Source organism: Lycium barbarum, chromosome 12, assembly GCF_019175385.1.
Source record: "Lycium barbarum isolate Lr01 chromosome 12, ASM1917538v2, whole genome shotgun sequence".
NCBI classification, from domain to species: Eukaryota; Viridiplantae; Streptophyta; class Magnoliopsida; order Solanales; family Solanaceae; genus Lycium; species Lycium barbarum.
Window position 1 is genome coordinate 84,039,851 of NC_083348.1, and position 71,505 is coordinate 84,111,355.

The following is a 71,505-nucleotide window of genomic DNA, read 5'->3' on the forward strand; positions in this document are numbered from 1 at the left end:
AAGCGAAACCTGGATCAATCAGTGCATAAACATCATGGGAGGAAACCGATAATATACCTGTAACAATATCAGGAGACGTCTCGCGGTCCTGTCTACCAGCCAATGCATACACGCGGTGCTGAGGACCGCTCGAGCTAGACACTCCACTCCTCCCTCTATCTCGCCCTGCTGGCGTCTGAAAAACTTGCCCTGAAGGGCGCACTACAGAAGAAGAGCCAGCTACAGACCTTGTAGGCTGAACCATACCTGTACCAATCCTCAGGGCACTCCCTCAGCCTGTGGCCTAGCTGGCCACAAGTATAACAACCATCTGATCCCAGTCGATACTGACCGGCGTGTAACTTGCCACACTGGGCACATCGCGACAAAGGGGGTCTTATCTGGCCTGACTCCAGTCTGTACTGAGAGCCTAGTGCTCTAGAACTCTGGCCTGCTCCGGAATAATGAGACCAATCAAATCTCAGACCTAGAAACCGCGGGAACTCCCTGCTGAATGGAAAGGATATCCGGGATGCTGCTGTCTCTGACCTCCTCTAAACTCACCCCCACTATCAAAAGATTTGGACCTCTTACCATGGCCCCGGTCACTATCACGATCTGTCCTCTTCTGGCGCTTGCGATCCTTCAAATTCTGCGCATATGCCTGTATACGAGAGATATCCATGCCTGGCTGTAATGGGGCAGTCGTACAAGCATCAATTAAATGTGGCCCTAGACCAGCCACAAAACGATGAACTCTATCCTCCATCACAGCTACCATGGCTGGAGCATACCTGGCCGTAGAATCAAAATACACGCAATACTTATGGACACTCATACTGCCCTACTCAATACGTAAGAATCTATCTGCTCGGGCTCGCCTGACCTCAGGAGGCAAATAATGGCGGATAAAGGCATCTGCGAACTCTCTCCACACAGTTGGAGGGGCATTCTCTCCCCAAAATTACTCCCAAGTCTGATACCACTGCACTGCAACATCACGCAGCCAACTCTACGGACTCGACCTCATCCGCATGAAAAGCCCTCAAAGTCCTCTGCATACCATCAATGAAATCCTGGGGGTCCATATTCTGCTTTACCACGGAAAAATCTTGAGGACCTAACCGAAGGAAGGTCTTAACTCTCGAACTACCAGTCCCATCTTCCTGGTTAACACCAACTCTCTGCCACTGAGCCTGGGCGGCTACTAATCTGGTCAACAACCGTACGGCATCCCGCACATCCTGGCCCGATGTATCCGGCTGAGGAACTGGGGCAGGTGCTGGAAGCGGTGTATGCGATGTCTCAGACGGCCTCTCACTCTGAATCTCATCCTGGGCTCTCGTTTCCTGTCGAGTGCGGCTAGTGGCCTCACATGTGGCTCTCTTACCCTTCGGGACAGCTGTAGCTTTCTTGGGAGGTATCGCTGAAATCATAACAACTCATCAGAAGCGAACGCCTAACACATGACTCTATCGCACAATCTAGGAGAGAAAGAATGACACCATCCTAAATGTCCTGTAGTCTCTTGTTTATAAGTGTGGTGCACAACAAGCCCATAAACAAGAATCTACTAGACACGGTCTGTAGACAAACCTAGGACGGAACTACTCTGATACCACTTTTGTCACGACTCAACCCAATGAGCCGTGACGGGAGTCTGACCTCTAGCGACTAAACAACCTTAAATACTTATCTGAATCATACTGAACATCAAAGGCCCATAAATGGCAAAAACTAATCTCATAAAAAGGAAACATCAGAACTCTGTACAATCTGCATACATATATACACATCATGCGGAAGAACAGTGCAAGCCAGTTAGGCTGTTACATATACTGTACACAAAAGAATAGAAGCCGATAAGGCTACACCATCTGACTACTACATACAACTTTCTACAGACCTCTACTGGAACGAAAGCTGTAGAAAGGACAGGACAGGGCCCCATCATACCCATATGCATACACATCTCAAAAGGGGCATACCAAAACTGACTGTAGCTCCGGATCCAATGGAGCGTACCGACCACTGCTAGATCTAGAGGTCCTACTGAGCCGGACCACCTGTCTGTTTCCCTGTACCTGCGGGCATGAACGCAGCCCCCCGAGCAACGGTGAGTCAGTACGGATAATGTACTGAGCATGTAAAGCATAAGAGCAACATCATATAATATATATATATATATATATATATATATATATATATATATATATATATATATATATATATATATATATATATATATACACACATGGGAATAATGGATAAGATCTGAACTCATAAGCTGAAATGATTGACTGCATGTACTTGTATGAACTAGTATCTGCATAAATCTGTATATCTAACAATGCCTCTGTGGGCGCATAATATGCATGCTCATGCCTATCCATGAAGGTCATACATCTGTATATGTGTGCGTATATAACACCTGATATAAGTGCGTATATAACGCCTGTCTCTTTTCTCATATCATATCGGCCTCTCTGCGGCCATCATCATATACATTGCTGCGATACTTGCAGCCTGATTCTCATATCATCATCATCATAGTCCACCAGCTGATCAAGTGGTAATGCGTATATAACGCCTGCTCCTTTCCATACCCCATATACATATAATACTTGCGTATATAACGCCTTCTGGCCACGGGTCAACATATATATATATATATATATATATATATATATATATATATATATATATATATATATATATATATATATAATGAATGTAATGCATGAATAACTGTATACATAAGACTGGACCCATGAACAGAAGGAATAATCATAACGAGGCGCATGAATGTCAAAAACTTAAACACTTCTAAGGTTTCTAAGAGTAGAGTAATATGGACTCGCTTACTCGCTTATTGGATCATATCATAGGATCATAATGCCAAAAGATGGAAAGAATAGCCTTAACATACCTCGACGTATATCAAATCGTCCAACTCATACTTCTCAACTTGTAAATCTACAATCAAGATAACATAGACCTTCATTAGACTAGGTACTCCACTTGCTAACCTCCTTTAGATGCATAGAGAGCTTAACGAATCATGGACAACATTTCTCCCATAAGCTTAACAACCCTTCAACTTCTCATTCACTTTAATACCAACCATAACAACAATAACAATACTTATATATCAAAATATATTCAAATCCATTCTCAATCATCCCTTAAAATAACCCTAAGTCACTATTTTGTCTTTCATCAACTTACCACTTTCACAACTACCCCTCTTTACTTAGAATCACTAAAACTCTTGATACTCAACTTAAATACAAAGGTAGAAATCATTTACATACCTTGAGGGGTCAAGAATCCCAAGAATCACTTTAATTTCAACTCGCTAAACTCCACAACTTGAAGAAACCCTAGAAGCAACCTTTCTTCTTCACCATCTCGGGTTTACGGGGTTCGGGTCTTGTCAAATCTTCACTAATATGATGGAAAATATTGGGAGAGAATATATGAGGGTTTTCTGATTTTTAAAAGGAGGAAAAATATGAAATGAAGTCGTGACCCACATATTTATACTTGGAAGCCAAAAAGGCTACATCGGTCCGGTTCGACGAGCGGGTCGACGGCCCGTCGAAGTGTTGACAGTCCGTCGACTTGCCCGTCGACCTGCGCCTGCAAATGCATAGCTGCGGGATCCCATCGACGCCGCACGTCGACGATCCGTCGAACATGTTGACGACTCGTCGACGTTGACTAGTGTCCTGCAGATTTTTGTGGTTCAGTTCCGATCGCGTCGACTTGATTCGCTCAACTTCTAACTCTGTAAATTACCCGGAACACATACTAGTACTCTTGTACACGGGGTAAGACATTTCCTATCTCCAAATTCGGGTTCGGGTCTCTATTCCAAGGGCATATCCGACTAGGAACCCATATGTTCTACTACTATGAAGACGAAGGGTGTAACAAAAGTATCCTTACTCGCTGGTCTATGAATTTAGAGATTCTGGGTTTGAACCCAGCAGAGTGAAAAAGAAAAAAAAAACAATTTCACAAGGTAAGGTTTTCATAGAAACTATGAATATTCAGGGCAAAGTTATGCCTTAAGGTTCCGTCCGGAACTATAGTTTCTATGTAGTTACTATAGAACTATTCTTTAAGGCACAACTTTTCCCGAATAGGTATAGTTTCTATGAAAATCTTGTCTTGCGGATTTTTTTTTATTCTGTTGGGGATCGAACCCAGAATGTCAAAAAATTAAAGACCAGCGATTAGAGGGACAAAAATTAAAGACCACCCCGAAATAAGGCATTTGTGCTAATGACCCTTTTTTTTATATATATATATATATAAGAAATAATGAAATGTTGGGCTATTAAGGTCATTTCAAAATAGGGAAAATTAAAGTACATGGTGTAACTATCAGGGAAAAAAGGTCTCATTTTAAGCAAATGACTTGAGTTGGCCGTTTGACCCAAATTAATGTCAAGCGCTAGCCCTGCTCATTCACTACAAAAAAAAAAGACATTTTGTAGCAACTTTAATCGCCACAAAAGAGCGAAAATCGTCACTAAATATCGACAAAAAAATTCATATTGAGCCGTCAAAAAGATCCCAAAACATGTATAATTAGTAATTATAAATTAATTATATATTTATTAAACATAAATTATATACCAATGATACATTTTCTAATTATACGTTGATTATACATTTATTATATACAAATTATACAAGAGAAAATAGTCAAATACCCCCTCAATGTTTACTCAAATTAATTATGACGCACCCAACCTTTGCGGGCGACCTATTACCCCCCCCCCCCCCCCGCCCCCTTATTTTTCAGTATTTTAGTGACCTTTAAGTGGGTATTATTTAGTGACCCCCATTTTTTTAACTCACGGGTAGTACACGCGTCTTTTAAAATTCCAAATCAGCACTTTAACTCTTTTTTCCGTTTACCCCCTTAAACTTAAACCAAAAATAATTTCACTCCTGTCTCTCTGTCATCGATTTTCACTGCATTTTCACTATTTACCTTGATAATTTTCAAGCGATCTTCCACTAGATACACTAATTCGCGTAATACTTAGTGATTTCTAGGGACGTTTTTGCATTCTCAGGTTTGGTGAAGTTTGTTTTGCTGAAGAAAGGTATCATTCGTGATTTTGCAGGTTTTTTTTTTCGTTTTGTGTATTTTGTAGTGTATTTCTCTACTGATATAGTTTGCTTGTTAGGGTTTTGACACATTAAATTATTTCCTTGCATTCTAGGGTTTTGAATCGGGTCGTTTGTTAATTTAGGTCCTTTTAGTAGAATAACTTAAATGAACGAGTAACTTTAGGGGTTTGTTACTAATTGCTGCTGATTTTGTTAAAAATCATATCTTCCCTTTGATGTTGCTTGTGTTAAGTATTGTTGCTTTGTAATTTAGGGGTTTTGTTAAGTATTGTTGCTTTGTAACTTTCAGGTATGGCTGACTTTATTTATGTTACTTTGAGATGGCTTTATGGTGGAGTATTTGATTTAAGTAGTGGTGTGTCAAGATATGAGGGTGGTAATTGTACAAAATTCTTAGATGTTGATGTTGATAGGTTGTCATATTTTGAGCTTAAGGACTACATAAAGGAATTATGATATAGTCCAAGTTGTGGTTTTAAGGTGAAGCCCCCTAATAGTGACATTCTTATAGATATACTTACTGACAAGGATATTTTTTACCTTTCCTTAAGTTTGAAAGATGGGGACATTGTGGAGATTTTTGTCTACCACATGGTAGATGAACCAGATGTGCCCCCATTTGGAATATATTGTTCCCAACAACTAAACAAATAGTGATGCTTTTAATAAAGTTGGTGAAGGTATCCAATGTGAAATAAATGGTTCTCAAAGTAACCCTAATGAGAACCCAACCACTGAAAATACACCACTTGAAACTGCAGCCACTACTACTTTACCCTCTCAATTTCCCACTAATTCTTCAACCCCACAAACAGAAGTTGCTGAAAATTCACCCCAACAAACTGAACCTGCCGATGGTGAAAATGCAAAGCAAGTAAGTAGTGACCATGTTGACTCTCACTCAACAGATTTTGATATTGAATCTGACTATGTGGCAGTATTTGATGGTCCAGATAGTGATGATGGATCTGATGTACATGAGCAAGTTAGAACAATTAGATCTAAAAGGAGGGCTTATAAAAGAAGGACTAGAAGAGAGAAAAAAGGGCAACCTAACCCTGATAATGTACCTTTAGGTGAAGTTGAACAAGAAATAGGATTTGATGAAACAAAGCCTAACAATAGAGGTTTGGAAGGAAGGGTAGGTGGTGATGAACCCTTTTACTTTAGTTCTGATGCATATAGTTGTACATCTGACGAGGATGATGTTGAGAAGGTGGTAACCTTGAAACCTAGAAGGGAAAGTAAATACATAAGGTTTGACCCTATATGTAAGAAGGTAGTATGGCAGATTGGTATGATTTTTCAGAGTGTTAATGAGTTTAGAGATGTTGTGACTAGATATTCACTTCAGAAGCATATTCAGTTAAATGAGTTTGTCAATGAGCCTTCAAGGGTGAGGGTCACATGTAAGGATGATTGTCCTTGGTTAATTTATGCTAAACTGGACAATTCAACCAAGAATTTTCAAATCAAAACATACTATCCTAAACATAAATATGCCCAGACAACAATGAACTATATGTACAATTCTAAGTACCTAGCTAGCCACTACAAAGATAGAATTACTGAACAACCAAACATCAGAATTTGCAAACCCCAAGAGGCAATTAGGAAGGAACTTGGTGTACATGTTGGCAGGTCCACTGTTAGGAGAGCTAGAGCTAAGGTTTTACTAGAGATCATGGGTGATCAAGTAAAAGAGTTTGGAAGAATACTTGATTATAGACATGAAGTGTTGAGAACAAATCCTGGAAGTACTTGTGTGGTGAAAGTGTCTACTACAGGATTTGCCGAAGATGGTAGGCCTTGCTTCTTAGGTTTCTACATCTGTTTTGATGCCTTGAAAAGGTCATTTTTGAGTGGTTGTAGAAAATGCATTAGGTTAGATGGCTATTTCTTAAAGGGTTATAGCAAGGGTGAACTGCTAGTTGATGTGGCTAAGGATGCCAACAACCAGATGTTGCCAATTGCTTGGGTTGTTGTGGAGTACGAGAACAAAACCACATGGACTTGGTTTATGAAAATATTGATTGAAGACTTGAACTTAGGGGATGGGAATGGTTACACAGTCATTGCAGATATGCAGAAGGTACTAAACTCTTGATTTATATTGTTTATGTTGTTACACTTTGTTGATTTAAACTGTTCCTTTTTCAGAGGCTTCTTGCCACTATAAAAGAGCTGCTACCAGAAGTGGAGCAGAGGCAATATACTAGACACATCCTTGCAAACTGGTCAAAAGATTGGGGAGGCCTTGAAAAGAGGCTGATTTTCTGGAGATGTGCTAGAAGCACATTTGAGGCAGATTCGAGGAGAAATTTGGACAAATTGGAGCTGCTTGGCGGTGAGAAGATTGTTGAGGATTTACTCTGCTACAAGGAACACACTTTTTGTAAGGTATACTTTAATATTGAAATTAAGTGTGACAGCTGGAATTCAAATAGAATTTTGTTCTGTCTTATCACATTTATTTTCCTTCAATTCTATTTGAATTCCAAGTTATAATAGAAATTTTTTATTGACGAGCTACAGCAATTGCACCTATTAAAGCAACTAAAAGGATTATTGAAATCAATTCAAATGGAAGACTGAAATTAAGTGTGACATCATTGACAATAATATGGCTGAGAGCTTTAATGCTTGGATCTTGGCTGCAAGACGCAAGACCATCATAACCATGCTAGAAGAGATTAGGGTGAAGGTAATGACTAGGATAGGTGTGATGAGGTCTTTTACAAACACTTGGGTGACAAGAATATCTCCAACAGCATTAAGGACATTAGAAGAAAACATGGGGAAGTCAATGAACTGTAATATTATGTTTAATGGTGAGCATGGGTTTGAAATTAGTGATGGTTTATACCAGCACACTGTTGATATTGTCAATGAGAAATATAGTTGTAGGTCATGGAAGCTCAAAGGAATACCATGTCCACATGTCATTTGTGTCATATTGTACAAGAAGTATGAACATGTTGACTATGTCCACGACTGCTACAGCAAGAAGAACTGGTTGAAAACATATTGTCACTACATTCAACCAATGACAAATATGGCAATGTGGCCTAGGTCTGTTAATCCTGCTATTGCACCACCAATCATAAAAAAATGTCAGGCAGGCCCTCAAAAGCAAGAAGGAAAGAGGCTAGTGAAACAAAGAAATCTGAAAAAATGCCAAGAACAAGCATGCTAATGACTTGTAGCCAATGTGGAGGTAAAAACCACAATAAAAGAGGCTGTCAGAGGGTATGTCCATCCTATAATTTTCTTATCTTTGCACTGCACTATTGAATTTTTATAACTTTGAATTTTACTTGTAGAATGGAACATGGGCTGGTTTTGCTGCTTCTCAAACCACTACTACGTCTCAAACCTTTGATGCTTCTCAAACCTTTGATGCCTCTCAAACCTTTGCTACTTCTCAAAAAACTGCTGCTTCAAACTATGCTGGACCAAGTACTGATGCCTCTCCACCTGGACAAGCTGCTGCACCAAGGGCTGCTTCAAACAATGCCATAAGGCCAAGGGGGAGACCAAGAAAAGCACCTGTGGTACCTGAAACTCCTCCAAGACCAAGGGGTAGGCCAAAAAAGGAAAAAAATATGCCTAGTGCTCCTTCAAGACCAAAGGGAAGGCCAAGAAAAGAACCTGCAGTTGCTGCTAGTCCTAAGCCTAGATAAAGGCCAAGAAAGGTAACAGAGGTTGCTACTAGTCCTGCCCCTGCTGTTCTCAAAAGAGTTGATTCTAAGGGTCCCCCTATTTACCCAAATAAAAGATCAAAAACAGTTCGTATGGGAGTCTTTGTTGCTGAAAGTAGTTATACATCCCTGAATGTAAGTTTAATATTTTCTTTAGGGAAAATACATAAAAAACCCCCCAACGTATACTCGGATTAATTATGATGCACCCAACCTTTGCGGGCGACCTATTACCCCCCTGGCCTTATTTTTTCTGTATTTTTGTACCATTTTTCGGCCATTTTCGTGTCAACCAGAAGCAGCAGCGCGTGAGGGTATAGAAACTGCTTAAAGTCCAACCAAATACACCTCAAATCTCAACCAAAAAGCCCCAAATTTCAGGTTTCAAATTCCTCTCGACGTTTCAGTTCTTTTGAGATATTACCCATTCAATCGGAGTTCGTTTGTGACAACCCGAAACTTCGAACTCGAAGCTTCAATGGAGCTCGTCAATGGTGGACTGCTTTGCTTTGAATTTTTCACCTTTCCATGGTTGTTACGTTCTCTAGCTTCGACGTCCTTCTCCAATAGGTTCAATCTAACAAATGAATCCTAAAAACACTAGCTCACCTTTCCGGCTTCTTCAAAATTTCAACAATGGAGGTTTTCAAAACTTTATCACTTCCAAGCTTCTCTAATCAGTCAATAAAATGAGTTTTAGCTCCAATCTATCATGACAAGCTGATTTCAACAACACATGGGCAACACCCAGATTTCAATCTGCAGCTTTTGGACAATGAAGAAACGAGTAATGGTGGTTCACGTTTTCAAGCCCACATTCAGTTTTCAAATCTCAAAGTTCACTTAGGTTCAGCTCAAATTCGTACTTCAAACAATAACTCTCAATCTAAATCACAAAAATCAAATAGATTTGCATAGATCTAAATCACGTTTTCAACAAAAAAAAAAAAAAAACTTTTAGATCTGTTCGTGACTAATATAAACTCAAACAATGACACACTACTTCAAGAAAATCACCAACAACAGTGGTTTCTATTTTTAGATTTTCTAATTTTGCTTTTTTTTTTTTGTAGTAATCAATCCAAGAAGATCTGAGCAAACTGAAAAAAAAAATGATGAAGAAGAAGACTGGGCGCGTGTATCACACCTAACACTAAAAAAATGGGGGTCGTGTAAAAATGACCTAAAAAGGGTACAAAAATACAGAAAAAATAAGGCCAAGGGGGTAATAGGTCGCCCGCAAAGGTTGGGTGCGTCATAATTAATCCGAGTATACGTTGGGGGGGGGGGGGGGGGAGGTTTATGTATTTTCCCTTTTCTTTACAATAGCATTGGTATGTGAAGTTGTGAAGTGACTAATTTTCAAATATATTTATTGCAGCATGGCATGCCTACTAGTAGAGTGCTGAATTTTGGTGGTAAACATCAAGCCAGCCAGCCTATAAAATCTGCTGAAGTCACAGGAGACATTGGTCACAAGGTAAGGCAAGGGATGAGGTACAAAGGCAAACCATGCTACTCAAGAAGCATGCTTGATGAGATTAGAAGGGACAAACTCAACAAGGCCACTAGCAGCAAAGGAAATGAGCCATGGAAATGATGACCATTATTTGGATGACTAGAATTAAGTTGTTTTTGGATATTAAACACTTTGTATTATTTGGATTACTTGAATTCGGTTGTTTGGAAGACTTGAATTAGCTATTAAAATGACTTGAATTAATGTTTTCTGCTCAATTAAGTGTTAGAATGACTTATGAATCATACTTGTTAGTGTCCATTGTTTGTGCTCAATTAGCTGTGGTATTGCATACTGCATTTTGGTAAAAATATTTGAGCAGTGTTTGGATGACTTATTAATCATACTTGTTAGTTCCATTTGTGCAGTGTGTCACTTGATCAGTGATTTATGATTTGGGCAGTGTGTACATTGAGCAGTGAAGTTAAATGTGCAGTGTGTGTACATATAAATGTGGGCAGATTTCTGTGCCAGCTTGAATTCATGTACATTGACTGAAATGAATTCAGTCAGCCTTCGTTGGACAATTCAATTCAATGTAATTGAATTCAGGCACATTAACTGGTAGTTGGGAAGACTAATGGGAATTGTAACCATTCAATATCATCAGCCTATAAAAAGGCTATTAACCTGTCCATTTCAATTCATCCCTACAACATTCTTCCTCATTTAAATGTCAAATTTCATAGCAAAATGTCTCTTGGTGAAGATGAACTGGTTTACTTCGAGAAGAAACTAACCAAATCATAGTTGACAACGATGACTTTGTAAGTGTTATTTTTCAAACTTATTTCAATTTACGTGTTTCATTATTCATAATGCCTCATGTATTTTGTGCAGATCCTACCTTCTGACATACAGGATTTTCTTCCAAACACAAATAAACAAGTTGTTTTCAATGAGGAGCGTGAATACAATATGAAGTATAAGGTTGGCGTTCATACCCGCCTCTGCCAAGGGTGGAAGGATTTCATTGATGCAAACCTTCTAAGGGAGGGACATGTCTTATGCTTTATTGGTTGTGAACATAATGAGAAAGTAACCTTCTTTGTTAATATCAAAATGGAGGTTATTGAAATAGATTAGGTCTCTCCCTATTATGTAAAGTTTATGAATGATCAATGAAATCGATATCTATGAACTTTATCTTTATCTATGGTTTTTGTTCTCAAATTGAATGAAGACAAATTTTTGATTGAACATTCATGACAAGAAACTCCTTCAACTTACATACATAAAGTGAATAACAATCACTTAAACATCCTTCAACATACAAACATGTAATCCTACTATGGCAATCGACATTCGTAATGCTTGTTCAAGAACACCCAATAAACCAAATAACAACACCAAAGAACATACACAAAAACAAAAACTTGTTAATAGTAAAACATCTACCCTTCTTCTCTTCTTCAAGCTTCATCACTTTCATCTCTTCTTCAAGCTTTGACACTTTCATCTCTTCTTCAAGCTTTGACACTTTCATCTCTTCATTTGTAATGACATTCTCATTACCGATGGCCATTTCACTATTGTCATTACCAATATCTCCATCAATGCAAGAAGACTCTCCTTCTTCCATTTCCTTTGTTAAACCAACTTCTTCCGTCATTTCTTCTTCAATTCCACTGCTTGCTCTTCCATTTTCTTAATCAATTTGTGAATAACAAACTTAGACCTTTCATCAATAGGATCATCCCTCCATTCAAAGAACTTACATTTCTTAGCCTACAAAAAAAATCAACTCACGTTAGGCACACTGTAATGTGTGGCAAAAATAAGACACGAAACATAAAATATATATATATAAATTCGTACCCCATAGAATGGGCATGTCCAAAAATCCTCTTCCGGAATTATTACGAGACCAAGAAATCTGCATTTTTAATAATACTATGTGATGGCATCGCACTTGACGCTTCATCTTTGGATCGTCATTTTCAGTACAAAGATTGTTCAACTCCGATTTGAACTCTTTCATTAAGAACTCTAGAAAATAAAATTAAGTGAAATTACAAGAAATCATTGAAATATAACATATAAATAAAAGATGAGAATAATAATTTAGAGAAAATATAATACTTACCACTACAATTCATCGCACAAATTTCAACTTTGTTTTTTCTTCAAGCTATGGCAACAATGGAGTCAATTTTTGAAAATGAAGAAAGAGAGAGAGAAGGAAGAGAAAATAAAGGGGGGGGGGGGGGGGGGGAGGGGGGTTATCGTTATTTTTGATCCACATGGCAAAAAATAACACGTTAAATACCCCCTCACGCGCTGCTTGGTCGTGTAGTCACGCACAGTGCCACATCAGCACTTAAAGGTCACTAAAATACTAAAAAAATAAGACTGGGGGGTAATAGGTCGCCCGCAAAGGTTGGGTGCATCATAATTAATCCGAATATACGTTGAGGGGGTATTTGACTATTTTCTCAATTATACAACAATGATATATTTTCTATACATATACTTTAGGGATACATATTCTATACGATAATGATACACTTTCTATACATATGATACATTTATATATATATATATATATATATATATATATATATATATATACAGTATTAATACATATTTTATACATATACAACAGTGATACATATACAATAGTAATACAATGTATATACATATGCTGAAATTAGTTGAAAAATGGCTAGAAAATGAAATAAGTTTGAAAAGGAATAAAAAAATAACTTTTAAGATTCTTGAGCCCACCGAATGTCAATAGTTTCACCCGGATGACTATTTGTGTCTTTTCCCTTCAAAATACTATGGGCCTAAGGTGGGAAATGATAAGGAGAACATTTTGGGCCTAGATTCTAGATCCTAAATATAATGTTTCGTCTCTTGGCAGTTGAAAATAGGGCAATTTGCACGATTGTCCTTATTCGGGGATGGTCTTTAATTTTTGCGTCTGAAATTGCTAGTCTTTATTTTTGCCCTTCGCATAAAACTTTTGAGTTCCGGGTTCGAACTTCCGCTCAGTCAAAAATTTAAAAAAAAAATCGCAAGACGGAGTTTCAAACTTTACTTTAAGGCAGAGTTTGCCTTCATGCATAAGGCAAACTCTACCCCTTAAGGCTACCTTAAGGTAGAGGTTTGTATTAAGGCAATTTCTTTTTTCACTCAGCTAAAATTTTACAAAACTCTATATTAAGGCCTAATTTTTGCATGAATAGGCCTATTTTCGCTACGAAATTCTGTCTTGCGATTTTTTTTTAACTGAGTCGAAGTTTGAATCCCAAATCTCATGATATTAGGCGAAGGGAAACGGACCAGCAATTTGAGGGATAAAAATTAAGGACTAGTGCCTTTGAAGGTCAATCCGCGCTAAGAATTACTGAGAGTCAGATCACCAACTTCAGTGTAAATCAAAACATAATTTTCTGTATACCTCGCTCACAGAATCGGATCCCAAAACTAAATCTAAAATGATACGTAGTGTCTCATTATTGTAAGACCAAAATTAATCCCATCATGGTCCCCACTAAAGTTTATATTACCACTCTACATTTTCCTTATTCTATATAACCAAAAGAATAGGATAGGACAATACATAATTTAGAAAAAAGAGACACTTGGATAGCAATCCACAACCCACTCATCCTCCTTGGTCCCACTTTGTTTGTTTAATCTTCATCCTTATCCACATCCACATCCACTCCCCGGTTTTCTGTCTCCAATCCTTTTTGTTCTTCACCCCCCTAAAAGTTACTGAAACACAGTAAATCCTGATATTGAACGCAAAGAAGCATGTTCCGCAAAAAGATAACAGCAATAACTCAGATTAATGTATTGAACTTTTGGTATGAATTTATATAAAAAATTAAATAGCTGAAACTAAACAAAACTGCGAATTGTTCGAGAAAATTTTGAATAATAATCCAATCACTATGTATCTAAAGGGGTAATGGGTAATCTCCTTTTTCACAGTAACATTTTTACACTAACTTATTATAATTGGATTATTGAGGGGAAAAATGATGGTGTCGATGTTATGGCGGGGCCTCACCCCACGAAGGGAATTAGAAATGCTCCAGTAAAACTTATGGTAATCTTTGTTTTTACCCTTCTTATTCTAAAAGCAAATATGTTCATTTGCAAAATGAAAAAAGAAGAAGCTCCGATTCATTATTTTAAAATTAAACAAAATATTAGAAAGTCTCTTATGTGTTGTCGTTTGATATCCAAAAATTAAACTTTAAAGTTCAACCCCAGTTTTTTGTGAATATTTTCCTTCCCTGGCTTGGATTTATACCTAGTAAATAGATAAACGAATTAGAAACCCATGTAAAATAGCAATGATCACAAGATTGTAGGATTTTAAACTTGTAACATATGGTCAGCTATCTGTTTGTGTAAATTTTTTGTAGCCCACAAAAATACAGTGGTAACTATATATGGCACTTTCCAGAAACAAAAAAACTGTGGGCACTTTCCTTGATTGTAGATTAGTCAGAGACACAAAATTTGCCACGGACAGAAATAATGTCAATTGAATTAAAATATTTGATATACCTACCTTCCAATTTAATATTTGTAGTAGTACAATCTCTGAAATGATCCATATTCTAGGCGTTATCTAGTGGTTAAATTCGAAAAAATATTACTCCTGTTTCAATATATGTTACCGTTTCATATTTTGAGAGTGCAGGAAATTTTAATTTTAAAAAATAAAATTTACATATTTAAAAATTATGTAAAAAAATATATTATAAACTACAATTTATTTGACACTCGGAATTTAAAATAAATTGAAACAGATGCATAGGTAATTTCTTCTCTATCTATTCTAACCTTAACGAACAAAATAATTATACTCATAGTGTTAGGATTTGAATCCCAAATCCGACATTTGTAAGCAGGTTCCCAGGAAAGATTGGAGGGTCACAGCTGGACCACTTAAATACCAACCTCCTTAGACAGAACCTACTTACATCGTGATGTAAGCGAAGAATAAATAGCACACACAAATTTATAGTGGTTCACCCTCAATGTGAGAGCTACGTCCACGTTGCTGCTGCAGATCTTATTAAAGAAGAAATATTACAAGTGTTTACAACACTCAACCTCACAACCCCAATCCCAATTACACTCAAGAATTTTACCACAGAAAATTCTCTCAAAGACCTTCTCTTACTTAGGCCTTTCACTAAGAGTATTTCTCTTAGATTTTTTTCTCTCTCTTTGGGATGTGTTGTCTTCTTCAATTTGGTGTGTTTTGCAAATGATCTTGGTGTGCCTATTTATAGGAATGAATTTCCTATGATGAGGTAAGCGCTTACATCACGACTAAGATGAGGTAAGCGCTTACATCATGATTATGTGAACAAAAGAATTGACTTGTTGATCAATTCCACACCTAACACATAGAAGATCGTTGGTATCTGTATTGATCTAGGACTCTAGAATAGGGGTGGAGCCATGTGAGGGTAATCAGAACCCCTTTGAGAGAAAATTACACTAAATATAATACAGATTAAAACTATTTTTTTATATATTTATAGTATCTTAAATTTTCTTAACTTCTTCGTGTTCGCTGCTTAGTGAAAATTTTATTTTTGAACACCGTGATTTTTTTTTTTTTTTTTTTTAAAAAAGATAAAACTGTAGTTGAACTGTAGGCCCTAGATATTTGAGTAGGAGATATTTTTGAGTGCCAAAAAACTCTATATAACGTACCAAGCAGCATTTACACTACAGACTAGAAAAGTCTAGTGTACCTAAAAGAGAAAAAAAGAAGAGGAATATAGGAGAGGGAAAAAGAAGAAGAGTAGTAAGAAGAGAAGATGGTGTTGATTGATAAACTTTGGGATGATGTTATGGCTGGTCCCAGCCCTGATAAAGGCCTAGGCAAACTCCGAAAGAGCCTCACTGTTCAAACTGGTACTCCTTTTTCCCCAAAATTAATATACATATGTTAATCGATTCATTTGTTATGTTCCATGCATGATCAGGGATGGAGCTAGAGGGGCGTAATCCGATTCCATCCGATCAAAAAATCATCTTGTATATATAAAGTTACATCTATACATGTATGATGAAAATGATATTTGTCAAGCATGATATATAAAAAAAGCTGAAAAATACTGTGTTCTAAGATCCTCATAAGTATATGCAAAGTAAAACTAAAACTAGTGTGTACACAAGCACAGTTGAAGATCCGCTAACTTCAAATACTGAATTTCCTTATGTTTCTTTTTCCGATGTTTTTTGGGGTTAGGTGGGGAATCAGGAGAAGGATCTAGCAAGTACCAGAGGTCTCTCTCCATGCCTGCCAGTCCTGCGACTCCTAGTACGCCGGTGACGCCAGCAAATACGTCCCCAACGGTACCTAAAGACAATGTATGGAGGAGTGTTTTTAACCCAGGAAGCAATCTTGCCTCCAGGAAAATGGGTGCTGGAGTCTTTGACAAACCCGCTCACCCTAACTCTCCCTCTGTTTATGACTGGTACGTACGTTACACCATACACTTCATCACATAACTGTGCTTCTGATTTTGTTTAATTTAAGGGGGGGTCTGATGATCGCAGGGATCTATTTTTATTGTTAATTTGTTTCAATCGATTTCTGATGATCGATTTGATTTAAAGTTATTTTACACTATGGTATATATCGATTTTAACTTGATAGTGTAAGAAATTGTATACACCGTTAGTTTTAGAGCATTTAACTCAATTCAACTTTTAATGGCAGGCTGTACAGTGGGAACACCAGATCTAAGCATCACGAGAAGTGCTGAGAGCTTTTGGGTGGCAGAAGCAGTTGAAACCTGCATCTGCATGTATATAGTGTTTTTTCTCTACGAGGTTGCTTTGCTGATGAAAGCACGGATTACTGGAAGCTTATCTTTATTTGTCTTTATGGTTTTCTGTTGGGAATTATGTATTAAAGTACTCCAATAGCATGTTGTAATTAGGTTTTCCAAGATGACTTATAAGCTTTAATGGCCATTAGTGGCTTTCCAGCTCCAAACGAAGTTGCTACTATTACTGTACTGTTGCTGGTAGACCAGTTGGTCTATGTTTGTTTACTATTCCTAATATTAAATATCTGAAATAAATATTGTGACGTTTTTGTTTTGTTGCCATTTGGTCAAGTGTGATTATCGCTTTGCAAGTTCATGTTTATCTGGTTTCAATTAAAAATTAATTCAATGAAACTTGGCAGTAGCTGATCGTCCACTCTAGGTAGTGGTAAGATATGTGGGCCTGTCTTGAATGTCACCTGAGATGACGTGTTGCAAAATAAGAGATTGAATCAAGTAAACGTCAAGGCTGTAGTTGTGTTGAAAAATAATGGAGGTTGCATTGTCAAACAATTGAAGGTTCGAGATATTTTCTTCACTCAACCGGGGAAAACAATAAACAACTTTGTTAAGGTCCACCATTCCACGAAAAACCACTCCCATCTACCTTTCCCCTTTTAACTATTCACAGCGGGAAAAGAAATCTAAGAGAATTTCCTTTCCCTTCACCAAAGTTAAAAAAGGAAACTAGAAACCGGAGTTGGTCTACAGCGACATCTATTCATCATCTCCTACGTGCACGAGATGGAAATCTTACATACCCCACGATTATCCTAAAATGAGACGCCCATTTTTCAAGCAAACACCAATCCTTTACCAAGGGTAGATACCCAAACAAAAGTCATCAATAAACATCTTCCTCCCAAAGCATGACACTATGAATAATCTTTTAGAAATAAATTGGCGACGTTTTTGTATTTGTAATGCCTTTAAGCAAGCAACAGAAGGTTAATAACATGCTAGTTGTAATTTGCAAAGGAAAGGTTCAGATCCTTTTCATGATTAGTCGTAAGTCTATAACCAAGAAAAGTCGTGATTGGTTAAATGTCACAGAAGCAAACCATTCTTTTCTTAAAAATCGATGCATCAAGCCAACGTCTTGGCTAGTTAACGCTATATTAATCACTTGGATCACACTACATGAAACAAGTCCATAAAAAGGTAAATAAACCATTACACGAGTGTTCATAACCACTTCAAGGTGAATAAACGCTGAGTCAAAATAGTTGAGGGGATTACCTTTCCTGAATAATGAACTACATGTGTATGATACCACTTACTAAACTACTTACTTTCTATATGGATTTACAGAGAACTCCAAACCCCAGTTGAAATTACACTTCTTGTCATGTATTATATTCTGTATATAGCCAAAACTACATGGTCACCTTCCCTTCATCATGATCTGTCCTATTCTTTGATTTTCGTCGGTATGCCAAGATCTGAAAGACAGCAAGCTAGTTAGATACGGTCAAGATAAATCCAAGGAAAGATGAGTAATAATGGAAGAATGTGGAAATCTTTCAGGACCAGTGTGCCTAAAGGAGAGCTCAACATAATGCAGCAATTCAAGTATCAAATAATAAGATTGTCGACATGTTTCTGGAATAGTGCATGTTATCTTAAAGAGAGCTCACCAGATTACGCTGGTTAAAACCACATGTATCTTCGATTTCCCCCAAAGTTTGATGCTCTTTCACCATATGGATTTCAATTTTAGAAGGATCTCCAACAATGGGTTTGGAAATGGTCATGATATCAGAACTTGAAGGGTTGTCAGTGGCGTTTATCTCTTTTATCAGCACTATGTCGATTTCACCAACCTCTATGGAAGTCTGCTGAGCTACATACTGCATATATACATTCAAATGAAGCATGCAGACATAAATTGATCTATTTCCAATTCAGGTTTATAAAGTGTGAAAAGGGTTTATGCCGGTAAACTTACCTGGCTCAAATGTTTAACTTCCATAGTTGGCCGGCAGCAAAGGTAAGGTCGTTGCAAACTTGGTATATCCTCTTCGGACAAGGAAACAAGCATAAGTCTGACATCCAACTGAAAGGAAAAAGAATCCATTTAGATCATCAATCATAGAAAGCAACAAGCAAATAGCAATAGCGAATATCAGATTATCACAAATGTTAAAAACTAATCGCAAAATGATATCCTTCAGCCTCAACCACAGATAGGAAGTAAAAGGAAAGCATCCAATCAGTACATAGGGTTGATTTGCTGTACCTGCCCTTCATTTTCATCCGAACGACATAGATGATCAATTAGCTTTGAGACTCGGCTGTTCCTGGAGAACTTGCCAGTGCCTCCACCAAGACCCCCATGCCTGGTGTTACTTCGCATGCCACCTTTTCCCCAGGCAAGAATCTCTGAACAACGAATAAGTCCATTACATGCGCCTAATGATTCTTGGTTTGTTTCTGCATCATTTTCGTCACTGGCTGCTGAAGCCTGGGAAGGCCGTCCTACCCTCTTTTTGCACCGTTTTGGTTTGACTTCTACCGAGCGCTCATCAGCAGAGGAAGAATCCTTGCCAACATCATGATTACCATCTTCGTCCTCATCAGATATATGGTGTTCAGCACCCTGAAAGTTTCTTCTTCCCCTTAAATTCCGATAGCTTCCCTGAGATCTCCTTGCAAAAGCTGCTGCTGTAGCTCTGGCGGTCCGTTTCCTTCCCAGTGCTTCGGATTGTCGCCGTATTGTCTGTGCAATTGAAGCTTGTATCTGTTCAAAGAGTAAGAAAACTATGAATTGGAGAGAAAGGAAAAGGAAATTCGAGTAGGCACGTGATTTGGATGCCCACAGGCATTTAGAGGTGATTGGGGCTCAGATCAATGAGTTCTAAAGATAAAAACTACCTAATTATCCACATCAGAATAACCTGAAGTCCCCTCGAGGAGAGGATTAACTTCACCCATATCTAACTTTGCTATAGATATAACATCACTAATATATACTAAGAGAAATGTGCCATATATTTCCACACTTCCCATTGACATTGCACGTGGAATCAGCCGCACATCCATTACTAGGATGAACTGATAAAATTTTACAGGAACGAAAAATATCTGCTATTGAAAATAATCTGTATGGAATACATCTTTGCCATGGAACTTGGATTGGCTCACCAGCTTATTTCGAGTTTTCTCCTCGTCATGAAAAGCCAATTCCTGAGTGATACATAGAAGAGTAAGTCCATTGTCTGAAACAGGTCAATGATAGACCTTTACCATGAGACATTCAAGAGTGAAGCATAATGGTACCTCCTCTTCATATTTATCAATATCTGGGTATAGAAGTGCAATTAGAGCATCATAGTTCGGATCATCTCTCAGAGAACGGCGACTAGCACAGTGGGTACGACAAGCAGGACACTCATTGTTCCTGAAATAAAGTTGACATACTGAACCGGATAAGCAAACACATGTTACTTCTCAAGTCTCAACTAATGAAAGATAAGTTTAGCAGGTACCCCATTCGCATAGACTTGTCAATGCATTCTCTGCAAAAGCGATGCAAGCACTCCATAACTGTTCTGGTCTTTCGTATAATGCCTGCCCGTTTCACAGTGGTAAACTGGTAAGCAACACTAGGAATACATTACAAAAACAGAGCTTTATCACTATGTTCTAAAAGAGATCCCTGTATATAGCTTCAACCATAGTTAAATAGCTCCTCAAACAAGTTCATCAGGAATTAATGTAGATCTCCTTTTCAGAGTGAATATGTGTCAGTGCCAATTCTGTTTTCTCAGATAAGTGATACCTTCCCTTGATTGGAATTATGTGCTCCTTAATCAACAGGAAAGAAACATGCACCGAATCCACATAGTAAATCTCAATGTTGGGAAAACCAAAATCTCAATCATAATTTGAACAATAGGAAATGTCGGCAACAAAACAATAATTCACCTATATCAGTTACTGACAGGAAAGAGAGGTCCCAATTAGCATAATTTCAAGCAGAGATCACAAAAGATGAAGCAGAGAAACTGCAAATTGGGTTACTACTTACTAGAGATTATTTAGAGAACATTTATTAGATAATACAGAGCTGGAAATGCTGTTTCATTAAGTACAAAAAAGGTAGCACGGATAAGGCCTTGCTTCCCACCAAATCTCCATTTATTCATAATACCTATCAAAATCAGATACGGAACAAGGATTTTTTAACATAGAGAACCTCACATTCGCAGTCTCAATGATGACATGTTTCTAATTTCACCAATAACAAATATAGAAATTAACATGAAAAAATAATTTTAACAGTTGAACCTGATGTTTTCTTAGAATCTCAAATTGGGTTGGGAGGGGGAGGTGGGGGTCATTCATTAGTAATCCCGGTAGGTGGGGGTCATTCATTAGTAATCCCGGTGCATACTGTCATAACATTGACACATAACTCTAGCTAAGAGGAGGTTTCACCTTCTCCCGCTCCCAACCTCTGCCATGCGCACAGGACAATGAAGGCAGCATAATGCGCATCATGACTTCCAAAAATCACATAAAGCTGACATGCATTTTGATGGTTCTTTGAAGTGCAGTATTTAATAAGGTCACATCTTGCTATGACATACTCTCTTCAAGCATATCCAATTCCATAAAATAAAATAACAAAAACAATGAAGAAAGAGCAGAGACTCATACCTAAACATATAGGACACTGTACTTCTTTGCGAACTTCTGAAAGTCTCAGAGTGATAAATCTGCAAGAAAAGCAAAAGTAAACACAATAGGCAAAGTCCAGCATACCCCATATTTCAAGAAATTAATATTCAAAAAGATTCTCTCCATTTGGCACAAAAGTGGAGGTTCAACGGTTCAGAAAGAAGATGGAGTATGGTCCCAGCCTGCATATGATGGATTATAGGGAGGGAGAGAAATTTAAGATGTTTTCAAGGCAAGAGCAACTCAATCCAGAAGATAAAACTAAGTTGTATTTTACAGTTCCATTTTTGGTGTAAACAGGAGTACATAGAAGATACTGAGTCTCTATTAGAAGTTCAAGAGTCTTTATAAGGCAGTAGATACTTTGGTAGTTTATTTCTTTTTGCTTCATACACTCTGTAAATATGGCCTACACAGCCTTTTGTGTTTTTAATATAAAGCTTGTTACCATCGCAAAGAAAAATATTCAAACAATTTCCGCAATAAAATAGTTCAGTGTAAGATAAAATAAAACTATTAGCGATAAAGTTATTCTTTGGACATATGGAAAGGAAGGTAGTAGAAAAGAAGGCAAGGTCAGGTGCAGGTGCAAAAAGACAATTTTAGTGTTAGTAATTAATTACTTAGATGTTCTGCAAACTATCATATATACTAATAATAACAGTAGAGTGCTAAACAATATACTACCAAAGAGGAAAGAAGAAAACCACAGTTTACCTTATATGGATGCGCAACCAAATACAAGTAACATAGCCAAGAAGTCAAAGAACATACCATATCTTTAAATCTACAATATAAGAGTACTGGCAAAACCTTTGCAAAGTCAAAACGGAACTTTACTTATCAAAAAAATCCTCGGGACGAAAGGGAGGGCCTGATTGCGGATACTATATATCCTGATATATACGATTTAAAAGACAATGATGTCATGAAATTAGGATCAAGTAGACATCATATATATTTAAAAGTATTATAACCAGAAACAAACACTGTTTTAATAGGTAACACGAATAAAACATGATTAGGACTAGGTTTAGCCTGGATATCTGTATGCTAAGTTGCTCAGACTCTTCACTTTTGGTACCACACCTGTGTCGACACAACGTGGGTGGGGGTGAGATCCGTACCCAATTTGGTCAAACGGTTTTGGGTACTTTGACCAAAACTGATAGAGAAATTTGAGACGGACAATGATTTTTGAAATCAAAACAAAAGCTAGAGATATTGCAATAGCCATGTTACACCTTTATCATTTGCAATAGCCATGTTACAGCAAAAAACAGTAAGGAGATGCATCTGTACTCAATAATAATTACACATTCATACTTGCTCTCAAAAATTCGAGCATTTTTAGATATTTGAATTATTCTTAGCCGAATCCCAGCACCAATATCCATAACTGAATCCGTACCCCCGAATCTTAAAATTTAGATCATGAAGGATCTATAGATCTGCACCCGCGTCGGACACCCGCACCCAAGTCCGAGCAACTTAGTCTGTATGCATATGTAACTATTGTCAATTGAATGAAAACCTAGACTAACGAGTTGCCTCTTCCAACTAGCTTAGGCACATAGATCATCAATCTAGCAAGATGTGCCTACATTCATCACTATATCGATGATGTTCTTCTAATCCTAGATACTAAATGCGTAATAGTCAACCTATGGTATGGATCTAACAGATTAATACTCCCTCTGTTTCAATTTGTTTGAACCTATTTCCTTTTTAGTCCGTGCCAAAATGAATGACCTCTTTCCTAATTTGGAAACAAATTCACTTTATGAATGATTTATAGCCACACAAATTTTCAAGGCTTATTTTGAACCGCAAGTTTCAAAAGTCTTCCCTCTTTCTTAAATGTCGTGCCCAGTCAAATGGGCTCATATAAATTGAAACGGAGGGAGTATCTTCTATTTTAACATTAACCATACTTAAATGTATCAAATGGAAACAATTATCTGGACACATTCAAAGGCTTAATTCTTCTGTAGCGTAACAAGAAAGTACTTGAATTCATAATCAAACCTTTCTATCTTTTCTCAGAGCATTTAATTTTTCCCAATCCTTTTTTGAGAAACTATTCTTATGCTTTTTAAAACTTCTTTACATTGAATGAAATATCTAATGTCTCCACTGAGGGCATGTTGTGTTAATAAACATGGAGCAAGACCATAACTGTACGAACTTTCCTGTTTCTATTAGAGTGCAGCTCCCACAGCACTTGAATGTTTCTACTACCAGCTATTCTAGTATCTTAGATTGTTATTTGTTAGTAATAGAAACTTAATTACTCGCGCTTATTCAAGTCTAATGACAGTTTATATTATGGAGCACAGAAGACTATGTACACTTCCTTTTAAAGAAAAGACTACCACATTCTTCTTCATTTGTTCTCCAAAAGCATGTATTTTACAGGTTAATGAGACCAGTTAGACACTTACTGATGTATAAAAGAACTCAAAGAAAAAGTCAAATTTAATTACCTCTCCAGGCTTCCCCTACTTTATATGAAATTATGCACTTTCAACTCTTAGCTGGTGTTAAGGAGTGCTCTTCTATGTTGCTAGGACTCTCCAAAAATGATGCCGCACCCGTGTCAGATCCTTCAAAAATGCACTACTTTTGGAGGATCCGGCACGCACCCATGTCCATTTTTGAAGAGTCCGATTAACATAGGTGCTCTTTATTTATTTATTTTTTTCCTCTGGAAACTTTGTAATGTATTTGTCTGATCTGTTTTTCAAAAAGTATTATAGAAATTGAAAATAACCTTGAGGCACTTTTCTAAAGTTTCCTTTGAGAGATACACGAGAGAAACAATCAACATATTGCTATTGGAAAACCAATGGATTCTTCCAATGTATCATTTCTGGGTCCAATGGAATTCATACGTATAGGAAGAAGCCCTTCCTTTTTATTTCCCAGGAAATGTACACGATAAGAAACAAAAATATAAGGAAAAATAAGGACATGATTTTCTGAAATTAAATAAAAATAAGTAACGTGAATAGATTTTCTCTAGAATAGCTAGAAGTACGCACATAACATAATTGTTAAGCAAGTGACTTTGAAAGATTAGCGAAAGAAGCTTATTGGGAGAAATTAAAACTACATTTTCAGGGTTCATTATTAAGTAACTATGGCGAGCTAGATACTCACAATTTATTAAGTTTCAAGAACAAAACAACTCGGTCAAATTATAGAATCACAGCTATAACCAGGTTTCTGTTTTGGAGGAATAATTTTCATCTATGCTAAGCAATCCTAAAAAGGTATGTGTAGAAGAAGGTCTCTCGCTAACACTGAGCCCTTGGTTTTGCTCAAAGCAATGGAGTCAATTCTAGTTCTATCATGATATGGTTCCAGAACCAAGACGATGCTTACTATTTGGAGGTGCCTTCTGTCTATTTAACCATGAGGTCGATGACAAAGATGGTAGTAATAGCTTGGGTCCAGAGAAAAATGCCATTTCGGAGTCCAGTCAATAATCTGCTCATGGAAGAAGGAGTCTATATTTTCTGAGTTCATGTATAAGGAATCACAAAGTAAATTCTTTCAACAAATGTACGAATTAAGAAAGAGAGTAGATTAATCTAGAGACACAGAAGTGCATTTTGTGAAGGGCAGATTACAGATGGAAGTAGGACAACATGAATGGACAGCTCTAGATTATGGCAAATTGGATCTAAAAATTGAGTTCACGGGTTAGAAGAACCCATTGTTTCAAGAAATCTTATTACCAAAACAAGTGTGTGTGTGTGTGTGTGTGGGGGGGGGGGGGGGGGCACAACTTTTGCAAACTTGATTAATTTTGAGCTCATTGATTTCGTTGAGGCTTTGACATTCATGATCTTCATTGGTATGATACAACAAAAAAACTTCCTAGTCTCATCGACTTAACCAAAACAATTGTCAAAGTAAATACACGAAACAGAACTTAAATTCATACAAGTTCATGACTGTAATAACTCAATCAGCACGATTCCTCATAATCATATCCAATCAAAGTTGGCCTTCCCTAACAAATTATAGATTTGACGCGCATCTGGACATGCCACATGCAAGAAAACAAACAGATGCATAAAATAGAGCTGATCAAAATTCAAATTTCCTGACCGGTCTTCCGTCATTTCAGACAAATCTTACTAATTACTCCCAAAAAATCAAAAAAGAAGAACAAATCAAACTACTGAAGCTCCTTATAGCAATGTTCATAATTAGAAGCAAAATACAAACTCAATTACAGAAAAAAAAAACTAGTAGATCTCAAGCTATACACCATTTCTAACATTCCACACAGTCCCAAATCACATCATTCACTTCAAAACTACAACAGAAACACTCATACACACATCGCGTCGTACGTATATGTAAATGCATCATTCCATCTAAACACACATAAACCAATTCAAACAGAAAAAGATAAATGCATTACTCATCTTTCTCCACGCCGCTCGAACAAGTAGTTCCATCCGAATCTGAAAGTCAAACACAGACCAAAACATCAAAAATAAAAAAAATAAAAAAATCACGTTATGTTGAGTGAAACTCGAGTCACCGCTTTATATACACAAAATAAAATGTAAACACACAAATCTAAGACGTGTATGTTCAACGAATCTCTATGTATAATACACGTACCGTCATCGGGTTGTTCCTCGTCGTGATTTTGATTATTATTAGTTTGTAAGGAATCATCGTCGTCTTTTTCGTCGTCAGGTGGAGGTGGAGGTGGAGGAGTAGGAGAAGTATCGTATGGACGTTTTTGAGCAGGCATTGACTATTCAAATATGAGGAGACGCCAGTGGTGAGGTTGTAAGCGACGGTGGTGGCGTTGGTGTATGGTGGTGGAGACTGGGAAACACAAGTGAACAAAAGAAAAAATAGCTTCCTCCGCGCTGTTTATGTACTGTGTTTACCAAGGACAAATGTACAAGTGTTTAGGCACGTGGTACACCATTCTATATTCCGCAATTTTGATTAACTCCCTCAGTCTCAAATTATACGCTGTAATTTAAAAAAAAATAGTTGTCTTAAACACTACATTAATTATGTTTTTGACATTTCACTCACCATTTTTTTGAGTTTCCTAATTAAACTATTAGAGGTGGGAGTTTTTTACCTAAACAATCACCGATCAGTTTGCAAAACACACCTCAACTATCAATTGTGACAGTTTCTTATCTAAATTATTAACAATTAGTTTGCAAACTAATTTTTGAGGTGTGTTTTGCAAACTAATTGGTGATAGTTTAGATAGGAAAAGTGAATATGTGATAGCTAAGGTGTGCTTTGCAAACTAATTGATGCTAGTTTAGGTAGCAAACTCTCGTACCTAATCGTTCAGGTAGGAAACTAAAAAAAAAAATGATATTTGAAGTGTGTTTTTTTTAACCCTTAACCTTTACTGTTTTTTAAGACTACAAACACCTCAATTATGAGCTGATGTTTATGATTGTCCAAATACCCAATGAAGGATAAAATAGTTAAAAACTATCTTAATTAATGTTTCTTAAGAGGTGCGTAACGGACAGATAATTTTAGACGGAGGGAGTACGGTATTATGAAAGAGAAAGGTATAAGTGTTTAAGCAAGAGGTACAGGATTCTTTATTCGGCAATTATTTGTTTGGGTCCAGTTTCCGCAATTTTTATTTTTATTTTTTTGGTCAAAGTTTCCGCAATTTCCTTAGTACTCTGATGTTCACTATAAAGAGGAGAAGACAAGAAATTAAACGTGGAAACCTGGAATTGTTTATGATTGTTGATCCAAAGGCCTATTAGTATACAATTTTGTTCTTTGGAATTTTGAAATTTACCTTTAAAAGGCTTTATTGATCCTCCATAAATAATCTAACACTACTATGTTGGTATAAACTTCAGGCCCCTTTAATAGTCAATCAAAACAAGATAAAAACGGTCCCTTATAGTATTTGCATCAACCTATATGATTTGGTGATACATCGAGTGCTAAAGGAAATTTAACAAAAGGACACTACATTATCATAGTTTGTAATCAAGAACTGAAAATCTCCACTATCTTTTGTGCAAAATAACACATCATATCTAACCGAAATATAAATTGAATTTACTAATGTTTCATTTAGTTTTGTGCTTTGGAACCTTTATAGAAACTTACAGGTGTCTTATCTGTACCCATAAAGAATGCAACACTAATATTTACTCCCTCCATTTCAAAATAGTGGAGTAGTAGAAAAGAAAATGGCATTAGATTCTCACTAGATTCTGTATTTTGTATTTTGATATTTTTAATTTCAAAAAAAAAAAATTATCCATTACATCATAAAATCAAATAAGATAGGATATTTTGACTACAGATATTAAGTCATAGTAGTTTACGCTAAAAGCAAGCAAAAATTAATGGATAATTATTCAAATGTATTTTTTTTTTGTTCGAGACAATGCAACATTTCAAAACAAATATGATGAATTTGATTTGTTGATTTCTAATCTATTTAGTTTGAGTTAATCGTTGAAATTACAATATTAATGAAACAGACACTAACTACCGTGTTTGTTTTGCTTTCAATAAATAAAGGTACTACATAAAAGAGATTTTATTTACTCACATAAATGTTAATTTATCTCCTTCTCTCATATATATGTTGAAAATAATTTGCATCCCCCAACTATACATTAAAAATAAAACTTCCCCTCAACTTTAAACAATGAATATACTCTCTCATTTATCCTAATTGACTTTTTAAAATACCTATTAAGATTATTGTAGGTAGTAGTCACGTTGACACATCAGTTACAATAGCTGACATGTTGCTTGATGTCGTGTGGAATATAACATTTGTAGTTCTGTTGCTTGACCCTATTGAAATAATACTATTTTATCTCATTTGACATCTTATAATGTTTTTTTTTAGGTAAACTCATCTGGAATGGAATAAGTAATGAAATTTTTTAGCACTAAGTCGGCGTTTGAGAAAGCATGTATTGATAATTATGCTAGTCCGAACGACAAGAGTTGGATGGGTATCACATTCCTGAAAAGCTGAAAAATTTATATAGCTTGTAAGGCATAATCGACTTATGTCAAATGTGCTTTCATTCACCCCAAAACTAATTGAGTTGCCAAATTGCGAATAGTAGTGTAGAAGTGGAAGACCCTAAGCATATCCTCAGGGGTTGTCCACTATCAAAATGGATATGAAATAAGTTTATGTCATTGAATGAGATTAAATTTTTGAATGAGAAGACAATACTGGAATGACTTGAGGAGATCATAAACAATTTGGGGTAACAATTTCGGGTGATGCTTTTATAATGTTATACTTATATTTTCATTTATGTGACACATAGGAAAGAGCGAAACATAAATTTAGTTGAATAAAAGTTTTTGCCTGATGAACTTCTGTGCAAGCAAGGCGAAGATTATGCTAAGGAAATTTATGAAGCATGTCCTTTGCCAATATCAATATCTAAACAAGTTAAACTAGTAGGTTGGTCGCTACTTTGTGCGGGAAAGTTGAAGCTTAATACTAATGGCAATATGAAAACGCAAACTGGAGATGCTGCTTTTGGAGGGTTCTTTAGCGATGACTGAGAACAATGGATGTCGGGGGTATTCAGATAATATAACAAATCTCATTACAAAGCTATGAGCATCAGATAAGGTCTGAAATTATCAAAAGAAAAAAATTACAAACAATTAGAAGTGAAGACAGATTGCTTACCTACTGTTGTCAAATTAATCAAAGAGGAGGACATACAATGTCATCCTACATCCTCCTCTTAGGACAATTATTGAAGATTGTCGTTATTTGTTGGAATGAGCAAAGCCACCATCATATACATTTGGAGAGAGACGAATAAATGCACATATTTTTTTGGTCAACAACCACAAATGTGAAGAGAATTTATTACTTTGGGAATTTACATTTAAGAAAATGAAATTTATTTTACTAGCAGATTTAAGACATATAGCTTATGAAAGATATTAAGAAGTTTATTTAATTTATCATTGTACCAAAAAATAATAGGTCAAGACATGACATTATTGAAAAATAAATATTGGAGCAGCTTAGTTTTTTTTTTTTTTTTTGGGTAGAAGGGCAGCTTAGTGCTATGAGTATTGGAAAGTGCTCTAATTTATGCTTGCTGCAATCCAGATTCCTTGGCGGTAATGGGTGCTCGAGCACCAAAAATTAACACATGGGTCCGGCCTTAGTCACAGGAAAAGTTAGATGAAACGGATTAAAAAGAAAGTAAGACAAATAAATTAAAAAAATAAGTATTAAACACCTAAAAGAAAAAACATATCAAAAGGAAAAAATCGTTTTCTTGTTGTTGGAGTAAATTCCCTAAAAGGTCATTCATGTATTGATAACTGCCTTCTAATATCACCTTTATTTCTTTTAAGACTAGAATATCACTCAACTATCTATCACTATTTTCCTCTAAATATACTAATCACCATAAATCCCTCCTTCTCTCATAGTTGGCGTGCCATGCCACATAAAATTCTATTTTTTTAATAATAAATTTATTTTACTCATCCAATCCATTTAACTCAACCCAACACAAATTCATTCGACCCAACGAGAATTTTGTGAGAAAATAACCCTTTATAAAGATTCGAACAACTACTTCTCTGAAAATTATTTTTGGGAATTATTTAAAATATTCGAGACAGCCCTTATTACTCGTTCCTTACAAATATTGCCAGTGTCTACTACCTTTCTTACCGTAGAAAGTGAGAGCTCTTTTCTTTAAGGAATTTTAAATTATATGTATGGACATTATAAAGATTTTTTATACTATTAATAAATTTTATCCATTCTTTTAGAAATATTCTATAAAATTCATGAAATTTTATCTGTATTAATCGGTTATTATTATTTTCATTAAGTTATTTGTTAATGATTATCATGTATATATGCCTGCAGCTACTTGAGAAACTTTTATTTGGGACAACTATTTAGTAGATGATCATTTTTTATTTTACCTTGCAATTTACGAACCTAAAATTTTGTTAGTTATTTGAGAGATATATGAACAAATATTATATTAGATTCGTGTTTAATGGAGAGTTGAGTTAAATGAATTGAATGAGTTAAGCAATTTATCTATATATAATAGGAGATGTAAAAACATGATGTGATGACAAGTGTCATCACCAGAAAAATCACAATTAAATTTTTTAAAAAACAAATAGAAAATAAAAATAAAAAACTGCAAATTGACAAAGATTAGGAAAACTGAGTAACCAACTGAATGGGACAGTTTTAATCACGTTTTAGCAGTTTACATCTGCTTTGGTTTCACTCATCTGAAAATAATCTCTTTGTTTCGCAGAATCTAACTACATACAAAAACAAGGAACAGACCGAATAAGGCTATAGCAAAAGAGACAGAGATGGAGTCGAAGATAAGGATTGGCGGAGCCGGTTAGTCTCTCTAATCTTCTCTAATTAATTCCTTTAGATAAAATTACAATCTCCTCAAACTAATTCAGTGATCAAGCTTTTTGGGTTAGTGGGATTCCATTCCACCAGAGGTATTCTTCATCAACAGTATGTTGTAATTGGTATACAGTGTAATGGTTTGACATTGCTTTCCTGCAGTATGGTCCTTCAGATGAAGATTTCTGAATGAACTACTCTTTGGTAAGATCTCTCTTTCTTCATTATTTTGAAATATTTATTGGCTGGATTTCTAAAGTTCCTGCTTGATGTCTTTTGCTGTAACAACAATTTGTTGGGTATATTTTAGTTCCTATTCTTTGGATATAACTTTTTGCAAGAATTTCGCATGAACGTCAGAAATTGTAAATAATATTCTTTGTCTTTGCTCTGTGTTTTGGTCCTAGCATTGCCATATAACTCGGTGAGTATGTGAACCTTTAATTCTATATTTCTTAGAGATTACTGTTTTTGTTATCTTCATTCTACTTCTGAATGTTTTGTGTTTGTGTCAATCTTTTTTTTCTTCTCAATGACGAAGTGTACCATTTTGTTGTTTTGTTTAATGGATGAAACATGTTCGTGTTTCATTGTTAATTTTGAGGAATTTGATTATTTGATCAGAAGCCTCTTATGAAAAATTCTATGTGCATCGGTGCAGGTTCTACTAGATGTAACTAAATTGTTTGATAATATGCCTAAAGTAATTAAGACAAATTTTCGTTTCTCCTTCTTCACACAGGAGTGCTATGACTTGCACATCATTCAACAGCCCAAGAGGTTCATTATTTACTACTACTAGACAATATTAGTAAGCGATATGTCGTTACGTTAAAGAATGTCTTTTGAAATAATATGCATCTGCTTCCATGTATATTTCAATTGTAATATCACTGTTTAATTCTGCAAACAAACGAATATTTAAATAATGGTCTAAAATGCCAAAAAGAGAGTGGTTAGATAGAAAAGATGTCACATTATAACAACTAGAAGAATATAAACAGACTTGATTAATATCAGTCTTAAACTTTTTAATGTTATTTCTCTTACTTGGTGCATACTGCTGTTTTCCTGTTTCTAAGTTGTGATGTTGTTCAAAAAAATTGCAAGGCCATTAAGTGCTTTGTACTGTATGTTTGTTAGTTTCAATTACATATGCTTTAAAAAAGTATGTTATTCAAAGAAATGTTGGGTCATTGTAACAACTTTTGTATCTTTCCTTTGCAGAAAGAAGTCATCAAATTAGCAAGAAGAACCTTCAAAGCATATGTAATTGAAACTAACAAACATACAGTACAAAGTCTGAGGATAATTAAATGCTTATTCTAAAACCCCACCAGGAACCAGGTGCAAGTATGTTCTCTGTGAAGTTGTTGCTCTATTAAATGTTGGAAGTACCTACACAAACATATGCAAGTAGAATATGTCTACTCACTGTCGAGCTACAAATTTTATCTCATTTATATGTGCAAATCAGATAATATCACACGAATTACCTTTCTACACCAAACTTGGTAAGTTCATAGTTTTCATGTCCGTGGCTTCAATTATTGGAAAACAAAAACTTGCATTCTTTGATTGTGCTTCATTCCTTTTAATTTGATTATGACAGTAAGTTTATGTTCTTGCAGTTTCACGATGGACCAGTCGGTCCTTTTAATTTGATTATGACAGTAAGTTTATGTTCTTGCAGTTTCACGATATGACCAGTCAGTATTTTCTTGAATATAATCATGCCAATCATCATTATTTTTTTTTCTTTTCAATTTTACTTGCTGAAAACTTTGATCCTATCTACCTAAAGCTTGGTGCTTGTGCATTCTTTGTCACAATTTTTTTCTTTATGACATGATAGCGATTTTGCTTAAAAGTGTTAGGTCTCTTTTATTTAATTATGTAGCTAATGGATATCACAGAAGAGATGTCCAGTGAGTAAAGAAGATTTAAAGAGAAAGGATAACGACAACATCTTTAGTATCATGATATCGCGGAGAATTGTTTTGTGAAAAGTGGACAAACTCTTTGCTTATGGGAAAAAGATGCTATATCCTTGGAAGATATATGGTTTACCTGAGTTGTTATGCTGAAAAATGGTAAGGATAAATTTGTTAGGACATAAATCACAAATATAAGATTTATTCTTTCTTAAAGAGTGGAAATGGCAGGAACTGAAATCTTGGGGCAGGCAGGGACTTCCTAAAGCATGAAGTACATATGGAACACCATGCCAGCTTGAAATATGATGGTGTATATATGGAGAGAAAGAAGTAAAGGAGTTATTGAAGGAAAAATCAAAAAAAAAAAAAAAAGAAGAAGAGTTTTTGAAGGAAAAATCAGCAACACTGAAGATTAATTCTTACAACAGCTATTCACTTTCCTTTGGTGAAAATTAAATTGGATTTTGTAAATGAAGAGGAATTCCTACTACCGGTTATAGAATCACAAAGTAGCTAGATATGGATCACTTCTTTTGATTTTTTTTTTTTAGGAGATAATTTGGACTCATAATCTTTTCTGCTATTCTATCTATAAGACAATTTCCATTTCAAAAAAATAAAAGAAAGTTGATAGTCCCGAGTGATGGATTTTCTACCAGATATTGTTCCTAATTTTTCGGTCTCTAACAATATGTGGACTTGAGATAATAAGGGGCATTGACACATTTGTATTCTATAAAATCAAAATTGCTTCTCTATATTTGTATACAAGTTGCAGAAGTATGTATCCCAGCTCTATTATCTTGCCCCTAATTCGCTTTTACAACCTATTTATATCACCCTAGCCACCTACCTAAATAGTGGAATACATACAAATTGTCGAAGACCTCAGTTTTTGCCCATTTTTATTATAAGTTCTTTTGATGAGATAACTACTATTCAGAGTTTATTTTCTTTATTTAGGTACTTCTGTCTGATGCTATAACTTTGCACCGATTTTCTTGACTTTCAGAAATTAGGTGTAAAGTTACAGCTTGCTTATTTCTGTGGATGGAAGACTTTTTCATATGCTTTGCTGCAAAAAAATATACCCTAATGAAAACAAATGATCTCTATATATTTTGAGCAATCTTTTCTCTTCGCATAACACACTCATTCTAGAACTTGATCACTTGTTTTTTAATTGTTCTTTCCTTCCAATGTTGTAAATGATCGCCAAGAGTAATCTAAGAAAGGAAAACAACAAAGCAAATCCCCGGAAATAAAAAATGATTTCGTTGTAATAATGGCCGCATATATACTGTTTGAAGAAATGATCAGTAATAAAACAATATCAGCTACCAATATCATAGGAAAATGTTTAGTCTATAAATAGATTGATCAATGAAATGAGAATATAAAGTCTACAATATATTACACATGGTTCATATACATTTGTTTCTATTATCTCTCTCCCATTTTTTTTTTCTTTTTTCTGAAATGATCTGCGCATTGCGCGGATATGTATACTATTTTTTTTAAAAATAAAATATTATGTGACATGATATGTCAACTAGAATCGAAGAACTATTTTATGTGTTTTAGCATATTATGAGTATAATAGTGATAATTTGGGTGATATTCTAATCCTAATAAAAGTTATATTAAAAAGACAATTCTAAATACCTTCTAGAAATTTTGCTCGCCGTCGTTGCCACTCTAGGCAACGTAATAGATTCCAAAAAAAAAAAAAAAAGTAAAAACTGGAAAAAGGACAAATAGTAGTAGATATAAATGTTTAATTGAAAAAGAGTAGATAGTCTCGATTGCCTTGATTTTCGTGAACCGCAATCCAACTGCCATTGTCAGCCCATAGCTTGCTTGTAACCATGTTTCGATTCTCCAAATTATTGCTATAACATAACTCTGATTCTTTTAAGCTCCCACTGGGGTTAGCAGACCCCCAAATTATCCTTCTTCTAATGGGTCTTCCTGAAGTCGTCGATGTTGCTCGCAATTATGCCGTCATGGTCAGAATTCAAGGCCCCGTAAGCCCCAAAATTCATATAAGACATGTATATAATTTTATCTTATTTTACTATTTGGTATTGAGTTTTCTTTTATTGTTCTTCAAGGACCCTAAAGGCCTGAAGATGAGAAAACATGCTTTTCACCTTTACAAGTGAGTAAATTTTGTATTACAGTTCTTTATTGAGTTAAATGATCAAAAACACACTGAACTATGCTTTTTTCGCGAGTTTCATACCATAACTATTAGTTGTTACCTTTTCTTACCTGAACTCACCGTGTCTGTATTAAGATACTCCTCAGCTATTAGTTGTTCTCGTTTCCTACCTGACCTATCATCATCCTTCATAGGAAAAGGGAACAATTAATCGTTGAGGTGTGTTGTAATATTTAGATGATGATAGTTCAAGCACAAAAAGAGAACATGTGATAGTTGGGGTGTGAAACTCGAGAAAAAGTGACAGTTGAGTGCGTTTTTGACCATTATCTCTTGTTTGTATTTATGTACTGAAGTGGAAGTCTTAAAATTGGGTGTAATTTTGTGGGCAGTTCTGGGAAGACGACACTATCAGCATCTGGGATGCTTTTGCCTAGTTCCTTTGTTAATGCTTCGGTGTCTAAGCAGATTCCGGGTGAAAACAAGTTGCAGTCTATTGGAGGTCACTTCTTGGTTTTAACTGTTGCTTCTGTTATTGAGCCATTTGTTGTGCAACAGGATAGAGGGAGCATATCAAAGGTTGGATTTTTAGTCTTCTTTCATTGATAAATACTCCTCAGACTCATTTTATATGATGATCTTTGATTGGAGAAGCTATTTAATAAAGAAAGAACCATATATGTATACTATAGTAGAGGTCATCTAGTTGTCCTTCACATGACATGTCAATTCCTAAAAGAGCATGTAGAAAGGTAATTGTTGAATGGTTGAAAATGGAAAGGGTGTGAATTGTAAAATGGAACATCGGGAGTATTCTCCTTTTTCCGCGGGGCCTTTACAAAAGATTTTCCTGGTGTTTTTTCATAGTTCTTTTTGTTTTACCATCTTGCAGGATAAGCCCAAGCTGATTCCTGGTGCTCAAATTGATATACTGCGGGAGGTATTAATATGAGCCTACCACGAAAAGAAATCTGTAGTATAAGTTCTGATAGGTTCGTTGATATTAAATTGATATTGGATGTCCTTGTCCATGATTCACAGGGAGAAAATAGATTGCAGAATGATCTCAAAGTGACTAACAAGGAGGGTTTGAATTGGCTACCTGCGGAACTCCTAAGAGTGGTACGACATTGAGAAGGATTTTGTAATCTGAATGATGATTATCATAAAACCCGTTATTTTATCTTATGTATGGCTTTTATTTGGATTATTGAATGGATAAGTTGCTCTCGTTTTGATGCATGCATATATATTCTAATCTGATGTCATTTGGTATTTTGTGCCAGTGAACTTGCCTTGTCTGTGGTAATGATAAAGTTAATACTCCCTTCATTTCATATTATGTGGCGGTATTTGACTAGGTATTGAGTAAAAAAAAAAAAAGAGAGAAGATTTTGACACATACCAAAAGCGCCTTTAGAACTGGTGGTCTTAAACATATCATCACATTTCTATGACTATAAGAGCATATGCCATCAAGGGTAAAATGGGATGTCTAATGTTAAAGAGTTTTCAAATATGGAACGGTTCATTCTTTTTGGAATAAACTAAAAATGAAAAGTGTTGTATAAAATAGAATTGAGGGAGTACCTAGTTTTGAACCACTTAATCCTAGTGTTTGTCATGGGTTCACTGACCACTTTTATAGCTGGTGTTTTTCTTTGTCACTATGTTATTATTGATGAAACATGAAAAGGCATTTGATACTGTCTGTATGGTGTTCTCGCTGAAGGTTGACATCCCTGTGTCATCTGCTGCTGTCCAATCCCTAATTGAAGGTTCTTCTAGTTCAATTGAACATGGGTGGGAGGTTGGTTGGTCCCTAGCTGCCTATGGAAATGCCCATCAATCATTTACTAACACTAAGCGCAGACAGGTATGTTGTTTCCCTTGTTTTTCACTTGCACACAGTAATTGTGTAACCATAAAAATCTCTGCACCTTTATGTATAAATGAGTAAATAATATGTAACTATAATCTTTATACCTTTATCTATAGATGATTAGTACAACCAAATCATTAGATGTGGTAGAACCACTCACTGGGCCTTGTCAATACTTCAAACCATTATCTAGGTGTGTTATTAATGAATCTGATTTGTGTAATAAAAGTTATCTGCATACTTGATCTGTCTGGAATATAGGTAGAGTAAGCTAATATTTGGTTTCGTAGAATGTAGTTTGTGTGCGCTCTTAGATATCTAATGACATATTCTTTGCGATGCTCGTTTTCCACCTGCAACTGAGCTCCAAGCAGACTCTTACCATGTTGAAGGAGGTGATTTTTTCATTAATGCATAACATAGTCATAAATAGGATTAACATGACAATACTTTTTTTTTTTGGTCAAATAATAGGATTAAAATGATAATACTTTCAAAAAAAAAAATGATAATACTTTCATTCAAAGATGAAAGTTTAATGTCGATCAGACCATATAAGCTAAATTCTCTTGCCGGCATATTTTGATTGGCTGCTATAGATCCTTTGTCATTTTTCATGAGTTAATTTCTGCTATGATCATACTTTATGGTTCAAAATTCAAAAGTACCTCATAAGATAACTAGTTATATCAAAACATAGCAATTTTTTTTTTCATTCTTAAATACTAAATAAATCACGCACCAATTTCTTTCGAGCAGTATCAGAAATTCCATTATACTTTTTGTCCTACGTCTAAAATCATGACCACCTTAGGAGTTGTGTCTTCTCTTTTCTCTTTCCTGGCATAACGCAGTATGGGTTTGAACTAATCCGTGCTGCACAGCGCTTACTTCTGCGAGTTGCGGAACATGCCTTCCTCCATATATTTAGCATTAGCTGCATTGTCGATTGTGTTTCTTCTGAATAGAACCCTTTAGATGTTCTACTACCTCTTCAGGCTCTTCTCATAAAAGACTAAAAGAAATTCATGTAACGAGTTCCTTATTTCATGCTCCGATAGACCGATATGACATTGTTTCATGTCTACTCATGCCAAAATTGTTTCCACCTTCTCATCATGGAGTGTATCACCCACCTATTTACAATTGAAAGTTATAATGGTCTGGTATCACCTCCCAATATCTGGATACAAGGTAGTCCACTTCCTATAACACGGGGGCATTTTTCCAAACATAAATTTTACATTTGGAACTCTAATTCAGTAAGCTACTCTGGTCACATTTATTTTTTGTATAAGCATTCAACAGTATTGTTGGAAAGGAGCTCAATTGAGTCTCCGGATGTCAAGTGCAAAATGGCATGAGAAATGGAATTCTCTTCCATGAGTCTTTGACTGTCCATCTTAATCTAGCACTACCTTCAGGATGGTCTAAACAATATTTGCACTGAATATTCTAGTCTTTTTTTGTTTTCTTTTGGATGAAGACACGTAATGTTCTAGTCTTTATAGGCAAAGGTCTATCAAGATTCTTGTCTCAAAGGACCTTCTAGCCTGTTTGGCCAAGCTACCAAAATCTGCTTATTTTGAGAAGTGCTTTTGCAAATAGTACTTGTGGAGAATAGCAGTTTGTGTTTGGTTAATCAATTTGAAAATCACTTTTGCAGTAAGTTGTGTTTGGCCAAGTTCCAAAAGTGCTTTTGGGGAAAATCTACCTTTTTTTTTTTTTTAAGCTTTTGAAGAACAACTTTTGTTATTACTGAAAAACACTTAGAGCCTGTTTGGATGTGCTTATTTTAAGCAGCTTATAAGCTTAAAAAAAAAAAAGGTTGGGGTAGCCCAACTTTTTTTTTTTTGGCTTATAAGCTGCTTTAGATAAGCTAAATCAAACGGGCCCAATTATTTTTTTGAGCTTATTTTAAGCACAAAATGACTTTAAGCTGGACAGCCAAACACTCAAAAAAGCTGAAAACAGCTTATAAGCAACTTATAAGCCAATCCAAACGGGCTCTTATTTCTTTCCTAAAAGCTTGGCCAAACAGCTCAACTCTTTAAATAAGGACCTTTTAAAAAAATAAACACTTTTGGCTTCTCAGAAGCTTTGCAAACAAGCTATTAAAACTGATTTTGTAGATTGATTATCATGTAACAGGAACTCTCAACTGATAATTTCAGGTTGAGCAAATTTCCTTCCCAAGTCAAACTCCAATGGTGGAGGCGCAGTCCAACCTTCCAAGTGTGATAGGAACATCGACTACAAGAATTGCTCTTCTCAGAGTTCCCTCAAAGCCATATGAGGTCTCAGGCTTTTACTGCACTAAGTGGCATCAAACTTGTGAATGAAGCATGGCATTGCATTTGGCTGAATGAGCTTGCTTTTTTGCTGGTAATTTTTGAAAGCTCCATTTAGTAGGTTTTTGATGATAATGACTGGCTTAGTATTTCCTTTCAGGACCTGCCTACATTAAAAGTCTCCCCCTGGAGTAGGAGAGGCGATCTTCTTCTGGCTATGGGTTCTCCTTTTGGCATCTTGTCTCCCAGCCACTTTTCCAATAGGTAGTTGCTTTGGTATTGTTTCTACTATATGTTGTAATTACAACTTCTGTAATATTTCCATCCTCGGTTTTCAGCATCACAACGTATGATAACTGAATTTTCATGCTGTGTATCTTTAATCGACTCTTAAAATCAAAGCACTGGTGTGTTTCTTGTTGCTAGTGCTAAAAATGTTTAGCTCATCTTTCCTTGAGTAACCTGTACCTGTTGCAGTCTCGAGGGTCTGGATCTTTCTGGACTTGATAGAGATGTTGTTGGATGATTATTTGTCTGCCAAGTTCTGATCATGCTAAGGATTAGTTTCCCCTTTGTTCTTGTTACATCTCCTTGTGTAAGCTCTAATTTGGTCTTTTTGTTGCTATACAGCATATCAGTTGGATCCATTGCAAACAGCTACCCACCTAGTGCGCTGAATAAAGCTCTGTTGATTGCTGACATCCGTTGTCTCCCTGGTTTGAGCTTTTACCTTGCAGTTTTAGTTAATTAATCCTTTCCATTTTTGGGTACTTTTATTAGGTACGGTGCTTTATGTTTCAGGAATGGAAGGAAGCCCAGTGTTAGGGGAACATGCAGAGCTTATCGGTGTTCTGTCTCGGCCACTCAGACAAAGGGCTACTGCTGCTGAAATTCAGGCAAACATTTAATACTGAGCTCTATATTCTTGCTGAGCTCTATCTTCACATATACTGCCTTAATTTGATATTGAAGAATTGGGTGGCAGATGGTGATTCCATGGGAAGCTATTACATCTGCTTGTGGTAGCCTGCTTCAAGAAGAGCCAAAAACTAGGAGAGAGATCCATCTTAATAATGCAAACTTAGTCAGTGTTGAAAAGGAGTCACCCTCCAATACTATTCAGGATGGACCCACCAATGATACTCAAGAGCATCTCCCAACAGGTCCTGTTCCCCCATCCTTGATTGAGAAGGCAATGGCATCTATCTGTCTTATCACTGTTGATGATGGAGCTTGGGCTTCTGGAGTTTTGCTCAACAAGCAGGGTCTTCTTCTTACGAACGCTCATCTTCTAGAGCCGTGGAGATTTGGGAAAACATCTGTAAACGGTTCTGGATATAACACCAAATCTGATGTAGTTTTCACACCGTCTAATCATGAGCATCCAGGAGATGAGAAATTTGACATTCACCATAGGAATAAACATTTGTTTCAAAAGGAACTAAAAACTCCAATGTTCTTTGCTGACAATGAGCGAGGCAGTAGGACCATTCGTGTTCGCTTGGATTTTATGGATCCTTGGGTATGGACAAATGCAAAGGTAGTTCATGTCTCCAGAGGACCTCTGGATGTTGCACTACTACAACTTCAACTAGTTCCAGATGAGCTCTGTCCCATTACTGTGGACTTCACGTGCCCGTCCCCTGGATCAAAAGCATACATTCTTGGACATGGGCTATTTGGACCACGATGTGGTATATCTTGCTTACCTAGCTGTGGCTGGATATGTTCTTGTCTAAATAAAATTTTGGGCCTTTGCTTTTATTTGGACACAAGCGGCATGGCAATCTGAAATTTTAGAATGATCAACAAAGACTTTGTTCATCTTGGATTTCTCTCTCCACCTCTCTCTTCTCTTGTGTTTAAAATTTGTCCGGGAGTGTCGTTATAATCAATTGCAGGATTGGGTCATAATATATCAGTTTCACACTCTTGCTACTGCTAAGATGCATGATGTTTCTCCTCTCAAAATGATGATCATTTGATGACCGATCGAGTAGTTATGAGGTGGTAGCTGTCGTTAAGAAATTTGTGATGAAGCTTCGACAAGGGGATCTTTATGTGTCCTTTAATGGAGAAATAGTAATCAGTTAAGAGGGCTCAAAACTGGTTAATCATTTAGGTAAAGACAAGGGTTCTTCGGGATTGTTTACTGATACTTATTTTAATTTGTAGTCCAGGTTAGTGGTCAATGAAGTGGGTTGAAAACCATGAGGTCTCAGGTTCAAATCCATACTAGGTGATTTCTTCCCATCTGTCCAAGCCTTGGTGGACAGAGAAACCCGGTACCTGTGCTGGTGGGAGGTGGGAGGTAGCAGGTACCCCGTGGAATTAGGCAAGGTGCACGCAAGCTGCCCGGACACCGCTGTTATTAAAAAAAATTGGACATGTCAGATGAAAAAATAGGAAGGCTGTTTTGGGGCTCAAACAGGGCTAGTAGAACAAGGAGAAAGGTAGAAGACATAGAAAGGTGTTTTTCTATCTTGGGTTTATAAAAGCCATCGGCACTAAGTCAGACCATCCAGAAGAATGGTCATATACACCTTGGAACTGGGGAATTAAATCCGAGTGTTGAAGTCACTTATCCGAAAAAAGGGGAAAATTCTTGAGTGTTAAGTTATTGTTAATTTTCTAATGTGAAAGCAAGTAAAAATTGAATGGCTTTAAAGAATGGAGTTTTGAAGTAGGACATGTCTGCTAAACTCACTTACTCGAGTCAAGCTGGGGCTCAAGGATGTTTTAGTCCTGGCCACGTTGTTTGTTGTAAATGCTGCTATTGTTTATTGAAACTAGTGTGTTCCATCTTTTTCTTCATAAGGTTAACTTGTCTGTTACATAGAATTTGCTGAACCTTATTTTCTGAAATTGACTATCTTTTTGTGTGTGATGGTGACATGAGTTGAGAGCTTAAATGGACTAGTGAGGATTCATATAGCAACCCCAATTTGTTTGGCGCTGAGGCATAGTAGTTGTTTTTTTGACCATCTTTGTGCACCAAATAGTACTAAATCATGTTGCCTGGAGGTTAAATTGCTTTTCTTGTAAATAATTTTGTTAAGCCCTTTCATTTGGAACATGATGATATGCCATATATTGTTGAGAATATGATTATTTAAATAAAGCGTGGTGCTCTCTCTAACAGGTTAAACTTTTAGATGAGATGGTCACACACTTCAACATATATGTATTTCATATGTTTCATATGAAATATAGACTTTCTTTTGTTGTTTTTTGTAATGTATCTTTCTTTTTCCTATAATATAGACTTCCTTCCATCTGCTTGTGTGGGTGCAATAGCTAAAGTAGTTGAAGCAAATAGGCCTCTGCTCGATCAATCATGTTTAGGAGGACATTTTCCGGCAATGCTTGAAACAACGGCTGCTGTACACCCTGGTGGTAGCGGTGGGGCTGTTGTTAATTCAGAAGGACACATGATTGCCCTTGTAACAAGGTAACTGACTTTTGGATGACTACTGAGGATGCTTATAAATTGTGGATATTTCTTTTCCAGCTTATGCACATGTTACTTGTGATTGTTCTTGAAGTTCAATATAATGATATTGTGGTTCACTGCACTCTGGAGTACTTTGAAAAGTCCTTGAAGAAAAATATTCCTGTTTGTATGTTAACTGTACTTACCCAAAAAACGTATATTAATTGTATGATTGGCATACAGAAAAAATACGGTGTCCAATTTAAGTGATCTGATATTGGAAGGTTGTTTAGTCCTCTCATTTATGTTAATCTTCCCATGTCGTGGTCTTTCGATACTTTTCACCATCCGTTATTGAGGTATTTCAGGTTGAAACTTCATGTCTTCATAGTTTTATTTTGATGCAGTAATGCTAGACATGGTGGAGGGACAGTCATTCCACATTTGAACTTCAGCATTCCATGTGGAGCTTTAAAGCCCATCTTCAAGTTTGCTAAAGGTACTTTATTCGACTGTTCCTGAATCTTGATACTTCCATTCTCAGATAACGGACATAGCTGTTCACAAGATGAAGAACCAAAGCAGTAACTTTTGATCCTTAATGCTCTTAATAAGTTTTGCAACTTAATCTCGGGATATCTGTTCTGCGATTTGTTTTCTGGATATGCTTGGTAGGCACAATACCAATGTCTGATATTTACTCTGTTTTTCTGGCAGATATGCAGGATCTATCACCCTTAGAATATCTTGACAAACCAGATGAACAGCTATCTTCTGTGTGGGCATTAACTCCACCTTTATCTTCTAAGCAAAGTCCCTCTCTGCTTCATCTACCAATGCTTCCTCGAGGAGATAGTAACGATGATGCAAAGGGTTCTAAGTTTGCAAAGTTTATAGCTGACCAGGAGGCCATGCTAAAGAGTGCAACTCAACTTGGCAAGGTTGAACGTCTTTCTAATAAACTCGTGCAAAGTAAGTTATGACAGTGTACCATTAGTCTCACAAACAAGTCAGACATAGCAACGAGGCACGACTGCGCTGATGCCTCAACGACCACGACAACAAAGATTCACCAAAGAGTCTTGAGTCATATGTATACCATAGAAGCATCATCCAAAGGTGGATTATATACCATGATTCGTTGTTGTTACAAATGAGGTTGCCTGAATGTGCAACCAGGGATGAAGAGGTAAAAGACACGAGCTTGTGATGAATAATTGAAATAGATTATAGCTCGACTTGTATAATAAACGTCAATGCGTATGATGTTGATGATCTATTCTTTTTTTTTTTTGTAATTTTTTTTTGGTGAAGGGGTGTATTTGCAATGGTTATGAGGTGGAGTCTTCTATAGCTGCTCGTCTTTGAGGTGTGTTTTTGACATTGTTTTCCACAAGAAATTAACGCAATTTGGGATACAAGAGTACTTTTTGATAACTAAACTAGTCAAACATAAATAGAATTAAAGACATATTCCATAAGGCATTAAAGATTCAAATGTTCTTTTGACTCCTTTTTCAAGTCAGGCTAAAACTCTCATAACATATAATACTAGGAACTGCAAGCTTCTATTTATAGAATGTCGTTAAAAGAAAGGGGTTGTTGGGCAATGTGAAAAAGATACCACAATGGCATGTTTAATGAGATAAAAGGATACACTCAAACCTCTCTATAATGACAGTATTTGTCCAGAAATTTTATAGCCGCCTCTCTATAATGGTAGTATTTGTTCAGAAATTTTATGGCCGCTATAGGGAGGTTTTGTTATGTATTTATATTGACTTTTGATGTTTAGATCTCATTTAGATGCTATAAATAAAAGTACGTAAATAATTATTTTTCTATACTTTTATGTTATAAACGAAAATAATATACTTGTTAATTTTAAAATCTCAATTGATTTTCATATCCCATTAATTAAGAACATTAATAAATTACTAATAAATCCATAACTAGTTGTACCATACTGATAAAGAATTAAAATCTAAGAAACATATGCAGTTAAAATTAATTGAGAATTTAAATATTTCAAATTTGACGTAAAAATTCTGCAATTGTAGGTTTTTTCGTAGATTCCGGTGTCTTAGTGATAATATAACGCTTGAATTGATGAGGCTCTTTTTAATCAACACTTTCAGTGTCACCTTCTGCATCCACTATCTCTTAAAATTTACTAGTATGTACATGACATTAATGATGATTACAATAAATATTTTAATATTTTATTTTTATATATAACATATTTCTTATAAAATATTATTACATAATATTTGAGTATGACTGATATAGAGAGGTAATTTTACATAGAGTGTATCGCTGTCATTATTGTTATAGAGAATAAAACATAACATGAAAAATTAGTTTCGGAGAAAATCAGGCATTTATAGTGAATATTTCACATAAAACAAAGCTGGAAACAAAAAATGTAACCAACCTATTTCTGAATCAAATAACGTCTCATTATTAATTAAGATTACAAATTTAACAACTAAACTAACTATGTTCTATTCCAAGGATCAGTGTCTAAATCCTTACTATTCATATTGCTCCGTTTAAGCTTACCACGGTTTGATATTATTGAAAAGTACTTTCTTTAGTATTAGTAATTCTTAAAATGTCCTAACATAAAATTTAATCCCAAGTAATTGTTAATTGCGTATACGCCTGGTGGAGCCAGAATTAATTCCAAGAGATTGAAATAGAAAAGGTTTCGTCCGTAATAAATGAAAGAAAATAAACATAAAATTTAATTTACATCATTTTGCGATTAATGTTCTTTCTAGTTCATGTAGATTTAAGAGAAGTAATAATTGATTAGAGTTGGAAATGGAGGCGTATAAGGAGTATGTAGCAGGTCTTATGGCCGGAATTGCAACTGTTATTACTGGTCACCCTTTTGATACCGTCAAGGTGCAATCTTCAACCCTACCACTATTTTTTTTTTTTTTTTTGACATTGCTCGTTGATTGCATTTGATTTTGATTATCAGTAGTTGATATGTATTGGTTTGAACAAGGTATGCCATCTTTTCTTCTCTGTAAAATGAGTCATGTCAAAGCTGCTAGATAATTATTGCTTTGCTGCACAATAAAGGAACTTGGCTAAAATGATTTGGGAAACATCCTTAAGTAGGAGCTTCTCGATGCTGCTTCTACTTTTTAATTGAAAATCTGTTTCCAATTGCTGTGTAAATTTTGGCAAATTGAGAAAGAAAAAAAAAAAAAAAAAAACCTTAAGTCCAATACTCAAAAACTATGCTATGTAATATAGGTGCACAATGTTATTCTTACTTTCACGTTTTGCAATCAAGTTGTTAATCCTTACTACCGAATATGCTTAAATTGGGTAACAAATAGGTGCTTTGTTCGTCTTTTCGTTTCTTTTTTCTAAATACGCAAGATATTTTGCTGGGAAAAGCATATTCATCTTCTGTTTTTTAAAGCTTGATAGTTGATGATTTATGAAGTAAAGCTTTGGCAAGTTTGAGTAAAGCTTTTAGGAAAACTGATTATCAGATGGCAAACTAGGCTATAGTTTTGTAGGGAAGTGCACCACATAAAGTATTTGTGGTGGATGGTAGACTTCATTTATGCACTAAGAAGACATCTGTCCCAAATCAAATTTCCAACTAACTGTATCAGTTTTATCCCAAATTTGGTGTCCGCTTTCCTAAAAAGGACTGTACTGCTTTCTCTTGTACCATTCAATATTTTCCCGAAGAGGCAGTTATAAAAAGAGTATTGGACCGACTTACTTTGATAATGTGAAAAAATTCAATCTGTATTTAGAATTGACACTATTTTCACTTTTTGGACCCACTTCTTGTACGTGCGTAAATCTTCTAATCTTGTTTTACCCATATAAAATATGATACTTGAGACCGTGGGAGTATCATATAGGTTATACCGGATTAGGTGTTAGCAGTGGTTGCAATTCTGTTTGTCCGCCTATTGAGATGAAGTTAAGCGAATTTGACAGCTTGAACATCTATGAGTTTTGAAATATTTTAGCATGTATTTGTCAGGTGAAGCTCCAGAAGTACAACACTGAAGCAGGTGGAGTGAAGTACAAGAATGGTTTGCATTGTGCTACTAGGATATTACAGACGGAAGGAGTATTACTCTTAACTTTTTCCAAGATTGCTGTCTACCATTATCTATCCTGTTTGTCCAATGTTGTTTAGCTAGGAAGTTCTGATCTCTTTATGTGGATGTTTTGCTTGTAGAACATGGGATTCAAAAGTACATGTTATATTTTTCTGTTGTCTGCAATCCAATGCCCTATGTTGGATAATCCTTTCTTTCTTGTATATATTTATGTTTGGGGAGATGAATGCATGCATTGCACGGCTGCACGCACACACACACACACTTGCGTGCTGCAACAAAATTTCTGGTTAACAAACTCGTATGAAGAAAACCAATTTGAGGAAACATCTTCTTTGTTGGCATCGCCCAGAGGGCCTGCTGTGCTGATCTACATTTGATTTGGCAGGTCAAAGGGCTTTATCGAGGAGCCACATCTTCCTTTGTCGGCATGGCCTTTGAAAGCTCACTTTCTTTTGGCATTTATTCCCAAACAAAACGGTTTCTGCAGGTTCATTACACTTTAATTCACATTATAATTTGCTGCTGATAAATTCTAATAGTTGCACTTTTTTATGTTGAAAATAAGCTGGTTTCACAACCAATAAACTAGCATCTGCTGTTTAGATAATTTTGCAATTACATGTTGCAGGTAATGACTATTTTTATGAACATCTGTTTTTGCTTTTAAAGGGAGAAGTAGATGGTGGTAAGCCCCAGCCTCATGCAATAGTCCCTTCTGCAGCTTTTGGGGGAGCTATTATCAGCTTCATACTATGCCCGTCAGAACTGGTGAAGGTAAGTGATGCTAGAATTCTTAACTTCCCGCTTTACTTGGAGTACCATCTTTGTAATGTTGTTTTCCAGTGTAGGATGCAAGTTCAGGGCACTGATTTTATGGTACCGAAGTCCACTAGATTCACTGGGCCCCTTGAGTGTGCCCTCAAAACAGTTCAACAAGAAGGGGTGAGAAATTTCTTGATCAATGCCTCTTAGGCTTAATCAAGCTGTGCCTTCAAACTGACAACCTCTCCAGCTTACAGGTATGTTTCGAGGAGGCTTCACAACCTTGCTGAGAGAATCTGTGGGCAATGCTGTCTTCTTTAGTACTTATGAATATACACGATATTTCATGCATCTACAACTGAAAGGTGCTTCATCTGATTCGAGCCAATTGATTGATGTTGGAGTTGGAATAATGAGTGGTGGTCTTGGTGGTATAGCAGTGAGTATTATTGGTTGAAGTTAATTCCTTATGGCTTCTCCTTACTTATTCTTTGATAAGATACTGTTTGTACTCTCAATGTGGAAGTACCATATGTAATTTCATTCGTGCTTCTGATTTTTCTTCAGTTCTGGTCTGCTGTTCTGCCAGTGGATGTAGCAAAGACGATAATTCAAACTACCCCAGAGAACAACCACCCGAGGAATCCCTTCTCGGTTCTGAAATTGGTATTTATCATAGTCTCTTGTACTTTGAAAGTAGAAATACTAGAGAGAATGCATGATTCAGTTCATTATAGTAGATTTACAGGAGATCTGGACTTAGAGGATGCTATACAGGTTTAGGTCCTACACTGGTAAGAGCTTTTCCTGCTAATGCAGCAGCTATTGTCGCATGGGAGCTGTCTGCCAAGCTGTTGGGGATTAGGCGTGACCAATAATTAGTTTTTGATGCTGCTTATTCTTCTGCTTGCTGCTGTTTTAAAGCTTTAGTGGCTCTTGACAAGGTTATCACATGATTCTTTTGTCATGACATTGCTGCACTACTAATACTCTGGCACAACACTTCTGATTTCTTTTAGTGATTAATTTATTTTTATCAGTCTTTTAGTGATATTCATTTATCATCTGTAATTCTGAGATTTATGGTTCTGTCTGTGGTGTTCCTCTCTTCAAAGAATCAAACAATTAGTTTCTTAGCTAGATTTGTGGTTAGCATTGTTCAAACATGTTAACAGAAATTGGAGTGATTTTCTCAAGACTTCATTGAGATGATTAGCTGCAGATATTATTGATGTTTCCTATGGTTAGAAATTAATATCGAAGGAACTAACTGATAGCCTTACGCACAAGCGGGAACACTTGATGAAAGAAACCTGTCTGGAACAGTTGTATCTTATTAAAAGCAGTTACTACATCTTATCAGGGGGGAAACAGTTATATCTTACTTATAAAAAAGAAAGAACAGTTATGTCTTACACATTTTCAGTTATGAAAGATGGCCTTACTAATATGTAATTCTCCTTGTCATTACACTTATTATTTCTCAAAAAAGGAAGGTAATTCTCCTTCCTATTACATGCTGCATAAATTGGATATTGTCGGTCATCATCAGCCTTCCTTCTGCAAGGAAAGATCTGATATGTGGAGCTTGGTGCATGTTTTCCTCTAATTATGATCTTCCTCTATATAAATATCTTAAGAAATGATTGGGCTTTTAAATTTAGAGGATTTAACTCCTTTCCTCAAGATTTTGCAGTCTGAATGCGGATATCCAGCTAACATGTGCCTCAATTTGAATATTAGACAATCTTGCACCAGCAAGCAGCAGCAAAGAGCATATTTAATACTTGGAGACAAAGTTTAACGTTTAGGCACTGGAAACCAATATTACACGACTCTGCAGTAATTCTTTTATGTAGGACAATTTGTTATGCACTAGTCTAGAAGAACTTGGCCCTTGTGAGCTTTCAGCGTATTTTGGGCACCTTCAGGTATATCGTTCGGTAGATGTTAGGGTAGCTTGTGATACAAAGTATATGCAGGTGTGATACTTCGACACACTGTTTTTTTTTTTTTTTTTGGGGGGGCCTGGCACAAGCCATTTTACGGGCTAAATATCAATAAGGAGAACTCCAAAAGATGTCAACCTAGTTCTGAAGATATCTGGTACATGCCTTCTCCTATAATTTTCTCTGTTTTTCCATTGATGGCCAATTTGAAGTTTGTTTGTTACTGCTTTAAAAGGAATCGTGATCATTTGACATTTGTGTCTTATTGTTTAAGTTCCACTCACCTTTGTTTAGTATGTTAGCTGTCGCATTAATATTTGATGATCTACATTAAATAAAAATGGTAAACCGTAAAACTTTTAGCTTATAACCCCTTGTATCATACATTGATCTCAACCGAACACATTTTTTGCCAACTCAAATATAACTGAGATTAGTAAAAAGCTGAAAGATGCCTCGATTTAACAGGGCATGTATACCTATTTATCTCGTAGAATTTATGTGTACAATGCCAATCGAGAGTTGTTCTGTTGCCATAAGGCAAAAAGCATCTCAAAACATAGAACCTAACTATGCCCATTGGGAGTTGTTCTGTTACCATAAGGCAAAAAGCATCTCAAAACATAAAACCTAACTTAAAGTACAGGGCCCCAAGGCTTTGGTCTAGTGGGGTGATGTGTGGGTTCCGAGAGAAAAGGACCAAAATCATCCATAATGTTTGGGTTTGAATTAAAATCATACATATTCTTTCACATGGAGCACTAATAGTACATTATGTTTGCATAAGTGGTGCACTTTTAGTCAAACTCCCAAATAAATTTAACGGAAAAGAACAAAAATGCCCCTGAACTTTTAGAAAAGGTATAAAAATACCCTTTATTCATCTATTTTGCTAAAACTACCCCTCAATTCAACTTTTTAGCTCATTTATTCCCCTTAACTAACGGACAACACTAATTTTAAAAAAAAAAAAAAAAAAAAAAAAATTTACACATGACATTTTATTACTGAAAAATTGATTTATTCTTTTAAAAAGAAATCTGAAAACTCGTTATTTGTAGAATAAGGAAAAATAATTTTTCAACATCCGTTTCTTTAAAAAACAAATGTAGCAAGCCTTTTATATATATATATATATAAAAACAGAATTGAATTTTCATTAAAACATGTGAAATTTTTTTAAGTTTGGAAAACTTTTTTTAACGGGTGGAAACCCCATTTTTTTTTTAGAAAATTCAATTTTTAAATCTGAAAAATTGATTGTTTTTTTAAGTAAAATGTGCAAAACTAATACTCCATAATTTTCTTCTAGATTTAAAAAAAAAAAAAGATAGTTTTCTGTTTTTTTTTTAAACATAGTTTTTCCATAAAAAATTTAATTTTTTCAGATTTTTATAAAAATCCAATTTTTCACATTTTGAAAAGAAAAAAAAATTAGTGTTGTCCGTTAGTCAAGGTTTTACTCGTTAAAAAAAAGTTTTCCAAATTTAAAAAAAATTCAAATTTAAAAAAATTTCAAGGTTTCAGATTTCTTTTTAAAAGAATAAATTAATTTTTCAGTAATAAAATGTCATGTGCAATTTAATTTAAAAAAAAAAATTAGTGTTGTCCGTTAGTCAAGGGGAATAAATGAGCCAAAAAATTAAATTGAGGGATAGTTTTAGCAAAATAGATGAATAAAGGGTATTTTTATACCTTTTCTAAAAATTCAGGGGTATTTTTGTTCTTTTCCGTTAAATTTATTTGGGAGTTTGACTAAAAGTGCACCACTTATGCAAACATAATGTACTATTAGTGCTCCATGTGAAAGAATATGTATGATTTTAATCCAAACTCAAACATTATGGATGATTTTGGTCCTTTTCTATGTGGGTAGGCGCACGTCTTCAAACTCTGTTACAGACAAAAGCCTCGTATTTAAAGAGAAGAGTACAGGGCGGACCCATTATCTACCAGTTTCGAATTGTGGGCCACTTGTCAAAAAAAGAACTTTATGGAAGTGCAGGTATTGTAACTACAAGAGAAAAATTAAAATAGAAACCTTGTAAAGTGAGTTGGAATGTCAACATGGAAGACTTTCGAGCACCATGTGATACGCATACAGACTATAAATATTTCATTTTACGAATACTAGAAGACAATGCCAGCGGCTTATTCATTTTGTCCTTCCCTTTTCATAAGGAAATGAAAGTAGTACTAGCTAGATTCTTGAAGGTCACAAATAACAATTTGCTTAGAAATCCATAATTGACAGAAGATAGAGAGCATGCTTCAACCACATTTTTTATGTAATTTGCTTCAGAAAGTAGGCGATTGCGCTGCCATTGATGCTGATGCTGCTTCAGCTCGAACTTTCTCCATGAGAATCATATGAAATTTTACGGCGGCGCTCATTGTGGCCTGCCAAACGCCTCCGGCAACTCTTTTTTGCTTCATCAAACTCTCCTAACAGATGAAATCTGCACCTCATCACACAAACAATTGAAAATTCACATTAAAAGCTCTGTTTTGTCCCTATTCATTAGAAAATGATATACTCCTAGACTTTGGAATCTGAAAGCAGCTCATTGGAAAATACATGAGATAGCTGTGGCTGCAGCTAGAGTTTCTTGTCTGATTAGATACACTACAGATTTTCATAGGAAGTAGAATCTTATCTAGAATACCTTGTCGTCAGTTGGGTGACTTCGGAATAAAGAATTGTCTGAAGGATAATCTCTATTTGCATGTGCAGAAGTTAATTGTTTCCCATATCAGTTACCAGAACTTGTTTTTCCCTTTAAAGGAAATAAAAGAATCTTTTGTATGCCAATTTCAGTTGGAATAAAGTTCATCTTCTACTACCTAAAGAAGGGACGAGCAAGAGGCCCTACCCCAGACCATAGGAATCAAATAATATTTATTCGCATTTTGTTGTTCAATTTGAAGAAGCACTTAGGACAGTGAAATTCTTTCAAAGAAAAAATCATCATCATTGCTTGATTTGGCTTTGGTTCCATAACAAGGAAACCTAGAGGATATCAACTCTCTCTTAATTAGATGCAACCATGGTCTTATTAAGCATATTGCAAAGTTATAGTCTAAGAATGTCCATGGTTTATTTAAAAGACCGAGTTTTGCTTTTACACCTCAGTCTAAGGTTAAATAAATGCTGTGTGTAGCATATGTATGCAATGGATTGTTAGCCTTGCACTTTCGTCTCGATGTGTGTGTTAGTTCTTGCCTATGTTATTGGTATTGGTTCTTGATATAAGAGGATTCCAATATGTTGCATAACATGAATCAGCACTCAAGCTTAAATTACCTTCTTCTTTGTTTATTGGCTAATTGATGTGTTGGTTACTGTTCCTCGTGACTTTCAGCTAAGAAAGAACTTTTTGGGGTGCACATTAATTTCCAAGATATTGCCACTATACAACTCGGAAGGCACAGATAAAATTAGAGATGTTCATAAAAAAAGTAGGGGTTACTTACCTGCTACATTGCTGACAGAATCGCTGCTGGAGACAATTAATAAGTACTACTGGAGACTTTGAATGGAACTCGCACACCTTGTGGCGGCGATGGTATGGCCTTGCATCTGCCATATCGGCAGTGCACTGCTCGACCTGGCAACAAGGCTGTGCTGGCCCTCCACCAGATACCTTCCTTCCAGAGGGGGTCATTATCCTCTTCCTTTTGTTATCTTCTTCAGCATTTTCATGTTCCTCCTCTTCTTCTTCTGCTTCATTCATGCTTCTCTTCCCTTCCCATTTGTTAGTTTCCATCTGTGTGAGGAGAAACTAGCTGGACCAAAATGAAGCCAGATGAAAGAGTGAAACTTGAACCAAGGTAAAAAAGAGAAAGAAAAGAACGTGTGAGGACCACGTGGTACATATTTTTCCTTCTATGTGATTGTGAAGTCTAGTAAAAGTGGAGTTTATTTGGTGTTGATGAGCTAAAATACTGATAGGTGTTCCGTACAGAAGGGGCCACAAAGAGGGGTTGGGGGGGGGGGGGGGGAAGCTAGGGGTGGAATTATATTGAAAGTTGCAACTATCTTACTGGCCTCAACTTTCCACACATCAACTTTTAACATGATCTAGCTTTAATGTAAAGAAAAATGTGACCAGTCCATACATAGTACAGGAGATGTGAAGAGCATTTATGATGACTTTCCTAGCCTTTGGAGCCCGTTTGAATTGGCTTATAAGTTGCCTATAAGCTATTTTTAATTTTTTTGAATGTTTGGCTGGCTAGCTTAAAGTTATTTTGTATTTAAAATAAGCCTAAAAAATTAATTAAGCCCATTTAACTTAGCTTATCTAAAGCAGCTTATAAGCTGAAAACAGCTTATAAGCTGCTTTTTTTAAGCCCTTTCAGCTTATAAGCTGCTTTTTTTTAAGCCCATCCAAACAGGCTCTTGATCTCACTCCTAGTTAGTTACCTCACTACTTTTTGTCAAGGTTTTTATTAGCCGAGTCATCAAGCTTCTCAGAGCAATCAATATTCACTGTTTTAGGATGTGGAGAAGCTGATGGAAAATCCAATTTGGTGCTTAGTGGTTACAAAAGTTATTTTGGTCAATTAGTCAACTAGCTGTGTCAATCATGGACAAAAGCCAGTGGTTTGTAGTGAACTCACGCACTCTTTTCCTTAGGTTTTGGAAAGGATCAAACGAGTTGGTGTCGCCCGATGGCACATTTACTCTTTTGCCCTTCATATTTTCTGCAGGACCAGAGTTAGGGAGTTCCTTTTCCCCTTTTCCAACCTGGGCAAACGCAACCATTCTGCAAAGGCATTTATATGTGTATTCATGAACTATGTTACATGAGCTTGTTTAGTAGACGTTCCCATAAGGGTATGTATTAGTAATTGGTTGCAGTTTTTTCTTTCTTTTTCAGAAAATTTTGAATGGAATACTCTGAACAGCCATTTAACATAGTTTATGAATAGGTAGTTAATTAGGTAGTAGTTTTGGAAGGGAGCCAACTAGGCTATTATTTGCACTATCAAGCCAGCTAAGCTATTTTTTCGCACTATCATACTGCAAGTTGGTCTCTCAGTTGTCAGTATCGGCCCAGAGTGCTTAATTGTTGCACTGGCGGCGTTTCCATTATCACTAGATCTCTAATTTATCTACCTAAAGCCATCATTATCTTGCACACTTTCGGTAGTCAAAATAAATTAATAAATGTGTGCAGTATGCCAATTTGGTAGTCTTTTATTTAAAACATACGGTTGCATCATCCGATGAATCAATGAACTAGTCCTGTATGGTTTTGCCGTGTGCTATTATCTTTCTAGTTTTTGTGATATGGACTTTGTTAAATGGTTTCATATCACAATTACTTTTTTTTTTCTTTTTCTTGAGTTGATCTACTTTGGCTTAATATTATCTAGAAGTGGGCACCTAAGCTTTTTTGGTGATACTGCTTCATCATAGCTATAGGCCCTAGTTATTAAATTGATAGTGCACTGGTACTAGGACAGCTGTGTAGCTATTAGCCACATAAATTATTGAATTATTAAGTTCTAAATTAGATTATCGAAACTATAGCCCGAGGGAAATTGATGATTAATTATTATTTCCTAATTCCTATTAAATTTCCAATTCTCATAGATATGGTGGTAATGCTGAAGTGGTAGTATTATGTTATAGCTTAATGGTTGACTAGTATAATGAAACGAGAATATTAGGCTTGGGCAAAGTTCACCTTATTTGAATTTGAAAAGATGAGTGTCCTTTAATTACCTCTATGTGGATGATTATTTGTGAAGTTCGACAATCTTTCGAGGGAAGATAACAAATTGACTGATAAGGAGACTCGATGATCGGAAGAAACAAACACAATTAGTGTTAGGGTTTTGCACTGATTTCTTATCATATTTGAGTTTTACTTTTTTCTGGAAAGAAAGTCAAAATATAACCATAATTGCTTTGCTTTTCCTGAAAGGAAAATATAATTTTCTTCCATATTTAGCTAGTTCTTTTTCTTGGACGAAAAGGTTTTGCACCTCTATATATTGAAGAATCCTCTCATACATCAAGGATACACACAATAACATCCACAATGTAGTCGTTTAAAGAGTCTTGTTTATGGGGAAATTTTTCTCTCAATAGATTTTATGCTTTTTTATATTAGTTTAAAGCGAGAAGCGAGGCGCAGCTCAACCCTTGCGCTTTTCTGCTCTGAAGGGAGGCATTGGTAAATAAGCGCGCTTCTTTAGCCACAGAAGCGAGAAGCGAGGAAAGTGAGGAAGGCGAAGAAGCGCGCACTTTAGCACCTAGGGTTTTTAAAATAAAATTTGTTCACACTCTTCCCTCTTCTATTTGGACTCCTACCACTGCTTCTCCTCATCTCTTTACGCCTCTTTCAAGTCTCAATGTTAGTCTTCTCTTCTTCTTATTTTCTCTATTTTACCTGCTGCTACGACTGCCAGTTTTTCTCTTCTTTTCTTTTATTTTTTCAGTTCTTCACTGGGTTGCTCTTTTTTCTCTTCTTCTTTTCTATTTTTTTTTTTAGTTCTTCGACTGGGCTGCAATTTTTTATCTCTATTTTGTAAATTTTTTTCACTGTTCTGCCCTGTTTTTTGTCTCTATTCTTCAATTTTTCTCTATTTTCTAATGTTTTTCTCTGTTCTTCTATGTTTTTTCATCTCTGTTGACTGTTCTGCACTTTATTTTTTTGTTGTGATTGTAGTAAATTTTTTCATCTTTGTGATTTGGTTTTGCATTTGCTTAATATGTTATTGACTTATGAGGATTATTGACTATCTAGTTCTAGTATCTATTATTTACTTCTTAATTTAAGTTATTTATCTATGCCTATTTAATATTTATTATTTTTGTATTAAATTGCACTTCACATGAAAAAAGTGTGCGCTTCGCTTCACGCTTCTCGCTTCGGTGAAGCGAGGCCTCGTCGCTTTTTTTTGCTTCCCGCTCTCCAAAACCTTGCCGTATTAGAATATTATGTCTTTTTTGTATACTTTTCTTTGTCGTCTTATTTATCGTCGTTCAAGGTTTGCAATTGATAGCTTTCGCATGATGCCCTGATTATTTCGATCCCAACAATTAGGACTTGGCTAAAAAAGAAGAGAGGTTATAAGTATCAACCATCATTGGTAGAGAAGAATCTTTCTAAATCACTTCATATAAGTGGGCAAATGCGGAGCTGCTTGAAATTTCTTTATTTAAAGTTTTTAGTTATAACTTTTTTTTTTTTTAATCATCTTCGTTAACATCCTCAATTCTTTTAATAGATAAACAATTAATTTTAACTAAGTACAGTATTTATTGGATAAATTGAGATTTTATTTTTCTCCTTTAGGTGATAAATGCATGTAAATACTTATACCATGCCTGGTGGTTTTGCACGATCTGGTTGTGTGCAATAAAGTAACCAAAGTGCGATAAGTTGTGAATTTATGATGATTAAACTTGCAAAGAACAGTGAACAGCAAACACGAAATAAATAAATAACTGTTACTAGTTTGAGAACAATACTAGGAGATGGAAAGGAGTTCTCCATAACTGTGTGTTTACATCAAGGATGGTCATTGAGTCATTATTTGTTTATCTTAGTTATGGATGAAATAATTAACACGGTATAAGATGAGGCTCATGGTGCATGCGATTTGCTGATGACGTTATGTGTTGTCAACTGAAAACTTAAATTGTGAAATTTCACCACAGAGAATAAGTAGAAGCTAGGTCAAATACCACGGTTATATTAGTTGAAGAGTGAAGTTAAGGTGAGATCAGACTAATTTACAGTGCCTGAATGCAAAATAATTAATATCTAGGCTTAATGTTTCAAGAGAATTTTATGACAAATGGAGGATAGATAAAATATGAAGCTCGATAAGCTCAAACTTTCTGGGGGACAATATAAGCACATGATTATGGGCACCATTCTCTACTTCCAATCATTTTTTTGCTTGGATTGTCCTTCTTTTGGGGTGGTCTTTAATATTTTCCCCTCAAATTGGTGATCTCTAATTTTTGCCTTTTGCCTAATATCCGAGGTTGTGCGTTTGAATCTCAGCTCAGTAAAAAGAAGAAAGAATTTCGCAAGATAGAATTTTGTCAAAAACTCTGCCTGAAGCATGCAAAACTCTGCCTTAAGACAGAGTTTTGTCTCTTTGCAAATCCAAATTTTTCCTTGCGATTTTTTTTAAAATTTTTGACTGAGCGGAGGTTCAAATCCGAAACCAAAAAATCTTTAGCGAAGGGTAAAAGATAAAGACCACCCCCAGCGAAGGGTCATCCTGCAAATTGCCCACTTCCAATCAGCAACATAATAAAGACCACTAAAATTCCTGTTGGAGCCCAGTTCGTGAGCCCAATACCAACCATTAGCTAGTTCAGGCGCATGAAAGAACAAGGACGGCCCATTTAGATAAGCTCGTCATTATTGCAGCTGTTGACGGTTTAATGAAGTTGTAGTTAGTAGTTGTAACTAGGGGTGTACAAAGTAAACCGAAAAATCACACCAAATCGATAAATCGAGTCAAATCGAGAAAAAAAATCCGATTAGTGGTTTGGTGTTGGAAAAAAAACCCGATCATAATTGGTTTGGTTTGGTTTTAGCTAAAAAAAGTCAAACCGAACCAAACCAACCCGACATTACATGTATTCAATTTTTAAAATATTTTATACATAAAAATATTTATTTTTAAAGTAATTTATAAATATTTCTTAAATTTTTTCGTAATTCTTTATCTATTATCATATTATTCAAGCTTGAACTTTGAATTTTGAATATCAATAGGTTTTATATCCTATGGATGTTAGTAACTCAAATAAAGTCCAAACCAAAACCAACTCAACACTAATCCTAACAAAAGAAATTCAATTTACCACTAGAAATGACAATAATGTTGGATACTTATTCTTTAGTTTTGCATAATTGATTTAGAGAGTAAAAATACATAACTTAAGTTTTTTTTTCTTTGTCATATAATTAATACTTATTTTAGCATGACTTAGTATTTTCAGATTATGGTCATTTTCTTTTATGGCTTGTTAATTAGCAATATTTATTTTAACCGATTATATTAGCTTTTGTTGAATATTTTAATACAATGTCATCACTCTTCTCACCTTTTGTGTTATTTTCTTAAGAAACACCTTAATTATATAATTGTATCTTAGTAGGGCTAAAGAAATATTTGAAGTACAAGTTATATGTTTTGTATCAAGACTATTCCGAAAAAAACCCGAGAAAACCGAACAATCCGAGAAAATCCGAGGTTGAAAAACCCGAATTTTATTGGTTTGGTTTGGTGTATAAATTTAAAAACCCGACGCAATTGATTTAGTTTGGTGTTTAAAAAATCCGAACCAACCCAGTTCATGTACACCCCTAGTTGGAACTCCATTCTACATCGTTGAAGTGCAATGCCTGAAAATCCGTTATTCTTTGGTCTTCTCTTCCTTTCCTTTTTCCATGCTCATGGGTTCAGCCTATCTAAGAAAAATATTTAAGGACAGGAGAAAACAACATTTCATTTTGAGAAAACGTGGCTATTCAATAACTCATTTTTAAATATCTCGAGTTTAATGATATGACATACTTGAACGGATCAATGGGTGATTAACAGTGCCTATCGGCGCCCGCTTAAGGTCACGACCAACATAAATATAAAATGTGTCTCCAGTCTAGCTCAATCTAAAAATCTAATCAATGGGGTGAGAATTGTGCAAGATCACATAAGTAGATCAAATCTATTCCACAATCGACAAACTCAACACCTCCCACCAAGCCTGCTAACCAGTACGTGGACAATATAATATGAGGGTCCAACATCGAATAAACCAACAATTGGGATGGGATTATGCCATAGTAAAAAAATAAACATTGAGCTTAACTCAACCTAAAAACTAATTCATGTGGTGTAGATTGCCTAAGATGAAACCATTAATCAAACTTGACCGAACTTTAGCTGTTTTTTTCATCCTTAGTACCCCTAATTTTTCACAACATACTAACAAAAGCAAAATTTAAAATCCCTACTTCTATCCGAACCATGGTTTGATTAATATAGGGAATTATAATATTATCATTTTTTTTTTTTTTAAGTTGAGAGAAGTGTAAAAATTATTCAATCAAACAAGATTTGGAGGACCACAAATCCAAGTTAGGGACTTGATGTCACAGCATGGTCCCATAATGTGCAACATGTGGCAGGATTATTGGATTTAGTACCATCATTAATTCACTCCACAAATATTAAAGTATTATGGAAGTTGACTGTCATGACCTGTGATTGTGATTCTTGTGGTGTAAGATTATAAATTGTGGTCCAACTTCCACTCTATGCATTAGTATATATTTAAACCCGAAATTTTACCTAATACCTAGGTTTTCGCGCTCATCTAATTATGGCCCCTCCAATTATTCTTCACTTACCAATTAAATTGTGTTGCTTTTTCCCTTGTAAATCCCATCAAGTCTCCCATCGTTTGTTTCAAGTGAATAATTTGAATTTATTCTAATTTGCTAATACCATTTTCTTCCAAATGGAAAAAAATAAAATGGTGATGCCAAAATACTACTGTTGTTATGGTTGATAAACATATTCTGGATAAAAATGTCATGATTCTTTTTGGTAGTACGTAATGAGTATAATATAATTAAAATAATCCCCCTAGCTTTTGCTTAATGAATGTTCTTTAACTTGTTTATCGATTTAAATAGTACTACTTAGTATTTATTTGTTGTCTTGGAATCGTGCCTCGTCTTCAGAAAGATAAAAGTGTCTTACTTCATTCATGCTTGAGGCCTGCTAATTTATACTCCCTCCGGATTAAAAAAAAGTCCACTTAGCCATTTGCACACTCTTTAAAAAAATAGTAGTTCCTAGATAAAAATAGGTAATTTAACTAAATTATTCCTAATTAAATAGACATTGAGATTTAGTCATATAATACTTAATAGGGGTAAATATGGAAAAACAAGATTAATTCTTTCTTGAATTGCTAAGTGCACTCTTTTTTTTATCAAAGAAAAAACAAACTAAGTGAACCTTTTTTTGATCCGGACGGAGCAATATAGTGTTCACACCGTTTTGACGATAAGAATCTTGTGAAATGAAAAACAAATCAATTAACGCATGTAAATTGTTGTGTGAATGATATACATTTGGCGACAAACAATTCAATGAAGTCAACAGGAGCGGTTGATAGCTTATTTGAAAATGACCCTTTCTCGCTAGCACTATCTATTAATTCTATTACTCTGTATTATTATATCATACAGTACATATTATTCTCATTTCTAAGTTTATTAAATCGATTTAGAATGTTATTAATACTAGTGAAAAGTGGGGGAATCTATATTTCTGTCCTTGTCAAGCCTTAATGCACTTCGCTTTCATCATTAAAGATAATTACCTATGTAAATTGACGTTTTATATTTCATGAAGACGACTAGCTACGTGCCAAACCTTTGGAAACGATACAAACTTAGCTTCTCCTCTAATCTAACACTACTGTATATTTTAAATTAAATAAGTGGTATATCTATATATGCTATTTAATTTATTAGTGTGGTTACATTTTCATGAAAAATACGAAAACTCAATAGATAGTGGGATGCTTTTCTTTTTCTTTCTGCAGCGAATGGATAATAAATCGTTGGTAGGGAAAAGTGTATTTTACAGCATTACCTGCATAAAGAGAGAACGAAATACTAGTACTTAGTTTTAGTAAACGTTTGGACATGCGATTTCATTTTATGAGATGAAATCTCAAATTATCCAAAAAGATATGATTTGAGATTTCAAATCATGATTTCAAATATTTTAAATATAAAAGTTGATCCATAAGTTTATATTTTTAAAAATAGATCCATAAGTTGGTAGATGTATTTACTAATCATGTTTACCAACCATTTATATCAAATATTAAAAGATCTACAAGTTGGTAGTATATTTATAACAAATTTACTCTTACCAACTATGTGGGAGGATTATATTAAAGAGTAGTTACACTACAACTCATATTCAATTTTTCATTTTATTGAACTAAAGTTTGATCAATTGATGTTGTATTTTTTAGAAAGGCCTTCTAGTAGCGTATTAATTTTGTTATGAACTATGACTTGCTCATTTGGTAATATTGTATAAGAATTGGGAATTTTTTTTATGATTTTCACAACTTGTGGGGTTTTTATGTCTATAAAAAAAAATACAAATTAAAAAATTCAAATTGCATGGCCAAACAAAACTTCAACTTCAAATCATCATGATTTCAAATCATGTCCAAACGGCTCCTAAACAAAATTTGTGGAAATCCAAACGGGGTCATGGCACCTTAATGGCAAAAATTATTTGCAAAAAGATTATAATTTTTTTGGAAATAGCATTGTCTTCCGAGTAATACTCCCTCCGTCTCTTATTACTTGTCCACTTTTCCTTTTACACGCCTTTAATAAATAACTAATAAAAGTGCACTTTTACAATATTACCCTTATCTCTCTCCATAAATTGTACTCTAGTCAATATTGGTTACTTTAAAAAACAATTAATGTGAAGGTCAAAATAGGAGAACTTTAATTAATTCTATCTTAGTTTTGTTAAATGGACAAGTATTCTGGGACGAATATTTTTAGTAACGTGAACAACTAATATGGGACAGAGGGAGTGGGATCTCAACTTCTCTTTTCATTTTTCTTTCATACTCCCTCCATCCATTTTTAATTGTCATGTGGAGTATTAAGTTGGCACACCCCTTAGAACCATAAATAGAATAACAATTTTACTATATTACTCCTAATTATTACTAAGTCATCTAATGATTGAAATCAATCAAACACACTTTAAAAGTTGTGCAGCCACTAACAATTCCTTAAAGTTTAAACTATAATAAGGGTAAAATATCTAAAATAGTAAATTATTTGTTGGTTTTTCAAACTAGACAAGTAAAAGTGAAAATCTATTTTTAGTATATACTAGATTACTCCCTTTGTCTATTTTTACTTGTCCAATATACTAAAAATAGATGTCCACTTTTATTTGTCAAGTTTGGAAAATCAAGGGATAATTGGGTTGGAAACTTCAAGAAATTGTTATTAGCACAACTTTTAAAGTATGTTTTATTGGTTTCAATTATTTAGATGATTTATAATAATTAAGGGTGATAATTATCATTTGATTTATTACTCAGAGATGTGTCAAATTAAATCTGAACAAGTAAAAATAGAAGGAGGGAGTAACTGTCAAACAGTTAGCATAAAATCCACCAACCGAATAAATTCAACGACAGTTTACTGGCGACATTCTTTTCATTTGGAATCATCTTCAAATTAAATGATGTGCACAATTCAAATTGTTGGACTTGCATATATACCTAACAACACTGGCCTTAATTAAAGAAACTGAAATGTCAGAAATGGGAGTTTACTACTCCCTCCGTCCCATATTAGTTGTTCATATTACTAAGGATATTCGTCCCAAAGTACTTGTTAATTTACAAAACCAAAATAAAATTAATTAAATTTTTCCTATTTTGTCCTCAACATTTATTGTTTTTGAAAGTAATCAATATTGATTAGAGTGAAATTTATTAGAAAGAGACAAGGATAATGTAGTAAATTTACAATTTTATTTATGATTTCTTAAGGGGCGTGTAAAGGTGAAAGTGGACAAGTAATATGAGACGGAGGGAGTAGTAGATTATGTATATAGGCGAATTTTTTTTGTTCATATCAGGTATTTACACCAAGTAAATGAATGGAAGATATGCATCTTGCATATAAATTTTTTCATTTAATTATTAAGTTATTATATTATCACTTCAATTTGTGACTCTTATAGTTAAATTACTTGATTTTATATAAACATTCACCGCAGATAAATATTTTCCGTTTGTAGCGTGTATAATCATCTAGTGAACTGAAACCAGGAGAAAGAGAGCAAATCGGACAAGATCTCAAAAGCAAGTCGAACAAGAAAAGCAGTGACTTGGACTAGCACCAAACTTATGAATATTAACTTATCTACGATTTCAACAATAGGAAAGAAAAATGACAAATGCTTAGGAATCATTCCTACAAGTTTCCCCAAATTAAGTGTGCACATGATCACTTCTTTGTTAAGCAATCTAAACTAGGATTTTGATTGATAAAAAAGTATATTGACATAGTATTATCGTCCAAAAATGGGAAAATCTTTGTGTCTGAGAACATCAATTAGTTATTCATATTTTTTTGTTTTCTAAAGAATATTAAGTGGTAGGTTCAACGCCTCGATCTCACTTTAAACTATTGGCCAATCATACTGATCTAGTCTATTTGATTAATGTGTCATTAGGATGGGGACACATGTTAAAATATTGAGGTTATAAACTCTTTATTCACCCTTTTAATTAAGCTTAATTCATCTCCATCGCAAGTTCGCAACTATATTTTGAGTTGTTTGCTTCATAAAAGAAGGCCTCGTGTTGTTCTATAATTAAAATTTGGTGATTTGGAATATTATTTTGTACATATGTTATTATGCATGATAACTAATTAAATGAAATTTTATACTTTTTAATTTATACTGTTATTAATATATACGATTAGATAAGTTTAGATTTTTTTTTTACCCATTTTAATTTTGTTTAAAGTATTTTATTAATTCATTGAATTTCACCTTTCTTTGTCTCAGTCTTTTAAAACACTAGGGACGCCAACTTGAAGTAATTGAAGCTAGGGGTGAGCACAGTTTGGGCCAAATCGAAATTCAAACTTTTTAAATATTTGGTTTGGATATTTAGATTATGGATTGGACTTCGGATTTTATTTTTAAAATTTATAGATTTCGGATTGGATATGGATTTAGTACTACGGATTTTTGGATATCCGAAAATCCGAAATTTTTATACCTTATATCTAGCCCAATGTATATCATATGTGCCCAATACTAATAAGTCTAGTTTTTAAAGGTCCAATAAATTAGTACCTAAGGCCCTACCCATTAAAATATTAAGTCCAATATATAATTCTCTACTAAATCAAATATAATATAGTGTTTCTTCTTCTCAAGTCTCAAAAGTCTCACGTTAGTGTCACCCATGGCAGAGTTCTTTGTTATTTTTCCAGATGACTACTTAGATTTTATTTTATTCATTTCCACTTTTCCAGAATGCTTTTATTTGGTATGAATTTACTATATTGGACATGACTTGGATTTGTTAATCCTAATTTGAACTGAAAGGCTTTTTGTTACTGAGCAATTATGATTTAGATTTACCTCTGTGGAACTAACACATGAATTTCGTTCCTAATAAGTTTGCCTTAAGTCTCAAGAGTCAAATCCGAAACTCCGAAATATCCAAACCGAATAATCCGAAATCGAACTTATTTGGATTGGATTTGGATTGTAATTTCTTCAATCCGAAAACCAAATATCCAAACCGAAAATTTCATATCCAATCCGATAGCCTGAATGCCCATCCCTAATTGAAGCACATCCCTCGGACATTAACAAAATATATTTTTACTTAAAAAATGAATAGGATAAATTACAGTGAACACTCTTATAATATGACTTAATTACATTCACATTTCTTGTATTTTAAAATCAAACACTTGCCCCTTTACAGTGTGGAAATCCTACACTAAAACACCCTGGAATATTGATCGAAAGTATATTATTTCTTTCATAGAGTAATTATAACAACGAAATGAGAAAGGATCAATTGAACAAGGGTGACCTCTTATTTGAATTCTTGATACTTCAGTTCAAATTACGACCTCTAATTTACCATTAGACCGTTCTCTTGAAAACATTAAAAGTATATAAAATTATCTATACGAATTTTGGACAAATTTCAACGAAATTATAAAAAATAATGCAAAGTAAGTATTAATTTGTGAACAAAAATAAAATCTTAAAACCTTCACTGGCCGCTATATGTAACCTCAAACTTACGCCTAAACATAAGCAATATATCGACAAAGTTCGAGCAAAATACACCACAGGTTAGAGGACGTTATTGTCAAGCAAATAAAAGTGAGCAACATGGGATTGCGGACGAATATGCAGGAGTGAATTTACCATGTTGGTTACGGGATCAAAAAATTCAATAATTGTTACTCAGACTTTGTGTGTATATATATATATATATATATTGAAAACATTTACTAAATATTAATAAAAATTTGGTTAGGAATTTAGTTCTTATTTATTAAATTAATTTGAAATTGCTATAAACATTGATATACTTCAAATTCTGAATCGGCCTTTATAAATAGAGTGAACTATATAACGGGTATTTGGATAATAAAACTCACACAGAACAAGTTGGGTAGAAATTTGTGTCTGCACATTGTTAGTGCAATGTGATCAGCTAGCCCTTTGTTTGATCATATATACAGTTGGGTTTGATTTGATGCTTTTGGTCCCCCAAATTTCCAATATTGTTTAATCACGCACTTGCCTTAGTGGCCTAGTCTTCAGTCTTCTTCTTCATCCATATTTTCCATCAGTACCCTATGGCCCTACAAACCAGAGACTCCCCTTTAACGTGCTCCTTGGGTTTCTTTCATGCTCTCCATTATGGAATCTCTTGTTCTTTTTGCAGCTTAATTGGTTAACGGTTGTTGGAGGGGTTTGTTGAGTGTCAATGACTGAATTGTGTTTTTCCTTATTTTTATATCTTATGTATATGTTGTTCGATACTCATTGATTTGACTGATTGAATAGGACTATTAAAGAGGTAAAGCATTCTTAGTAATAATAAAAAATTATATTTTTATAACGGAAAAGATTCAAAATTGTCTCTGAACTACTAGAAATAAAACAAAAATAACATTGTTTGGTTTTTAATTAAAAAATGCTCCTGAACTAATAGAAATTGGACAAAGATGCCCTCACTATTAGCAAACTGGCAAAATTTCAAGGACATTTTTGGAAAAAAAAAACAAACAAAGGACATTTTTATTTTATTTTCAATTGTTTGAAGATATTTTAAACTTTTACCATTTCAAAAATTCTAATACGATACTATGGTCCGGAGTGGAAGGATCTACTCTCCACACCCTTGTCCCTTGGTGATTAGATAAGAGTGGTATGTTATGTGCCAAAGTTGTTGATTTGACTGATGCTATACTCTATTTTTTCCTTTTATGTTACTCTTATTTGACTGATGCTATACTCTATTTTTTCCTTTTATGTTACTTTATTTTAATTTATTATACGACCCGACATGATTTGTGATCAATCGTCGGTCATTAACATAATTATCCATTCTCAACAACTCTAATTAATGAACGACTGTATATTCCAATTTTATGTGTCTGTATTCTATATTGGTCTTTGTTCACGTCAACTTTAATATCTTAATCTAAGAAAGTGCCGTGTTATTACGCTAATGTATATGTACATATATATTCATGTTACAAAGAAAAATTTAGGTATAAGATCACACAATGACACAAATAATACACTATTAAAAATGATTTCGCGTTGTCGGTCAATTAAGTAGTTCCTAATTTACACTTTTAACATATACTGTTACCATCAAAGTTAATATATCGGTAAACATGTACTATTACGGTCTTACCATTTATTTAAACTTGAAATGAAATGCTGATATTTTTTTAATCTATATGCCAGTTAGGTGATATGTGTAACAACTACAAACCCATTACTTGGTACCAATTAAATATGATTAATTCATTAAACAACTTGGATTGATTAAAGATTTCAAATGGTGGTCCATTGTCAAGTGAAGATTAAATTTAAATCAGGGTTAGAAATTGAATTTAAAATTAATTTTCTTTTGCTAATCGGATGTGGATGGGTAAAAGTAAAAACTAAAAAGCCGTTTTGGTAGCTGTAATATTAAAATGAGAATAAGATCCCAAATGTAGAGAAGAGGGAGTGAGTAAATAGGAGCATAGAAGAATCGTAATGATGGGATGTTTGGAGAATTGAGAAAATCCCTTGGGACACTACAAAATCTGTTTGTTCTCCTTAACCATTTGCTTATTCCTTTTTATCCTTAGCTTAGCTTAGCTGCCACCACATGGTTTTCGAGCATTTGTCACTCTAAAAAGGTTTGGTGAAGAAACAGAGAAGAGGAAAAAAATAAAGTAAAAGAAAAACTTGAAATATACATTAGATTGGAATTTATTTCATGACTGATACCATTAACAGTTCAATACATATGCAATTACAGAGGATAAATTCCAATCTAGAGGGGGTGTTTAGTATGGACGAAAATTTTTATATCTAATTTTTTTATGTTTGGTTGGTCAAAATGTTTTAAAAAATATTTTTTGGTAAGATAATAAGCTCCTTAAAATCAGAAAAATAACTTCTCTTATAAAAGTAGAAACAAACAAATTTCATAAATAGCATTCCACGCTCATTTTCTCTCCCCACATCCACTTCGACCCCCCACACTCCAACCTCCATACCCCCCTCCCCACCTCCCCTATTTGCGTAATTATATATATATTTGGGATAATATTTTTTGTTTATTTATCAAAAATAAAAAAATAAGTAAGTAAATCACTTATTTTTTAATTGTTTTTCATGTTGAGCATTTTCCTTGATGCCAAACACACCCCTAATGTATATTTAGCATTGCTTCTAATAAACAGAAGTCGACTTTTGACAAATATATAAAAGAGTAAGAGGTCGCCTGTTGAGTATGCTTTTAATAATGATAAATAAAATATGCTTATCCTGAAGTTATGTTTTATTTGTAGATTGTCGAGAAATAATAAAGATAAGAAAAAAATTAGCAATAAATTATTGAATATTATTTGTTGCTGGAAAAGAGTTTGAGTTGACTTCTACTTGATATCCCTCTTCAACTTGGACTCTAATAGATTGTATAAGCTAATACATCTATAAAAAGAGTCCATCCACATTCTGAGAGGATACATATTCACATATACTTCAACGGCCAATTTCTCTCTGAGTTCCAAACAAAGAAATCTGAAGTACGAAATAGACCAGTGTCTACGTCTGTTCCATAGTTCGAAGCAGATTCTCTTTTGAGTAACTCTAGTGAATATAATAGGTTTGAGTTATAATCTCTTATCAGCTTTCTTAGAAGCATTTGTTGAGGTTAGAAACACCATCTGAGTTTGTTGTTTTTGTTTCAAGCTAAGGGTAGCTCGAAAGGGTAGCAACGGTTTAGGATTGTTGTAACTTGCCTAGGGATAGATCCTCTGAATAGCGGGGTTAATACAATCTGGCTCAGTGTGTTTAGTGAATTTTAGTAGCAATCCTACATGGGTGTAGGACGTGATTGTTACATCCATTCAAGCCTGGATGATTTTTCATGTATGAATCTCTTGCTTTTTTTTTTTTTTTTTTTTTATATACAAATTTTAAATCTGAAAAACTAAGTTGGAACACACTTAGTGAAATAGAGTCTACTAATATTCCATAAAATCAACGTGTATACTCTGTGATCAAGAAGAAATGGAGGACCACACACATTTGTTCGTTGACTGCGCATGGTCTAAGGCAGTTTGGCGAGGCGTTGAACAGTGGCTGGGGGTGCAAGTCCCGCAAGTAGAGGCCAATATGATGCTGCAATTTATACACAAAAAAACGTTGGTGCAGAATGAAAAAGGAAGTTATAGCTGCTGCCCATGGTGCAAGAATATACTTCATTTGACAAGCTAGGAATTGGAAGATATTTAAAGGAATTACTATGAATACGAGCTCAATAGTGCAACAAATACAGTTTATAGTGCGAGGAAGAATAGAAATGTTCATAGATACAAAGCAGGCAAGGAAATGTATAGGATATTTAGAGACTCTATGTAACTAGTAGTGACAGAGACATGGTGTCTTGACAACCTTCATGGCAAGGTAGTTAGGACTCAAAATGCTCTTTTCTAGTTATTTTGTTGATGGTTGGTGGTAATAAAAAGATTTATCGGTTGTTACCAAAAAAAAAAAAATCCATAAAATCAGAATACTTAGTTAAGTTAGGCTCATCGTCCTGAATAAAGTGTGTAAAAAGAATTCAGAATAAATTGGAGTAATTTATACATTTTCCCTATATAGTAGAAGGAAATATAGTAAACGTCCAAGTCTTAGAAGGAATATATGACTAATAAAGACTTTTGGTATGTGTAATGTGATGTGATACGAAACAAAAAAAGATCAGTGTAGCTGTAGTGGAGGAGTTTGCATCAGAAATGCTTTCCAGTGAAGCATTCCAACGAAGACACTCGTAATCAATTAATTGAGGTCTTCTTCCATCCTATTGGACTGACGGCTAACACGTTATTTTGGCTGTTAAGCTATTTCATTCTATTCGTTTTGTTAAAATGTCGATCTGATTTTTGGTCAAAGTCGATGATAGAGCCTAAGAAAATTCAATGTCTTAGATCCTTCGAGTTAATTTAAAAATATAAGAGAAAATCGTTATAAATTAAAGTAATTCTTCGACCATCAAGGACTATAGAGAGATTGAGTTCGAGTCTTGAAAATAGAAAATTTCTCAACATAAAGACATGACATCAACTCTTTAGTGAATCAATTCTACATGAATTTAAATTAATCGGATTAATAATTTCTGAATGTCGAATGCCTAAAATAAAAAAGTAAATTAACCTTGGGAATAAAGCGTGGGCTGAGCTCAAAATCATGTATAATAGGGACTGAGAATGAGATGTGGACATCCACATGCAGGCGCTTGTCCCTTTCTCTTGGAATTTTTCAGTATCTTAGGATATGTGTAATTGTTTAATACTATACAATTTTCTGCAAACAACAAAATTTGCTTCTTTTCTATTTATCATATTCATCAGCTATCATCTATTACCGCTCCCAATTTTTTTTGTTGGGTTTATCAAGAATATCACACACCATTTAAGATATACAGAGAAAAAACCGAGAGTGTACACACATCGCATTCAAATCCGCCAACACAAACTAGTGCAATTGCGGGGAAACTTCAGAAATGATGTTTTGTCCATTCTTAGAATCTAGACTGAGTTTGCCAGAGCTACATATTTGGCTATCCACTACTCTTCAATCCTTTTGTTATCCAACAAATTTTGCAGAATAATATAAACATTATTTCATTCGTTAAGTCTGATCAGAGTTTGCATTCAGAGGCGGATTTAAAATTTAAAATTTATGAATTCTTACAGTAGCCTCAAATTAATTCTATACTAATAATTAGGGTTACAATCAAATATTGATAAATATTTAAATATAGATTTCTTACCATATATACAATCTGGGCAAAAGCTATTAGGTTCCCGTTAATCCGTGACTGAACTTCTAGATCTGCCCCAGTTTGCATATGGATACGTTTCAACTTTCAGAATATTATTTTTCATCTTGGAGAAACATTTAAGACCACTTAATTAGATGATTGGCAAGGGGTGGACTAAATATTTTTAAGTATTCAAAAGTTAAAGAAAATTTATTTTGGCGTTCTTATCATTTTGAAGAACTTTTCCAAATCCCCTAACTCAAAATTGTGATGTCAACAAATTGGGAATAAACATTTAAAGGAAAAAGAAAGTACACAGTGTACTGTATTGATGCATTGGACACACAGGCTCAGTAATGATATTATGCCACAGTATTGGATGACAACCCACCAAGTAATAGACTACACTAGATCATAAGATGAGGTGACATTTTCCATATAGGATGAGCCCGTTTGGATTGGCTTATAAGTTGCTTATAAATTGTTTTCAGCTTTTTTGAGTGTTTGGCTGATCAGCTT

General features: G+C 34.9%; 5 protein-coding genes across 13 annotated transcripts; 3 read left to right on the forward strand and 2 right to left on the reverse strand.

Moving 5' to 3' along the window:
• Positions 1 to 16,057: 16,057 nt before the first annotated feature.
• LOC132624917 (auxin-repressed 12.5 kDa protein-like) lies at positions 16,058 to 17,453 on the forward strand. The gene is made up of 3 exons (XM_060339677.1): positions 16,058 to 16,248; positions 16,586 to 16,814; positions 17,060 to 17,453. Exons 1-3 carry the CDS (start codon positions 16,152 to 16,154, stop codon positions 17,103 to 17,105), a joined length of 372 nt encoding a protein of 123 aa, XP_060195660.1. The 5' UTR covers positions 16,058 to 16,151; the 3' UTR covers positions 17,106 to 17,453.
• On the reverse strand, positions 17,174 to 26,740 carry LOC132624916 (putative E3 ubiquitin-protein ligase RING1a). Its single transcript, XM_060339676.1, has 10 exons — positions 26,499 to 26,740; positions 26,293 to 26,335; positions 21,834 to 21,892; positions 20,660 to 20,741; positions 20,451 to 20,571; positions 20,316 to 20,357; positions 19,411 to 19,911; positions 19,120 to 19,227; positions 18,809 to 19,021; positions 17,174 to 18,613 (listed from the first exon to the last, which is right to left on the reverse strand). The coding sequence occupies exons 1-10, from the start codon at positions 26,632 to 26,634 to the stop codon at positions 18,548 to 18,550; spliced, it is 1,371 nt and encodes a 456-aa protein (XP_060195659.1). The 5' UTR covers positions 26,635 to 26,740; the 3' UTR covers positions 17,174 to 18,547.
• A 4,416-nt stretch (positions 26,741 to 31,156) lies between these two features.
• Positions 31,157 to 44,350, forward strand: LOC132622579 (glyoxysomal processing protease, glyoxysomal). 3 transcript variants are annotated; one of them, XR_009575940.1, is made up of 17 exons: positions 31,157 to 31,275; positions 31,453 to 31,494; positions 32,518 to 35,254; positions 35,342 to 35,388; positions 35,784 to 35,970; positions 36,284 to 36,331; positions 36,433 to 36,513; positions 37,124 to 37,267; positions 39,448 to 39,570; positions 39,725 to 39,828; positions 40,195 to 40,280; positions 40,366 to 40,460; positions 40,550 to 41,258; positions 42,829 to 43,015; positions 43,405 to 43,496; positions 43,715 to 44,186; positions 44,312 to 44,350. XR_009575940.1 is itself a non-coding variant. In XM_060337198.1 (17 exons), the coding sequence occupies exons 4-17, from the start codon at positions 35,189 to 35,191 to the stop codon at positions 43,978 to 43,980; spliced, it is 2,235 nt and encodes a 744-aa protein (XP_060193181.1). In that variant the 5' UTR covers positions 31,157 to 31,275; positions 31,453 to 31,494; positions 32,518 to 33,383; positions 33,456 to 35,188; the 3' UTR covers positions 43,981 to 44,350. The 3 variants fall into 3 exon arrangements, 2 of the variants coding, with proteins under 2 accessions (XP_060193181.1, XP_060193182.1); XM_060337198.1 differs by having other exon boundaries at positions 32,518 to 33,383; positions 33,456 to 35,254; positions 43,715 to 44,350; XM_060337199.1 differs by lacking the exon at positions 35,342 to 35,388 and having other exon boundaries at positions 32,518 to 35,281; positions 43,715 to 44,350.
• LOC132622581 (mitochondrial arginine transporter BAC1-like) lies at positions 44,310 to 50,051 on the forward strand. Of its 7 annotated transcripts, none has more exons than XM_060337203.1 (8): positions 44,310 to 44,366; positions 45,816 to 45,907; positions 47,022 to 47,111; positions 47,492 to 47,593; positions 47,776 to 48,048; positions 48,119 to 48,307; positions 48,436 to 48,534; positions 48,609 to 50,051. In XM_060337203.1, the coding sequence occupies exons 2-8, from the start codon at positions 45,824 to 45,826 to the stop codon at positions 48,744 to 48,746; spliced, it is 975 nt and encodes a 324-aa protein (XP_060193186.1). In that variant the 5' UTR covers positions 44,310 to 44,366; positions 45,816 to 45,823; the 3' UTR covers positions 48,747 to 50,051. The 7 variants fall into 7 exon arrangements, with proteins under 7 accessions (XP_060193186.1, XP_060193185.1, XP_060193184.1 ...); XM_060337202.1 differs by having other exon boundaries at positions 44,312 to 44,366; positions 45,790 to 45,907; XM_060337201.1 differs by having other exon boundaries at positions 44,331 to 44,366; positions 45,781 to 45,907.
• Positions 50,052 to 51,841: 1,790 nt separating this feature from the next.
• Positions 51,842 to 53,710, reverse strand: LOC132623964 (squamosa promoter-binding protein 1-like). Its single transcript, XM_060338779.1, has 2 exons — positions 53,292 to 53,710; positions 51,842 to 52,276 (listed from the first exon to the last, which is right to left on the reverse strand). Exons 1-2 carry the CDS (start codon positions 53,582 to 53,584, stop codon positions 52,159 to 52,161), a joined length of 411 nt encoding a protein of 136 aa, XP_060194762.1. The 5' UTR covers positions 53,585 to 53,710; the 3' UTR covers positions 51,842 to 52,158.
• Between the last annotated feature and the right edge of the window lie 17,795 nt (positions 53,711 to 71,505).

Excerpts from the sequence above, each read along its gene's own strand:
- LOC132624917 (XM_060339677.1), top strand. The coding sequence starts at position 16,152 with ATGGTGTTGATTGATAAACTTTGGGATGATGTTATGGCTGGTCCCAGC. Across the intron at positions 16,249-16,585 it reads GAGCCTCACTGTTCAAACTG|GTGGGGAATCAGGAGAAGGA; the intron begins GTACTCCTTTTT and ends TTTTGGGGTTAG. Across the intron at positions 16,815-17,059 it reads TCTCCCTCTGTTTATGACTG|GCTGTACAGTGGGAACACCA; the intron begins GTACGTACGTTA and ends TTTTAATGGCAG.
- LOC132624916 (XM_060339676.1), bottom strand. The coding sequence starts at position 26,634 with ATGCCTGCTCAAAAACGTCCATACGATACTTCTCCTACTCCTCCACCT. Across the intron at positions 19,228-19,410 it reads CGGATGAAAATGAAGGGCAG|TTGGATGTCAGACTTATGCT; the intron begins GTACAGCAAATC and ends TTTTCCTTTCAG. Across the intron at positions 19,022-19,119 it reads AAGTTAAACATTTGAGCCAG|TATGTAGCTCAGCAGACTTC; the intron begins GTAAGTTTACCG and ends GTATATATGCAG.
- LOC132622579 (XM_060337198.1), top strand. The coding sequence starts at position 35,189 with ATGGGTCTTCCTGAAGTCGTCGATGTTGCTCGCAATTATGCCGTCATG. Across the intron at positions 40,281-40,365 it reads TGACATCCGTTGTCTCCCTG|GAATGGAAGGAAGCCCAGTG; the intron begins GTTTGAGCTTTT and ends TTTATGTTTCAG. Across the intron at positions 40,461-40,549 it reads CTACTGCTGCTGAAATTCAG|ATGGTGATTCCATGGGAAGC; the intron begins GCAAACATTTAA and ends ATTGGGTGGCAG.
- LOC132622581 (XM_060337203.1), top strand. The coding sequence starts at position 45,824 with ATGGAGGCGTATAAGGAGTATGTAGCAGGTCTTATGGCCGGAATTGCA. Across the intron at positions 47,112-47,491 it reads GGATATTACAGACGGAAGGA|GTCAAAGGGCTTTATCGAGG; the intron begins GTATTACTCTTA and ends TTGATTTGGCAG. Across the intron at positions 48,308-48,435 it reads GTGGTCTTGGTGGTATAGCA|TTCTGGTCTGCTGTTCTGCC; the intron begins GTGAGTATTATT and ends ATTTTTCTTCAG.
- LOC132623964 (XM_060338779.1), bottom strand. The coding sequence starts at position 53,584 with ATGGAAACTAACAAATGGGAAGGGAAGAGAAGCATGAATGAAGCAGAA. Across the intron at positions 52,277-53,291 it reads TTCTGTCAGCAATGTAGCAG|ATTTCATCTGTTAGGAGAGT; the intron begins GTAAGTAACCCC and ends GATGAGGTGCAG.